Here is a 72,089-nt window from a genome sequence, read left to right on the forward strand (position 1 = left end):
CTCCTTCCCCTTCTTTCTTAGTCACTTCTTATAGATGACTGGCTCTGTGGTGAAGCAAGAGGTCTAAGATAAGTAGTGAAGATCAGACAATGCATGGAGGTATTTTAGCTGTGCCAGTACAGCTGCAAGGCACATATATCATTTGGTATTTGTTACTGTAAATAAAAAAAAAATCAAAAATCAAAACAAACCAACAAACCAAAACTAAAAAGGTACATACAGGGCCTCATTATTCTGTGGGGTTATCAAAATACATGCTGCCTGTACTTTGTTAAAGAAAATCATATGCAAAATGTATTGTACCCTTATAAAATGGTTTCTTTCAAACTAAGTACAAAAAAAAATTACAATGCAATTCAGACACTCAGCTAGAAGTAAATATGTATTCTTTACAATCTCAAATGGGCCTACAAGTAGTTAAGGTTCAAATGCAAGTCTGATTTCTTGGCAGAAAATTTGACTTCAACATCCTTTAACTTTATATTCACGCAAACTTCTATTGGGCAGCTATAAAAATGCTAATAGAGTCTCCTGCATTTTGGTTGAAGGTGTCCTAGACTAAAGTCACTGTTCAGATTTGCTGTCCTTCAAGTGAAAATGAAAATTTTAGGAGAAAAGGCCCCAGGGAGAGTTGATTCTGCTGTGTGGCCAAACCCCTCTTCTACGCTCTGCAGCACAGTCTTTCTCTTCCATCTGCTTCTCCACCCTACAGATCACTTTCTTGGGATCTGAGGAAATTGTGCAGAAAAGTATGGAAATAAAATCTAAATGTGGTCTCCCTGATCTGTCATGCTCTGTAAAGCATTAGAAACACACATAAGTTAATTTCACTCTCATCTGTTTGCATTTTATTTTCTATTTGAATGGCTAGTTGTTACACAGATATTTAAATACATTAGAAACCCCAGAAGAATACCAATGCTTCTTCTTATTTGATTATAAAAAGACTTTATTCCCAATTTGGAGCAGCTAGGAGAAGGTCCATGTTAATAAAATATATTTTTCCTATTTGAGATATAGACAAAATAGTATTCATTAATCTACATTTCCTTTTAAGATGTAATACATTCAAACTAGAATTTTCAGGACACAAAATATTTTTTTATTACTGGTCAACTAGGACTGTTCATCAATTCAAAAGTTTATTCACTGTCTCCTAAGCCATTCAGGGGAATTTAAAGAAAAAACAAAATGGCCTCAAAGCCAGTCTGGGACAATCTAAATACCATATGTATGGTAATCATTCTAATTGATGTGGTTCGAATAACAATAAAACATTTGGTAAGAATTTAATCTCTGTGTCAAAGGGATAAAGAAATTATTTCCTGCTGTCATGAATGAAATAGATTTTATAGAGAGAAGGTCCTTGAAGAATAGGGCAGGATGTTTCCATTAAAGGAAACAGCATTGGCAGTTGCAGAGAGATTGGAGAGTAGTTAACACATCTGAAGATCAGTGTTTTTTGATAGGGAGAGAGTGAAGGATTTAATGTATGAAGTGGAATATTGGAAGAAAAGTCTGGAAAGTTTGGTGTCAGGTCCTATTGCAAAAAGAGAAGAGGATGAAGCATTGAGACGGTGACAATACACAGATACACAGAAGCTTATTTTCCATAATACAAATGAAGTTTTAATATTAAAAAAAAATTGTTAATGTTTATTTTTGAGAGAGAGAAAGAGAGAGAGAGACAGAGAGAGAGAGTGGGGGAGGGGCAGAGAGAGAGGGAGACATAGAATCTGAAGCAGGCTCAGGCTCTGAGCTGTCAGCACAGAGCCCGATGTGGGGCTAGAACCCATGAACTGTGAGATCATGACCTGAGACAAAGTCTGGCGCTTAACTGACTGAGCCACCCAAGCACCCCTACAAATGCAGTTTTAGATATGGGTTCCCCAACTATGCTGATACCTGTAAGGTCTAGAAGAGATTTGAGAAATATGTTCACAAAACCCTGTGAGATTTTTGTTAATTTACAGAGGTGCAATCTTTCGTAATAATTGGTTAAAATTGTGGACTTTCCACTTTGATTTTCCTCTATCTCATTTTCCCTTATGTTTTGTCATGGAGTTGTTGTGGGCATTTTTTTCATTCTCTTTCTTCCTTCTTTCCTTCCTGCCTTCCTTCCTTCCTTCCTTCCTCCCTTTCTCCCTTTCTTTTTCTTTCTTTCTTTCTTTCTTTCTTTCTTTCTTTCTTTCTTTCTTTCTTTCTTTCTTTTTCTTTCTTTCTTTCTTTCTTTCTTTCTTTCTTTCTTTCTTTCTTTCTTTCTTTCTTAGGAGTTTTAGCCAAATGCTTAGTTTCACCAGACAAGTGTGCTTTAAAGCAGGAGACAGAATATGACATATGACAGGTGCTGGAGCCTTAGGATCTGATAGGGATGTGAAAGATCAAGAGTGGGTGCTCTGCAATTAGGTATATCAATGCTAGGTCAACAACACTCGCATAAAGTTCTGATAATTCAAATGTTACAAAACTGAGCCATAAAGAAAGTCAGAAGCATAGCCAGCCTCTAGGAAGGTGGTATAGGTCTAGTGGCATCTAGATGGCTACAGGGGCCTCATGGCCTCCGTGGTGCACATGCTCCAGCTGGCTGAAGTTGGAGACTTAGTAGTTTGCCTACTAAAGTCAGGATATTCATGAGAGGTCACGGTTTCAACCACCACCAATGATCTGTATAAAGGGAAATTGAGTTGGAGATGTATTTACTTTAAATTCTATGTGTGCCTATGCATGTATGTTTATAATTCTATGCTGTCATGTGTGTGTCACTTCCATTACCAATCTATTTCCATTGTTGGGCATAGTAAGATTTGTGAATATAGCTGTATACACCTCTGGCCCTGTCAACTGAGTTTTGCCCTCCCTCAACAAAATTCTTGCAAAAATATACATTAGAAGAAAGAATGAAATCTCTTCTTTTTTTAAAAAAAATGTTTATTTAACTTTGAGAGAGAGAGAGAGAGAGAGAGAGAGAGAGAGAGAGCACAAGCAGGGGAGAGGCAGACAGAGAGAGACACACAGAATTCAAAGTGGTCTCCGGGCTCTGGGCTGACAGCTCAGCTCAGTTTGATGCAGGGCTCAAACTCACAAACTGTGAGATCATGACCTGAGCCAAAGTTGGATGCTTAACTGAGTGAGCCACTCAGGTGCCCCAAGAATGAAACCTCTTGTTAATCTCTCTATGGAAAATGATATCATAAGATCTTTGTCAAATGAAAAGGTGACCCAAGAATAGTCGATGAATGTTAGAAAATTAGTGCTATAGTATTGTGTCACTTTATAAATAAATACATTTATTTATATTTTGTGAAGTTTGTATATTTTTAAAGTTTTTTGAATCTGTAATTTATTGTGATTTCATGTTTCTTTTCAAAAACATAATTCACATTCATATCTGATTTTGCATTTGTTCATGTTATGTTCTTTTCCTAAAAGAAGACCCTCAAATGGTGTAAGTTGCAGGTTTCCTAATAATATGTGTGTTTACTCATTTATTAAATTCAGATATTATTGCTAGTTGTTGATGGTTTGGTTGTTTTTGTTTTAAACAGAATAGAACATGATCAGAATTCTTCTTTGTTAAGGTGTACAGTGAATGGTATTGCCACAATAACTACAAGTTAACAGAAAAATTAGGAAATCATTGGCCTTCCAGGCAATCAGTGTTGATGACATAAGCTAGGGTAGGAGTCATGGCAGTGCAATAAAGTCATCAAGTGAGTAATAAATTATTACATTTTAATAGCAATCACAAGTCTTAGTGGTACTATACTGCAATATCTTAGAAAATCTCCCAAACTCACTTTTCTTACTAGAATACATTATTAAAATAGAACAAGAAAGAAGCTTTAAGATTTTAAAATTTATTTTTAATAACCATATTGATTTCCTTATTGTTATAAATTGATTGTTAACATTGCCATGATAAGAATGTTCTATCTCACCAAGGCTAAAATTTAAATAACGTGTTCAATAAATCAGTATCTTCTTGCCTTTATCCACAAAATGACCTTCTGAATAAAATTGTGGTTATTTTAATATAGTAATTTCAAAGTTAAAATTAAAAGATAACTAGGCCATATTGGATTATCAATTTAGTGTGTTAAGAATGTTTATAATATAAGTTTCCTAAATTAATGTTCAAACAACATCTATACTTTTTTGGATTTTGTGGTTTTGAATTAGATATTTTGGCACTTATGAATTCCAAGTGAGAAAAAAAGTATTAGGTTTAACTTTGCTTTTTATATTATACCTATCTTGAAATGATTTTCTGAATATTCACTTTTTTTCTGTATCACTTTGGAAAATAAGAATATATCTCTAATTGAGAAGGATATCTGTATCGATGATTATGAAGTATTAGGAAGTGCTAAAGGGCAATGCATAATAGAATAATTTGCAGTCCTATAAAAATTTTATGGGAAAGCAGGAGAGGGGTCTGGTGGAGTCTCAGGAATATTTGATGACATATTTATTTGAAAGTTATAAATGCAAATTTAGGTTAATCATTTTTGAAATGTATCATATCTAGTTGTTGAGTGTTGTATTAATGATTTCAGGAGGAACTTAGGACAATAAACTTAGCACAAAATCTACAGACAACACTAATCATGCCTGTTCCTATGGAAATGCACCCTGTGACATAACACTAAAAAATGAAAAAAAATTCCAGTGGCCAAGCATATTCTTTCTAACACTAATTATTGGCATATGCACACATGCACACATATTTGTGTATATACATACACTCATCACATTAAAAAATTGTAGTGGATTGTGCTTTTTGAAAACTGAATGAAATAATTATATTGTATGTATGTATCTACAGGTAACCTAAAATTATAGGAAGTTAGCCATAATTAAATGGAAGGTCCAGATGTGTTTCATCAACATCGGGGGTTCATCATATCTAATAGTTAAATTTCATTAAATAAGTAAATTTGTTAATTTTAATCACATAGCAGCAAATATGTGAACTAAGCATAAGATGGCACAAATGTCTGTAAAAGAAAAAAGAAACCATGTCATAGTAAGCTGAGTTTAGTAAATGTTTTTTTTTTTTTTCAAATGTTGGAAGTCAGAGGATTAAGCAGCAAGAAAAATTAGGCGATTGCTTCATCCAATATCCTTATTTTACAGATGAAGAAACAGAGGTAAACCCATTTATCCATGGGCACATAGAGTTAATTCATTACTCTGACTCCCAGGGTCTATTTCCTTTCTCTTGCCAGAGATGGCAAATAAATAACACTCATGCCTTTTACTGCCCCTCCCATATCCAATGTAGAAATTCACAGTGTTCTTTTCTACCAAATTCCAGCCTGTAGGTCATTAGCTTCGGAATACTCACCACAGTCCACTTAGCAGTTACTTCCAGTTGACCATATTTAGCAATCAAGATGAAACCTTTAAAAATGTAGCAGAAAAATCAGTCTCTATATAACAAGTTTTGTTGTAACCTCTTTGTAGCGACTCAACAAACTTTCACTGAACAATGAGTATAATGATTAATCAGTGATCCTATTCATTTCAAATAAGATCCATAAGCATTTCATGTAGACCTCAACATATCTATACAGCCTCCCTAATATCTGATACCAATATCAAATTCAATAGATATTAATTAATTGGTTTATTTTTGTAAACAGACATTTACAGTAATGGAGAAAATAATAATAATATTTGGGAACGTAAGCAATTTTGGTAACTAGTATAAAAAATACACTTCTTCAGCTCTGACTTATGGAAGTTTTTAAAGAAAAAAACATAGCTGATTTTCAGAGCTAAAGAGAGAAGTCAAATTTGCCTTTGAAGTAATGGTACTTCTGGCCTTCTACAGAGTAATTTTGAAAGATGTTGTGCATTGCCCTTCAAGAGAGCAGAAGGGAAATCAGAGTATGGCTAGGTCAGGCTTATGAAATACATTGCAGTGCTGAAATGAAATATTTGTCTGAGAAATCAAAGAAGCAACGAAAGGCAGGAGGGCATGATTGGCTGCTCACAGGGAAAATGTCTTCTAGTCTTCGGTGTTCTGCTTCAGTTCACCCACGGAATCAGAACAAGACCTTAAGTAGAATTCTCCATGAGTCGATGTGTGAACTGCTAAACTGAAAGAAATCTGAATTGAAAGAGAAACTCATCTGAGAGCTTTTACAATATCCCAGGGAAAAGTCATTTCCTTTGTTTGGGCTCCCAGAAAAAGAAAATAACATAAAATCTCTCATTTAGAATCTGCGGGGTTTTGTCATTGTGAAAAAATGAGGCAGGTTGTGCTAACGTGTCATGGGACAAGAGCTCATAAAAGCTTTTAAAAACAAACAAGTGGGGAATGTAGGATTTGAGGATCTATGGTATAAGGACCCAATCCACCAAAAATAAGGTGCTAAGGTGTAAAGACGTAAGGAAAGAAATTAATACCTTCTGTTCTTCTGGTACATCAAGATTCTACTACTTTCAAATTTCATAACAGGTGTAGCAAACCCTCAGTAATAGTCTTCTCCTTTGTTACGGAAAGATTTAATAATGGTGAGTTAATAATGATTATGGACACCATCACAGTAATCATTTACTGTTGTGAGCCCTACTTTATCCACAAAAATCTATGTCTTAGTACCTCATTCACCGTTCAACATAGACATGTTAAGTCTTCCAAACTGATTATTGACCAATGTAATTATGAAATAATTTGCTTTTAGGGTGGATAATTTAATAGTTTATGTATAAAGCCCAAAGTTTTTAGATTTCGAAACAGTAACAGAAGTGTCAGTATTCTATTCTGTATGTCAGAATAAAGATAGTTAACTGGTGGAATATTTTCCTTTACTGTTCAAAGAGAAAAATTAAAAAAAAGGATTTTTATTTGTACTTAAAAGCAATGCAGAAAATAAAGAAGAAATAACACACATATTACCTTGTGGACTCAGAGCTAACACTGAAATGCTGTATTTAAAATGTACACTTGGAAATCTTAGTCAATACAAGAAAATAAGTGAGATCTAAATATTGAGAAAAAGAGACAGTATTGTTATTATTTAAAGATTTTAAGCTTTTCTGCCAAAAAACATCAAAGGAATAAAATTATATATCATTTAGAATTAAAAGATGATTTAATTAGGATAATCATTCAGAAATTATCAGTTTCCTTTATGATAGCAATAAGCAATTAGAAAAAATGTGGAGATACAAAGATCACAGTAAACATAAATACAAAAGTTATAAAAATAACAAACATATCACATAGGATAGCTTTGCCTGTATAAATCTGGCTCAAGCTGCTTTACTTACAAAGGACAAATTATTGCTTAAAATAATTGAAAACACTAGAGTTAACATGAACTTCAGATGAAGCTTAATCCAATAGCTTGGTGATATTACCTAACAAATTATTCATGCTTTTCTGTCCTTTGAATTCCATTATATTATCTTGATCCTAAGACCGAATCCTTTTTTGCCACCAAGATGGATGGTAGCAAATTCTCAGACTATGTTTCCCCATTTCTGTCCAGAAGTGAAGATTAATGTCTTTTTCTCAGCATCCCTAGCAAAGGTCTAATTGTACTAATTTAGACCTATTATCCATTGTAGTAAGCATAATAACGACTTCCCAAAGATGTCTACCTCCTCCTTCCTTAAACCTGTGAATATGTAACATTACAAGGTGAAGAGGAATTAAGGTAGTAGCTGGATGTAGAGTGCTAAGCAGCTGACCTTGAAACAGGGTGAGTGTCCTGATTGTCTAGGTGTGCCCAGTATAATCACAAGGGTCCTTAAATGCAGAAGGGGGAGTCAGGAGAGTCACTGTGAGGGTAACACAAGTGTGTAAACGACTCCATTGCTTTCTTTAAAGATAGAAGAGGGCCAGGAGTCAAGGAGTGCATTCTTTAGAGGCTCAAAGGCAAGAAAACATTCTCCTCTTGAGCTGTCAGGAAGTAATGCAGCCCTGAGGACACTGGTTTTAACCAAGTGAAACCCATTTATGATCTCCAGAGCTTAAAATAATAAATTGGTGCTGTTTTAAACCACTAAGTTTGTGATAATTATTAAAGTAGTAATAGAAAACTAATATACCCTTGTAGCCACCATTCTGGCAGGGGAGTGAAATGCCCTGACTGGTAGCTGGTTACATGGTCCATCTCTGGATCTAGGGTTGGTGCTCACTTCTGAACATGAGTAGTCTTGAAAAAAAAATCAAGGCTGTGGGGCAATTTATTTTATTACATATAATTTAAATTCTTTTGACCTAAATAGTCAATAGATATGCTTCTGTTAGCTTTGTCTTTATGCTGCACTTAGCTAAATATGATATCCCCTAATGAAGAATACACACTTCAGAGTGATTAGTTAACATTTTTAAAGACTCTAATGGAAGCTCATTCATCAATTCCTGATGCTTCAGTTAAAGTAGTGGATTTCAAAAAAATGGCAACACATGTGAAAGGGGTGATACTGTAGATACAGGGGTTGGTGAATTTGCTGTACCTGCACAATATTCCCATAGTTTGTGCAGATTAGCATGCCACCCCATGAGTAGGATTCTAGTCAGCACTGAGTTCAAGGACATATGAATCATTTGTCTTCATCTGTATTAAACTCTGAGTTTAGAATATTATTGTCTCTGAAGCATACTTCTGTTATGTATGTATGTATGTATGTATGCATTTATTTATAAAGTTTATTTATTTTGAGAGAGAGAGTGTGTGTGAGAGAGAACAGGGTGGTGGGGGCAGAGAGAGAGGGAATGAGAAAGAATCCCGTGCAGGCTCCACACTGTCAGAGTAGAGCCCCATGTGGGGCTTGAACCCATGAACCGTGAGATCGTGACTTGAGCTGAAACAAGAGTCAGATGCTTAACTGAATGAGCCACCCAGCTGCCCCTGAATCATACTTTTAATTCTAAATACAAAGAACAGGAAATTTATTTTTATTTATTTATTTATTTATTTATTTATTTATTTATTTATTTATTTATTTTTAGTATATCTAAGCATTTTTTTATTTACTAGTTAGCTATGAATATATAAGACTTTAATGTGCCTGGAATTAAGCTACTCTTGATTTGATTCTCCACCCCCAAGCCCCCACTTAAGAGTAAACCTTGTATGGAAACCAGTTTAATAATAAATTTTATATTAAAAAAGATAAAAAATAAAAAAAAGAGTAAACCTTGGAAAGTATTCTTTTTTTTTCAATATATGAAATTTATTGTCAAATTGGTTTCCATACACCCAGTGCTCATCCCAAAAGGTGCCCTCCTCAATACCCATCACCCACCCTCCCCTCCCTCCCACCCCCCATTAACCCTCAGTTTGTTCTCAGTTTTTAACAGTCTCTTATGCTTTGGCTCTCTCCCACTCTAACCTCTTTTTTTTTTTTCCTTCCCCTCCCCCATGGGTTTCTGTTAAGTTTCTCAAGATCCACATAAGAGTGAAACCATATGGTATCTGTCTTTCTCTGTATGGCTTATTTCACTTAGCATCACACTCTCCAGTTCCATCCACGTTGCTACAAAAGGCCATATTTCATTCTTTCCCATTGCCACGTAGTACTCCATTGTGTATATAAACCACAATTTCTTTATCCATTCATCAGTTGATGGACATTTAGGCTCTTTCCACAATTTGGCTATTGTTGAGAGTGCTGCTATGAACATTGGGGTACAAGTGCCCCTATGCATCAGTACTCCTGTATCCCTTGGGTAAATTCCTAGCAGTGCTATTGCTGGGTCATAGGGTAGGTCTATTTTTAATTTTCTGAGGAACCTCCACACTGCTTTCCAGAGCGGCTGCACCAATTTGCATTCCCACCAACAGTGCAAGAGGGTTCCTGTTTCTCCACATCCTCTCCAGCATCTATAGTCTCCTGATTTGTTCATTTTGGCCATTCTGACTGGCATGAGGTGATATCTGAGTGTGTTTTTGATTTGTATTTCCCTGATAAGGAGCGACGTTGAACATCTTTTCATATGCCTGTTGGCCATCCAGATGTCTTCTTTAGAGAAGTGTCTATTTATGTTTTCTGCCCATTTCTTCACTGGGTTATTTGTTTTTCGGGTGTGGAGTTTGGTGAGCTCTTTATAGATTTTGGATACTAGCCCTTTGTCTGATATGCCATTTGCAAATATCTTTTCCCATTCCGTTGGTTGCCTTTTAGTTTTGTTGGTTGTTTCCTTTGCTGTGCAGAAGCTTTTTATCTTCATAAGGTCCCAGTAATTCAATTTTGCTTTTAATTCCCTTGCCTTTGGGGATGTGTCGAGTAAGAGATTGCTACGGCTGAGGTCAGAGAGGTCTTTTCCTGCTTTCTCCTCTAGGGTTTTGATGGTTTCCTGTCTCACATTCAGGTCCTTTATCCATTTTGAGTTTATTTTTGTGAATGGTGTGAGAAGGGTCTAGTTTCAACCTTCTGTTGTTGCTGTCCAGTAAAAGAACAGGAAATTTAATATCAAGTTTTAGATTAGGAAATGTGGTTACTTTGATGACTACTTTCAAGTAAGTGTTTGGATATGTGATCTGGTTTAATTTTATTATGAGGTTCTGGGAGAAAAACTGCAGTTTCCACTTAATTCTAACTTTAAGAAGCCACCAATATCTATAGAAAACACAAAGGAAATAAATCCTTATGATTGTAAATGACACAAATGGTGTGGATTAGTGTGTTAGTTTCCCAGAGCTATTATCCCAAATTACCACAAATTGGGTGGCTTTCAACCATAGAAGTGTATTCTTTTATAGTCTGGAGGCTAGAAGACTAAAATCAAAATGTTGGCAGGGTCAGTTCCTATTAGAAGTCTGAGGGAGATTTGTTCCATAATTTCTCTTCTGGCTTCTGAAGGTTGCAGACACTACTTGGCATTCCTTGGCTTATAGTTGCATCAATTCCCTGTCTGCCTCCATCCTCACTTGGCATTCTTCCTTTTGTGTGTCTGCTTCTATGTCTTCACATGACATTCTCTTCTCTGTGTACAAATTTCCTTTGTCTTATTAAGGATGCCACTCATATTGCAAGAGAGCCCACTCTACTCCAGTATGCTCTCACCTTAACTAATTACATCTGCAATGTCTCAATTTCCAGATAAAATCATATTCTGAGGTTCCATGAAGGACATGAATTTTGGATGGATGATGTCCAACACAGTATAATTTGCCCAAAGAGGCAAACCAACCATCTTATATTACAGTCTTAGTTGGTTTGGGCTGCTATAACAAATTACCACAGACTGGGTAGCTCATAAACAATAGAAATTTATTTCTTATTGTTCTAGAGGCTGGGGAAACTAAGATCAGGGTGTCAGCACGGTCATGTTCTGGTGAAGGCTCCCTTTATGGTTCATAGTCTGTGCCTTCTCACCATGTCCTCACATGATGGAAGGGCTAGGGAGCTCTGTGGGGTCTCTTTTATAAGAACACTAACTCCATTCATGAAGTCTTCATTCTCAGGGCCAGTTTACCTCCCAAAGGCCTCCTCAGCTTCTAACACCATCACAGTAGGTGTTGGGATTTCAAAGTGTGAGTTGGGAGTGGGGGCGGGAGGGGTGCACAAATAGACCCTATAGCATACACTAAGAAATAGTAATATGTCATCTATATGAAGGAAATGATTAGACTTTAATGAAGAACTTAAATAAAGATACAAAGAGATTATGCCATTATCCTGGTTAAGAGTATGCAGTATTATAAAGATATTACTTCTTTATAATTCAACTTAATAGAGAATACAATATCAGAATTGAAGGCACAATAGATTATTATTCTTGGAGGGAAGGTGAGGGTAATAGGAGGAAACTTGAAAACAATGAATTATAAAGCTTACTTGGAAGAATGAGTACATTAAAATAGTCAAGAAATTTTGGGGAAAATGTAATAATGAACAGGAACTGACATTATTATTCATCAAAAATACCTCAAAGCTATAGGAATTAAAGTGTAACACTGCTGTAGGAATAGATAATAGTTTAATGCAATTTAGAGTCCAAAAATGGGCACAGGTATTTTTCAACACTCTGAACAATATTATTAAAGATATATCTTGTTATGTAACAAATAATGCCAAAACTGGGTGGCCTGAAAAACAACACATTTTTTTAAGTTTATTTATTTATTTTGAGTGTGAGAGAGAGCATGCACATGGGAGGGACAGAAAGAAAGGGAGAGAGAGAATCCCAAGCAGGCTTAGCATTGTCAGCACAGAGCCAGACATGGGGCTCAATCCCATGACCATGAGATCGTGACCTCAGCCGAAACCAAGAGTAGGACGCATAACCAACTGAGGCACCCAGGCACCTCCAAAACAATATATGTTTATATCTCACATTTACTTGGGTTGACTAGACTCAGATGGGCAGTTCTCACTTGGAATCTGTTATGCAGTTGCAGTCAGATGGAGAATAGGGCTGGAATCCTCAACTAGGCTGGATATCCACAATGGTTTCTTCACCCATGTCTCTGTTATCTCAGTTGAGACAGCTGGAGAAACATGGGTGACTAGGTATCTGCCATGTAGTTAGAGACCTTCTTGTGGCTTTCTCATAGCATGGCAGTCTCAGGGTCGTTGAACATCTGACAGCATATTCCAGGAAATGAAGGTGGACCCTTTAGGCTTCTTATGGCTTATCTTCAAATGCCACACAGTGTTGCCTTTTCTGTGTACAATTAATTCCACATGACTAGCCTAAATTCAATTTAGGAGGAAACCACAGAAGGCCACTGGTACCAGAGGGTATGAATCATTGGAAAACCATCTTTGGAGACCAGTCTAGGTTCAGTCAAGGAAGCAGACCATTATGAAATACTTACAGAATAAACAACTAGGCTTATACAACTATGGAAGGATTGGGGGGAAATAAAGATATAAGAATAGCAAATAAAGAACTAGGGAAAATTCACTCAGCAAGTCTTCTGAGGTGTTGGCATAGATTAAATAATCCAGAAATTGTGAGGAAATCTTAGAGCTACTTGTGTCCAACAGCTGGAGTGAGATCCCAAAGTAGGGTTGGTAATTATAATTATATTATGGTACACAGAGCAGGTACTAAAAACGAAAACTTAGAGTTATATGTATGGACATAACATTCTGAAGTGAAAAGATCGCTAACCAAAATGTAAAAGATAATGCCCTATTATGTAAAATACATAGTATATATGCATAATGTGGTGTGTGCATGTGTGTGTGTTTGAGAAAATGAGTGCATTTCTTTAAGTTTATTTATTTTTGACAGAAAGCACTAGCATACTCTGGAAGGGGCAGAAAGAGGGAGAGAGAATCCCAACCAGGCTCTGTGCTTTTAGCACAGAGCCCAGTGCAGTGAACTCACAAACTATGAGATTATGACCTGAGCTGAAATCAGGATTCAGGTGCTTAACCAACTGAACCACCCAGGTACCCCAGAAATGAGTGCATTTGTAATAGAAAAAGGACTAGAAGGATGAATGGAAAATATTGGTCTTTTAGCCTTCTCCTTCTTGCCTGCCTCCTTTCTTTTTCCCACATTCCTTTTCTCCCTGACTCTCTTTCTTTTTTTATTTGTTCAAAAAATTTCTTAAACACCTAATTTGTACAAGTCATTTTTATAGACATTAGAAGGAAGGACAATTGGGTAGGCATGAAACAGGGACTTTTTTTCTGTTTTAGATCTACATCTAGTTTAAGTATTATTAAGAATGTATATTTATATGTATTTACAGTCAGTCAATACATTTCAAGTTAGATATTTTTTAGGTTAGTGTAAGATCTAGTTTTATGATTTTACCCAGTTGCTCTGCAACTATCATATTCCTGAATATTTTCACATTACAATAACACTTCTCATTCCTATTATAGCTCATCTCTGTGCCCATCCCCAACCCCAGGCAACAACAAATCTACTTTCTATATCCATAAATTTTCCTTTTCTATAATCTTTATTATTATTAGTGTAATGAGGTCGGACTCTTCCATCCATATACATTCTGAATATATGGAAACAATATATACTGTTATATTTTCAATAATTACTGATAATTTTTCTCTGCCAAACCCCACCCACTAGAGAGAAGAAGTAATCACACGTTCAATTTGTTTTAAACATAATCTCAACATACAATTGAAATAGCAATCTATAGAAAATAGAATTTCAGAGTTTCTCATCTGTATAAAATTGTACATTATTTCAGGTATAATTTCTTTTTTTCTAATTGTAAGTGGTGTATATATGTGTGCATAGGGCAGGAGTATTATGTAAGTTTTTGCATTTGGCTGATGTTGGGGAAGAAAGGAAAGAAAGGGTCCTCACATGCTGCATACTCTCCCTACCTTGGCATTTATCATGATATGTATTGCCCAACCAGATGCTTCTTGCTGTGTCTGTGAGTTGAACAAATTTAACAACTCTGGAATTATTGGTGGGGGGAGATTTTTCTGTTGTTCATTGGAATGAAACAATTGGCATCTCTTGGAAAATAAGTTAACGTTAGGGTATTTATATAATATTCACTCATGTTACTAGAATGGATTAACCTTGAGTATAATAAGCAAGTTATTTTCAACATGATTAATGACCTTATTACATTCATCTGGGCAGGCTGAGACTCTTCATTTCCACAGAATTTTGCAGAAATTAAAGATGGGTTAGAGAGAAATAAGTATGAAAATAAGTACAGAACAGGAAGTAGAATCTGTAAGAAAGGTGAAAATAATTTATATTGTTTCATGTGGATGTGAGAAGCTTCCATGTGTATGAAAAGTTATTTCAAGCAGGAAGGTCAACAGCTGCCTTCAATTTCAGTGGAGTTTCTAACAAGAAAACAAAGTTTTGTATTGTAGTGAATGACATTTACCTTGGAAGTCAGAAAAGTTTCTGAGTAATAGGAAAGTTCATGAAATATTTCAAAACTAAGAGAGACAATATATGGCCAGTGATTTAGGAGGTGGTCCTATTTAGGAAGTGAGGAATGAAGCAGGTGAACTCTGCCAACCACGTTTCAGAAAGATTAAAAACAAACAATAAAATCTCTATTTCTGTACTTGAGTGTGAATCTCCATTTCTATTTTTTAATCTTCGAGAATAAAAAAAATAATAAAATTTTTCAAATCTTGGTAAATCACTTAGACTCCTTGCATTTGAAGAACAGATTATTTTATTCATTTTTCACCCTCCTAGGAGACTTTGCTTGAGAAAAGCAGAGGAGCTACGTGTAGTGAGATTATCAAATTGACACCATTGAATAAGAACACAACTTGGATAGCATAGATATATCATTATTACCACTTGGTAGGGCATTTATATAACAAAGAAATAATTTCTGAGTAAGAGCTTTTTTTTCCCCCAACAAGAACTTTTTTTTTTTAATTCTATGATGTCTGCATAGTAGGAACAACTAGACCGCCTTTAGGAAAATAAAAAAAGATTTTAAAATTATGATTCTCTTGAATTCCCAGTCGAGCTAAAATTAAATATTAAATGCAAAAAGGAATACTGTGAATGAGAAAGGAATGAAATTGCTGTAAATTGTTCAAAAGAATTTGTTCCACTAATTTACCCAAAGATGACTAGCTCTTAGCTGCCATAGTTATTGTAGGAGGCCCTTTATCATTATAAAATTGAAAATTTAGGCTTTTGGAAAAGTTCTGCTCATTATACATTTTTCTTTGATTTCATAATTCAATCAAATTATGGATTGTATATTCATGTTTGCTTCTATAAATAAATTGGGGACATTGAACATTAATTTCAATTTTATTATATGCTGCAAATCCCACAAAACAGGTTTAAAGAAAAACACTGTTTTTGAAAAGGTACTCGAGGACAACACTTTATGAGTTTACTCATAATAGAGCAAGATAACATGCAAACCGTAGCCATTTTGTAATCATGGTTAAACTTAGACAGAATTAAGAACATTGTGGGGGTGCCTGGGTGGCTCAATCAGTTAAACATCCAACTCTTGATTTCGCTCAGGTCATGACTTCACAGTTCATGAGATTGAGCCCCATGTAGGACTCTGCCCTATCAGGATCAGGCTTGGGATTCTCTCTCCCTGTCTCTCTGCCCCTCCCCCGCTGCTCATGCATATGCATGTGCTCTTGCTATCTCTCTCAAAATAAAAATAAACTTAAAAAAAAGAATATTGTGAACCCCCCCCAATTCTAAACATTACTTTCACCCACATGTGTGACTACTATTTCTTTACTAATTATCTTCTTTACAACTAAGATACTCAGTAATAGAAATGTCTTCCTTTCTGACCATATCGCATACAAAGAAAACCCATACTTCCTTGAACTCTCCCTAAAATCACCCAACACAAGCCCAAATCCTATAACAAGTCTAACAGGTCCCTCTTACTGAGTCATCTCTGGTTCCCACAAATACGTGGTCTCCTGTGTTTCAACAATACCAAGAAGCCCAACTTTGTGCTATTATCTGCATGTTCCCGGTGCTCTTTGACTGGTGGGCATCCAGTATACAAGTAGATAGAAATATAGAATGATACATACACATAGATAAATGTGTAGGGGAAAAAATAGATACAGATGTAAAAAAATTATCATCATTGTCACCATTGCAATATTCGGAATTCACATTTATAGAGCACCTATAATATATTCCAGAAAGTTTGTCAGGTAAACTATAGGTAAAGTTTGTCATGTAAATTATAGGGATTTTTTTTTCATTTAATTGTTATGATAACTCTGTGGAGTAAGAAATAATCCACTCTTAAAATATAGAAAGGGAAACCCAGGGGGCTTACGTAATTTTTCCTAGTACACATAGCATGTTAAGTGTAGAGTCAAATTCCCAGGTTATGTGCCATGTAAATTAGAAGGTTGGTGTAAAAACATTTACCAAGATGAGGAGGGACTTGTCTCTTTTATCTTTAGGAAATATAAAATAATGGCATTTAAAGTCTGTCTTTATCATTCTCTGGCCATAGTTTCTACACATCAATCAGGTCCAGTGGAGTCTCTAAAGGTTCTGCCTTTTCACTTCCAGATCAGCATTCAGCCACTTAGCAGAGCCAATCAGAATGCCTGCTTGGAAATTGCATTCATGTTTTAAGCTACTCACATTTTGACGTTTGCCTCAACTCCTGTTTTTCATAGTTTCTACCTACTGGAGGCACTGAAGAAAAGGCTGTAGAGTCATTATATTTTATTGAGGGAATGAAGAAATTTGGCTAATTTTGTGAACTTATTACATGGAAGTTGGTTAAAAGAGATTCTATTATGGAAACAATGATAACACAGCTATGATTTGCAGTGCAGCTGTTGAGAAAAAATTCCAAATAAGTAATAGGGATATTAAGTGAAACAAAACAAATCAAACAAACCAAAAACCAACTAGATGTCAAATTCTAAATGACTTCAATAAATCAAGGGATGATGAATTGGGGAAACAGCCAAAGATCATATTCTACTCAGGGGAATATTTAGTTTAACATGGATATAAAAACACAATTCTAAATATATTTATTAAAAATGAATTATGATTTGAAACCTAACTTACAGATTTCTAAGCATATGATGGTTTGCAGGAATCAAATCTCAAGTGAAATACAGGAATGAGACGTAAAAGATACAAATTGTACTTGATTTCTTAGACCAATAGTTCCCAAAGTATGGTCCCTAGGCCATAAGCAACAGTATCACCTGACACTCGTTAGAAATGCAAATGTTGGGCCTCACCCCAGGCCTCCTGATTCAAAAAGTTTGGGGTAAGGGGTCCAGCAGTGTGTTTTAATAAATCTCGCTCTTTATTCTGCTATATGGTAAAGTTTAAGCACTACTAAACTAGTCCTAGGTGATAACAGGTTAAAGTATTCTCATTTTGCATTTCCACAAGACCTTAGTTTGCACCATCAGTATAGCTGGGACTACTATAAATTCCCTGACCACGTGAGAGTGGTAGAAGATGTGGATTTCCCTTATGCAGTATCAAATCATCATCAAAACTAAACTAATGTTGGGGCTCCTGGTTGGCTCAGTTGGAAGAGCATGCAACTCTTGATCTTGTAGTTGTAAGTTTGAGCCCCACAGTGGATGTAAAGATTACTTAAGAATATAAAACTTAAAAATAATTAAACTAATGTTTAAATTAATTTAATTTTATTTTATTTTATAACTGAAAGGCAGCTGGGTAAGATAAGCGATGCATGGGTTTAGTAAATTATCACAACTGCGTTAAGTCTTGTCTCTGCCTTCTCCCAATTGTGTATATGTGTGTTAATAGACTGAGTCATGGATTGACTTTATTATGGAGGAAATATTTGTCAGGTATCTGCTACAGGTTTGGCATTTTTTTAGCTGATGCAGATACCATAGTTTAAAGTATGTCAGACATCTATCTCCTTTACCATGCTTCACATCCTCTCAGCCCATTTATTTGCTCCAGGCATTACTGTGACCATCAACTGCATGCTGATATTACCTGACAGCATGTCCTCATTAGTTGGGGCTCCAACTTGTCCTCATTAGTTGGGGCTTCTTTGGTGTTTGTTGGATTGTGCACAGTTCTTCTAGCCTGTGAATAGACCTGGAAGTATGAGGGAGTTAATATCCCCTAGGATAGGTCTTATCCCATAGGGGTAAGGACTGATGCATAAATATTGCCCTTTTCTGTGGTTAGATGCACAATTCTGAGGGCCACCTGGTGTGATTCTTCAGCGTTCCCAGCGGGACTGAGCCTCAATTGTCCACAGCAAGAAGTAACTCAATCATATACCCTTTAATTGGCTCTCCCTGGATCTGTGGGATCCTGTTCCCTGGGATCACTTTTCAAAATAAACTATCTGCTTATTGTGCCAACTGGAAAGGCAAATACCCTGCTTTAATATACTAATGAATTTAACCTCAATCTAGATCTAGAGAGTGGATTTAGACAATAGACAACTGAACAAAGAACAAACACACAATGCATGACATCATTTTGACAATTATAAGAGCTTTGTAAAATATGTGATGTGATACAGCATGACTGGTAAGAAGTGGATTCCGTTAGCTTAGGGTGCACTAGGTACCTCACAAGTTTGAACATACAACAGAATCACCTGGAGGGCTTGCAAACATCAGAATCCTGGACTCTACCCTAGGTTTTCTAAATCAGTGGGTTCAAGCTGTGGCTAAGAATCTACGTATCTAACAAGTTCCCAAGTGATACTGATAATGATGCTCTGAGGACTACAAATTGGAAACCACTGGATTCATGAGGGAGTCTCTAAAATACCATTCAGATCTGAAGCATGGAAAGGGGCCAGCAGCACAAGGAAGACAAAGAGAGTCCCAGGTAAAGAAAGGGTAAGCAGTGCAAATGTTCTAGAAAGAGAATGGTTCATTGGTTCAGGCTTGAGTTTCAGGAAGGTGGTTGTTGGGCAGGCGATTGAGAAGGGAAGGTGGAAAGAGGATGGAGTAATATGAGATGAATCTAATGGGGTAAATAGACACCAGATTTGGTAGAACAATATAGGCCATATTGAACTATGTTAAGATTTTAGTCTAGATGGGATGTTAAAAATCAAAGGATTTAAAAGTGTTGTTATCTGACTTGCACTAAAAAAAACAATTGTGTAAGATCAACTGTACTAGAGTTAGAATCAATTGTTGTTATTAGGGGAGGGCTAATAAAATTTGGGAAGTAACAAAATGCCAACCTCAGATGTGATTTAAGAACATACTGAAATTGTGTGTGAGTGGGGTAGGCAGGTAGGATGAATGGAAGAAGGCAAGGTGGTTATTGATAGAAGACTAGCAGTTCTAGATTTGGAATTATAGGCAATATGATAATGGCTTGAGTTTTGAATTTTGGAGTGGAACAAATTAAAAAAATCTTATATACCCTTGGTAATTTTAGATTTAATATTTAGAATATGGAAATTCACAAATATTTTTGAATGTCTTACTAGTCTCAGGCATGAACCTACAGTGGTCTTCTTATATGTGTAGTAGTGTTATGATATTTGGATACCATAAATAAATAGGTAAGTAGGTAGGTAGGTAGCTGGTAGGTAGATCGAGATGTGGGAAGAAGGGCATGGTTGTATGGTTGCTGGACTTTTATTTTGCTAGGTGCAGAATTTTTTAAAACACTGAGATAAGAGCTAAATAGAAAAAGAGTAAACAGAAAGAGAGTAAACAGAAGACTAAATAGAAAAGAGAGAGGAAAAATGAAAATAATACAAAAATAAGCCAGATGTCAAATACTTTACAAAAGTTTAGAAAAACAATTGATGTAACTTGAAATCTCTTGTAATCTATAATAGGAAAAGTCAAGTAGCATAGTTTTTCCTATCACTGTTCATATATATCAATCTGATTTAAATAAAGATGGTGGCCAATATGAGATTTTTTGCTTTGAATAACACTTAAATTTACATGCCTCAAGAAATTTTGCCTACTTTAAATTTAGAAACCTATTAGAAAGTAATAAGCCTCAAATTCTTCATGCATTTTTAATGCTGTGAGCACTGTGAGATAAAGGTTGGAGAAAACCATTTATAAATATATCATACAGACTATGGACTATATCTTAACTATTTTATTCACAAATAAAGACCTTTTAGGAATATATTGCCCAACCTTAAATGTACAACTTAAATGTACATGTACATTTCATGTACATGTACTCTCTCTCCCCTCTCTCCTCCATTCTTCCTTCCCTCCTTCTCCTAACCACCAACCCCCATATATACATTATGCCAGCAAAAAATGCTAGTGACTTTCAATTTTTGCATCTTTGTATTTAGCCCATATCCACACATTTCATAAGCAAAAATCTCCTTGATAGAAGGAACATTAAGGTTATATTAATCAAGTTTAGAAACGTAAGAGGAGAGATCACACCTCACCTTCCCCCACCCACTTTCAATATATAAAATCCCAGGTAAAGTCCATAAGCTAGTTTAGATCATAAGCACCCTCCAGGCCAGTCAGTTGGGCCAGGGTCCTGAGGTGCTATTAATAATCTATCATGGGGTCAGATGATCACTCCTGTCGCTCAAGGGTTGAGAATTGAAGGTCTATTAACAGTAGGAGGAAGCAGATTGGTTGATATTAATGAATGGTGGCCACAGAAGTGATCCTTGAAAACTGACAGCTCTATTCAGTTTCATGAATATCTAATGAGTACTTCCTAATTGTCACTTTCTCTGTTACATAATTAAACAAAATTGATATTGAGAAGAATTTCTGTTATATTAGTAATAGGAGCTGTTATTAATTGGATAAAAATAAAGATGTTTTACAGGTATTATGCTTAACATCAACAAATATGCTTTTGAAAAAACATATTTACTAGTGTTCTCAATTTTATACCTGGAATTTCTGAACAACATTAAACATGTTTGCAGTCACAAAGGTGATATCAGAACTAAAATTTTTCCAGTTACTCTGACTCCAAAGTCATGTATTTCCATTATGCTCATTTATTTCTCTATGTTAAAAACCAAATACAAAAAAAGAAAAGAAAAAAAACTTAAAACGGAATGCATTAAGTTTTCTAATGGAAGTAAGAATTGAGTAGTGATGCATTCTGTTTGACGAAACTGCCTGCCTAGAAAAGCAAGGAATTTTTTTTTTTTAAGAGTCTCATGCTCTACTGACTGAGCTAGCCAGGCAGTTTTTTTTTGTTTTTTGGGCTTTTTTTTAGATGAGAGAGGGAGATAAAAAACGAAATCATGATTCAAAACATGTGAATCTCTTGTCACAACTACAAAAATATCACAGAGAAAACAAATATTTAGTATGTAAAATATTTTAGGTAGCAGAGCAATAACAAGCTATCTGTACAAATATGTAGCCTGAAGAACTGCACCTGAGTGCAGGAATAGAATAAAACAAATCCCCTCCCACACGGTTACCATTACCAAGGTATTTTTTCAGTTTATATTTCTTCCCTTAGAATTAAACAAAAATTCAAGGTTATTATAAACAATGCAAACAAACACTTTTTATTTTTGACATTACATTTATTTCCACACTTTTGTAAGTTTCAGGAAAGTAAGTGAACAAAGGCATATGATGATAATGATGAGTTTATGTAAATTGAAAGTATAAAAGTATAAATCCCGACATAATTTGAAAAAAAAATACACGTTAGACATATCTTATTTCCATGATAGAAGTCCATTTTCCTCCTATAATTTAACATTTATCTGTTTTTTGTATAAGTTAAAAGGGAAATAATCTAGAGGCAAAGTAAATTACTAGTGAGACATGTATTTTGCTATAAGTTAGTAGATTAGCTCTGAAAGTGAATTGAAAGATTACAGTGTTTTATTGAATAATGTTTATAAGTTCATATGTCTTAAACCTTATTATTCATACTAAAGTGCCTTCCTTAAATAGCCATAATTGTTTACATTGAATTGCTCTAACTTTGAAGAAAATATGAAACTAATTTTTCACCATAACATCTGCTTAGCTTAAATCAAGGTTAGGCCAAATTCAGAATAGCAAGGAATTTCACTCTGTTTTCTCTTTTTTCTTCTATATTTGGGCTAAGTCTTCCTCTGTGTTCTCAAAATTTAGAACTTTTCCCCCACTTTTCAACTACAGGATTACTTCACAATGGTTAAGCATGAAGATTATTGTTACTGTTAAATACATAGGTTTTCTAAGTTGTTTCTGTGCCTATTAATTCATGCGGTTAAGTTTGCCTTCCACTTTGATGGACTATCTACTCTAATTTGAAAACCATCAAGGAAAGGGACTGCTTTAAATTGTCTTTCACAAAAGCCTGAAATTTGCATTCTTCTTTAAATCCAAATATCCAGGGAGTTTAAAGTATTTTAAGCTCTTTATAACCTGGTATGTCTGAGATTACTAATGTTGAGTAACAAGGAATGAGGATTCATTCTGTAAAAAAACAACAACATAGAAATAAAGAGAAAAGAGGTGAAGGAAAATTCTAGAGGAAAGATAAACCACATAGACTATCAGCCCTTTCTTAGCCCAAGCCTGTCTGTGTTGTATACACATTGATCTTTCATAGAGTGTGTCTTGTTTCATAAGGTTATGGTTGGTGGTAAATAAAAGTTTCATTCTTTAATGAGGCCGAGATGAGAAATTTCAGAATATATTAAGGAATTAAGGGTAAGAAGTGACATGTATATGTTCATTTCACAAGGCCACTGAAAAAGATCTGACCAACTGCCTGAGTTTTTACTGACATAAACATGCTTTCTGACTCCCTTTCATTGACTCCTCTACACTCTCACCAATAAATTGGCATAAAAGAGCCCTAAGGGGTGATTTTGTGACTTTTCTATGATTTTAGAACCATACATAATGGACTTACTATACCTACTGGTTCTATTCAGATCTAAAATTAGATAAATGTTTTCTGAAAATAACACTCCAGCCTCATGACAACTGCATCATAATGGAAGTACATGTAGCATAGTAGATTAAAGAATTTAACAATTGGCTGGCATAAAGAGGGGAATAGAATGAGGAAAGAAGAGGGCAGTGATAAACCATGGATAATGGGTGTGACGGGGGTCAGAAAGTAGAGAATATAGTGGTGCCTGAGTGCATCAGTAGGTTGAGCGTCTGACTCTTGATTTCAGCTCAGGTTATAAACCCAGGGTCATGGGATTGAGCCCTGCATTGGGCTCCATACTGATTGTGGAGCCTGTTTAGGATTCTCTCTCCTTCTGGCCCTCTCCCTGCTCACATGTATTCTTTCTCTAAAATAAAATGATTAAAAATAGAAAAACTAAAGAAAGTAGGGAACATACATGTGTTAGTGTCAGATCTGTAAACTTCAGTTCTTACCATCTATGTAACACTGGTTCTAATTTTTTGTTTGCTCTGGTGATATTTATATGAACATCACTGACTTCAGGATGATAGTCATCTTGCCTAAAACACAGGACTGCAAGGAAAGTTAATCAGATCCTACATATTCTTTGACTTTCTGATTGGGAAAAGCTGGTGGGTCTAAATGTTTAATGATTATTGATATAGAATAAAATCAGACAGTAAACAATTAGGAATTAGCAGTTAGAAACCATGAAGAGCAGGTGTTGGATTTTCATTCATCTCCCAGTGTCTATCATCTTAAGATATTAAAAACTACACACTGAACCTCGGGTGAGCTTCTGGGTTGAAAATATTGGGGATATTGACACAGATCTATGTCTGAAGGATAATGCATCCCTGAGGACATAGAAGCTTCAGATTTAGAAGCCTTGCAGTTCAGATTCTACCCTTTGCATCTCTTCCTTGGCTTGTTCTGATTTGTATCATTTTGCTCTAATAAAATTATAATCATAAGTGTCACACTTTGCTAAGTTCTGTAAGTCCTTCTAGCAAATTTTCAAATTTAAAGATGATAATAGGAACCCCTAAACTTGTAGCCAGATAGTTGAAAGTGAGGCTGTCTCCAAGAACCCCTGAACTTGGGATTGATACTTGGAGTTTGGGGCAGACTTGACTGTGTCCTTTACTTCAAGTCTGGCTCACTGAGCATTACCATTTACTGAATATCTACCATATCCCAGGCAATGTATTTAATGATTTAAAACATATTATCACTGTGAGTCAGCCACCCAGATGACTACCGGTAATCATTACTTCCTAATATTTACTCACTTATATATTCCCCTGTCACATTGAAACTGACTTCTTTTTTCGGGCTTTTATAACCAATATAGGGGTGCAGGTGTGAAGAAGTATGGCTCCCAAGGCTTCTGTCTCCCTTTTGGTCTCTTAAATCACTTGCTCTGTGGACAGCCATCTGTCTGTCATGATATGGGGACACTAAAACAGCCACATGGAGATTCACATGGGAAGGTCCTACAGTTTTGGCCAGGTGTCACCTCCAACTTCCTTTAAATGTGACTGAGCTACGTTGTTGGATCCCGCACCCTCATCAGACTTTTAAATGACTGTAGTGTCAGCAAAATCTGAGCGCAACCACGTAAGAGACCCCAAGTAAGAAATGCTCAGCTTTTCCTGAATTTCTGACCTGCAGATGCACAAGAACATAATAAGTGATTATGTTATACCACTAATTTTAGGGTAATTTGTTATGCAGCATTAGATAAACAAAGTAATCATTTTTTATATTTCACCTTGTTTAATCTGAACATGAGTCTCTCCAGTTATTGTTGTCCACAATTCATTGATATCACCAACAATTTCTTTTGACATATAACCAGTTTCCTGGACTCATTTTTATTTATGTTCTCAGTGTGTTGAATAGTTGTCCATTCTCTACCTCTGCAGTCCTCAGTAACACTACATTTCTCTAGTTTGTTTGTTTGTTGCAATTTTAGACTATTGGTTTCAGTTTCCTTTGAGTATTTTTCTTCCCTCTCTACTCTGTTCATATATGCCAATGCTCAAGCATTGGCCGCCTTCTCCTTTCTAACTTCATTATTTTCTGAGTTATTTCACACGTGACTTTTAATATGAGGATGATTCCTATTTATTCATCTTATCCTTTTATCCCCTTCATGCCTCATCACAGCTCCATTTGAATATCTGATGGGTTTTTTAAAGATAATTTGGTCAAAAAAAAGTGTTTACTAACATCCCCCACTGTCCACTCCAACAGAAACTTCTTCCTCACCCAATTCCCTGCATTCTTCTTAATGACCCCACTAACCACACAATTCCGACCAAAAGAATCCTACCAATGATCCTTAATTCCTTGTATCATTATAACCCGTGTTCAGTCTGTTAGTCTACCAAATACTTGTTGGCTTTGCCCCAAAATCTATCCCACACTCTACCATCACCATGTTCACTATTCACCTCCTCCAACCAAGATACCATCACCTCTCACTAAAACTAGTTCAATAAAATCCTAATTTCTTCCTTGCTTTTTCCCTTCCTGAATTTAGTCCATTCTTCATATAGTAGCCAGAAGCATGCTAAAGTAAAGAAATAAATTGCATCAAATCATAGCCATCTTAAAATACTATCCTTTTTTGTAGCACTCCTAAGAAATTCCAAATCTCGTACAATGACTTCTAAGGCCCCATGTGATTGGATCTCAGATAGCATTTCCGACTTAATCTCATTTTCACTCTCACAAGACTGACTTTTGTAACCCTTCTCAAATGTGCCACGCTTATTCCCACCTTAAGACTTTTTTTCCCCCTATTACTTGTATATGACCCTTTTCCTAAGACTATCACTTGGCTGGCTCCTTCTCATTATTTAGATTGCAGTCAGATGTTACTGCTTTTGGGAGGCATTTCCTGATTACCCCTGATTTGTTCTGTTTCTGATTTATTCTTCTCTTCCTCGCTAGTTACCTATTTACATACTATTTAATAGTAATAATGATAGTTTTATAGTACTTGACACAATTTGAAATTATGACTTTAATTGATTTCTTTATGGCAACCCCTCATCCCCTACCCAAAACTAGTGTGGTAGCTTTCTGATGCCAAGAGACCTGTGTCTTGACAATAGTATTTTTGTGCTTATGGGTACTTACTTAATAAATATTTTCAGAATAAATTAATGAGTTCAGAGGGCTTAAGTAACCTGTCCAAAATCACATACAGAGAAAGTATGATTCCAAGATTTTTTATGTGACTGCAAAAATGTACCAGCTTTTTAAATATCACCACATTAAACAGCAAAGGCATTTCCATTCTTAATAGTAGTTCTATTGTTAATGGCAAAAGGGTCATTTGCCAGATTTGTTCATTGGCATCACTATCTTTTGCCCTCCTTTTTATACCGTCTCCTAAATCTGAAAGTTAAAAGCAGAGTTTGCAGTAAATTTAGATTCAAAGGATGGCTTTCCTCTTAATAGCTATGTACACTTGGGAAAATTCCTCATCTGCAAATCTTATTTTTCTCAATAAAGTTGTTTTTAATAATATTTCTCACATAGAGTAGGGGGGAATCAAATGTAAAAATGTTAAATGCCTTCTGCAATGCCAGCCACACAATAAACATTTAAATGCCTAATGCTTTCCTCATCATAGTTGATATAATTTCTGGCAGAAACGAAGACCTAGCTCTTTTCCTCATTTTTTAGGTAAATAGCCAGCAAAACACAGCTACGGTTCCAACATTCTGACATGGTGTTTGATGTGCTAATAGTTGATGAATGAATAGATGGATTAGTTAATAACATGTGACTTGCTAATACTTAGTAAAACATTATTTGCTAATTAGAGATCTTTAGTCAAGGAATTACAACCATCAATGTCTTTACATCCCCCACTCTACCCTCAACAAACACACTTCCTTCTTTAACAAAGCTCAACACCACCATATATCTCTTCATTTTTCTACAAAGCCATTTGATTTTTTTTTTACTCCAGCCAAATCCCACAAATGTCGATGTTAAAGTCAAAGTGCATTTTTCTTACAATTTGTCTGTTTGGTTTTTACAACCCATAAATTGTTGGTTGGTCATCAGGGTGACTGACGGTTCATCTTGCTTTGAAGTGCAATATCCAGTTGTTGTTTTTTGTTTTTTTGTTTTTGTTTTTGTTTTTTTTAACTGACGATATATTACTCTTTGGCATCAGCAAGCCCCAATTGATTTTAGGTACAAATTAAATGCCCTGATAGTTGTAATATGGTGATTTATCACCAGAGTCAGCGGTGATTTTGCTTCACAATGGGTTTAAGTAGAGGGTTGAGAGAAAACTCCACCTCTTAACGTGGGGGGTGAAAGTCTCAAGGATGCAGGCACTTAAGTGTGAACATTTCATAAAGGTTCTAGACAAGAAAACTACCAAGTTTGGGGGAAATTGAGTTATTGAAAGCATAGGACAACAACTATGTATGATTAAGCCAAGATCTATATTGTCAAAGTTGCATGTATGCTTCATTGCTTTGAATTTTTTCCTGTGACCACTGAAAGAGAAAAACACTATTTTTGTCAACTTTCACAAAGTGTCTGCTGTTTGGGTCATGAGATAAGCTGTAATTTATTTTACAGGGTCCTAAATAAAGCAAATCTGGACAATTGGGGGAACAAAATAATTTCAGTGATACTGCATTCAGAAATAGCATGGGTCAGTCAGAACATTTTAGTTGTTGTTAATTGACAGGAAATTCTGTTTTCTAAGTGGCTTACATAAACAAAATAATTGGCTTCCATTCAGAAGAACATACCCGTAAATCCAACATATTGGGAGAAGAGGTGAAAGGGCGGGCCTACGCCAGCCGACTCCATCTTGTTCTGTGTCCTTCACCTTGACCACACCTCCTCCCCTTGAGTAAACCCTCCCTCACCTGCCGGACCCCAGGACCCCTCCCCAGCCAATCAGCTGAGGCCATAGCCATTACCTCACCAACTGCCCCCAGGCCCCAATAAAACCTTTGTCCTTTTGAAACTCGCTCTCTTTCCCTGGTATCTCACCGCTGCGTCGGTGCAGGTAGGGGATTGAGCTCGAGCTAGCTCGAATAAAGGCTCTTTGCTTTTGCATCGGACTCGGCTCCCTAGTGGTCTTTGGGGATCACGAATTCTGGGCATAACAGAGGAGATTATGATTTTTTTCAGCTTATTTCATCACTGTTAAAGTGATGAATATTTATTTCTCTATGGTAGTGATGGAGGCATGCATAATTTGTTAATGTTTATTTTTACTTCCTCAGAGTAAAAATATGGTAGGCTTAATTAAAGGTGTGACACTTGCTGAGTTACTAGAGGTTAGGACTTCAACATATGAATGTTGAGGAAGATGTAATTCAACTCACAGCTCCAGCAACAACAGAAGAACGTGATCTCACTAAGAGACCATTATTTCTGAGACACTAGAGGCTTCTGGGCTCAAGCACAGCTTGATTTAAGACCCACATTATGACACCAGGATCTCTTAGCTTTCTTTCTGTTGAATTGGCTGAATTTTTCTGTTCAGCATCTGGTTTGCAAAAATTTGAGGCCTTTGATGAATCGATCATTTCTTGATTGCCAAATACCATGGATGCCTGTTCTCTTTGAGGAGTGGTATTGGCGAGGGTGGGGATGGGAGAGTTGGAATTCATAAACCTGACAGCAAACACAATTCCCAGAATTAGTTAGGATTATCCTAACTTGTGGAATGAGTTTGTCTTTTAAAAGGTATCACTATGGCAGAGAGTGTGTATGGAATTCTGTTACTAGTCATTTGTTACCTAGGTCCTTCGTGACTGTGCTTCTGTGTCCTGCTAGCAAAATCAGTTTTATCAGCAGAACCTACGTTGTGTGCGGAAAAGGGTTTCTTCCTCCAGAATAAATTCAGAAAGTATTATAAAAGCAGGATTAATGGTTACATTGAGGTTTAAAAAAATAATAAAGAAAAAAGAAAATGGGAATAAACTAAATTGGGGATGGTAATCACTGGTACCCAATGGAAGGACATGACACATCCATTTTACCTAATTTATTTACAGCATTCAGATGCTTCTGACAATCCAAATCAGGTAACAAGTGGTAGGGGAAAAAGACATTAGGAGGTCTGATAAATTTTTACCTCAAATGTATGTTCTCTTTGAAGTATTTGCTCTTAGATTTTGTAAAGGTTTAGTCAAATGTGATTACATTTTAGTACTTTTAAAAGCTTTTTCTCTGGCAGTGTTTCAGTATAATTTTATTTCCTTTTTGAGGAGCTTTTATTTTCGTCAGGTATGATATGAGAAGAGGTAATAGATAAAATAAAAGTAACCGTGAGAATGCTTAAATACATACCCATTTCACAAGAGTTTGGAAAATAGGATGGAATATTAATTTTTTCAAGTTAATTACTGTCATGATTATGAATATTTGTCTATATATTGGTAGTGAGAGGTAAAATGACTTGTGAACTTTTTTATTAATACGTGAATCTCTGATTCCTCAGAATAAAATCACTGGCATTTCTTAAGAGTCAGAAAACTCAAAAATGACAGTTTTGAATTATCTCCTCTATTCATTGCCTTTTCTTCAGATAAGAGTACTGATCTTAGAGGCCATGACCACCCGAATGCAGGATGGTAAAAGAATATACTCAGCTTAGAGACAAGATATATTTGGCACAGTGGCTACTCATAAAAAAAAAAAAAAATTAGGAGCACCTTGATAGTTCTATTGGTTAAGTGCCCAACTTCTGATTTTGGCTCTGATCATAATCTCAGCATCATGAGATCAAGCCTTGAGTCTGGCTCCATGCCCAGCATGCTTAAGATTCTTTCTCTCTCTCTGCTGCTCCCCTGTGCTCACTCGCTCTCTCTCTCTCTCAAAACAAACAAACAAATGGAGAAAAAAAACCCCACATTTAAAAAAATGTAGGGGCACCTGGGTGGCTTAGTCGGTTGGGTGACTGACTTCGGCTCAGGTCATGATTTCACAGTCTGTGAGTTTGAGCCTGACGTCAGGCTCTGTGCTGACAGCTCAGAGCCTGAGGCTGCTTCAGATTCTGTATCTCCCTCTTTCTCTGCCTCTCTCTCTCTCTCTCTCTCTCTCTCTCTCTCTCTCTCTCTGTCTCAAAATGAGTAAATGTTAAAGAAAATTAAAAAATACAAGATGTGAGATCCTACTACTACTTTGAAGACATTTGCAGAGGAAGACTGAGCTTGGTTTCAATAATGCTAAGCAATATGCAATTCAGTAATAAATGGAAATTGACTAAGTAAATTGAGATCAGACTTCACTGATTTCATGATTTAAATTGTGCTGTATCTGCATTAACATGAACTGCCTTATTAATCTGTTGCAATTATATTTATTTATGTTCAATTTGTCACATTTGTGGAAAATTGTCTCCCCTGTGGTAGCTTCTTCAAGTTTGCCTGAAACATCCTGCTTTGACCTTTGTTATCTTTGAAAGAGTTCTAATCTGGTGTGACGAGGTATTCCAGGCCCCTCTTGTATATATCCTATCCCACAGCTCCCAAAATGAGCTATTTCTTCAAGGAGCCCTTCAACTTTTAATGGAAAATGCTATTTAAAGATCACAGTCTGTGTTCAAGGAGGAAGGATACTCTTTTGCTTAGTGGAAATCTTGTCATACTAATAGATGATTTCTAGAATGGTGATAATCAGAAGTCTGATTTATTAAAGGAAAACCTGTTAATAAGGTGACAGATTCTTTTTGAACTTTGCTAGAGAGTCAGACTTGAAGAAATTTTTCAAGGTTCATTTATTTGGAGAGTCTGAACTGGGACAGTAGTAGACCTTGTAGTTTTGGTATATCTCTAGGGTAAAGTAGATTTTCCTTCCTGTGAAACGGTGATCAGGAACCAAGAACCATCCAATTCACTTCTAACAGTCTTCATTACAGTACCTAGAATGTAGGCATGTATTCTTTCTTTGAGATGTTCCTGTTCATCAGTGTTCTAGGATGCCATGAGGGGATGTTCATCACTGCCTGTAATCTGAGATTTCCTAATCCACAGACCAAACTTTATCATTGATAGCATCAGGATCAAGTCTTAATTTCGTTTCCATGGCCTTTTCCTGTGGCCAGGAGTCTGCTTCTTAAGCATGGATTTGACCAAATACATTTGTTTTGAGTTGTTCTTTTATAGAATTACCAATCTCATGGGATTTTTAGACCAGTGTTACTTATACAACTGCAAAAGCTTTATATTTGAAGCTACATTACTTTCTGCCTATATATATATATATATATATATATATATATATACACATACATATATATATAAATATGTATGTATATATATACACATATTTATTTATTTATATATATATATATATATATATATATATATATATATATATATATTCCTGTACTTCTATGTGGAATAAATTGACAGATATTGCACAAAAGTCCTGTGTTTAGGACTTTGTACAGAGACATGATTGCCCCTATCTAAAATATACACCTATTCTTACTAACAACATTTTGTATATATTATTAACCAAGGAAGATTGAGCTTTTTTAATGACAAGACAGCATTTCACATTATGTGGTGAACAGGGTAGCTTTCATAGTAATGTTAGGCTGCTTATTAATATGGAAAGTGCCTGATACTCAGTTATGTCAAGCATCACTGTTTTTATGATGAAGGAGCAAATATTTAACATGACCTGGTGGCCTTCTCACAAAGCCTTTTAAGTATAAAAGATAATTTAACAGTTTTATGGTTATGTTTCTAGATCCCAAATATTAAATAACTCGTATCAAAAATGTATCAGCATATGCAAGATCTGGACATCAGATAAAAGTGACTAAGGATAAGAATGGTTATATCCATTATTTAAAATAAACATAAGTAACACATTTCTAGGGTTCTAGCTTATCATTTAAATCAGAAGTGTTTATTAAAACATGGTTTCAGTGGCCAACAGGTACATGCAAAGATCCTGTACATCGCCAGTCCTCAGGGAAATGAAAATACCTGTCAGAATGACTTATCAAAAAGACCAGAAGTAACAAGTGTTGGTGAGGATGTGGAGAAAAGGGAACCCTCATACACTAGTGGTAGGAATGTAAGTTTGGTATAGCCACTATGGAAAGCAATATGGAGGTGCCTCAGAAAATTATAGATAGAACTACCATTTCATCCAGCAATTCCTCTTCTGAGTACTAATCCAAAGAAAATGAAAACACAAATTCAAAAAGGTCTATGTTAAACCTATATTAATTGCAGTGTTATTGATAATCAAGATATGGAAGCAACATAAGTGTCCATCAGATGCACACATGTGTGTACGCACACAATGGGATATTACTCAGCCATTTAAAAAATTAAGTAAAGGGGCACCTTGGTGGCTCAGTTGGTTAAGTGCGTGACTCTGGATATGGGGTCAGGTCGTGATCTTATATGGAGCCTGCATGAGAGTCTCCATCTCCTTCTCTTTCTCTGCCCTTCCCCTGCTCGTGCACATACTCTTTCCCTAAATAAATAAACAAACAAGGAAACAAACAAACATTAAAAAAGAAAATGAAGTCTTGCCATTTGTGATGTGCATGAACCGAGAGGGTGTTATGCTAAATGAAGAAAGTCAGACATAGACAAATACCATATGATTTCTTAAATGTGGAGTTAAAAAAAAAAAAAGAACAAACAAAACATAAACAGATTCATAGATACAGAGAATAAACTGGTAGTTGCCAAAGGGGAGGGGATGACTAGGGGTGCTAGGGACTAGGGGTGCCAGGCAAAATAGGTGAAGAGGATTTAAGAGGTACAGAATTCCAATTTATAAAATAAGTAGATCATGGGGATATAATATACAGCATAGGGTATATAGCCAATAATACTGTCATAATATTATATTATATGTATAGAGGGTAACTCAACCTACTGAGGTGATAAATTCATAATGTATAAAAATATCAAATAACTATCTTTATATACCCCAAATTAAGATAATATCATGTCAATTATAACTCAATAAAAACAAAATAATAAAAAGTAAAAATACACTGTAATTACTTGAAAGTAACAAAGTACAAAATATTTTAAAAAGCAAACAATTATGGTTTTCAGATTTAAGAATTAAAACAAGAAATCCAGTAGTGTAAGACACCTGTAGTATCCAAAGTACACATCTTTATTTTTCATAAATAATATTCTATGTACTAACATATCAATATTTTTTTATGTGATGAAAAAATTCCAACTTACTGTTCTACTCTTTTTCTACACTATGTCTAACATAAGGATTTTGGATACACGTAGTTAATTAGAAGATCTCAGGAAATAAAAGCAAGGTAGTGGAAAGCATCAGAGGGGGAAGCAGGGGAAGCAAAACAGAGGTATATTATCAAGGTCACTGCTATAGGCAGTATGGGCTCAATCTCCCCAGACCTCTGGAAACATACGAAATGCCTTCCAGAATGCTCTGTTCAAAGGTTGAGGAATGGAGGCATACATCCACTAGTTCTGTTCCTCTGCTCTAAGGTTGTCCTCAGAGGCACCAACTTTTCAGTGCCCTGGGTTTACCTGTGTCCAGGTGTAACAGGCTTCATAGCTTCTGCTTCTCTTGAAATGTAATGTGGAGATCTAAAAGCATCTGTTGTTACACATAAATCCTTTATAATTATTTGAAATAGAGGAATCACCTAAATTTGTCTTTTATGAATAAACCTATAATATTGTACTAGCCTTGTTGAACGTATTCAGCACATTTTGTTCTTTCCAACTCATTTTTTTTTAAGTTTCTTACACAGGAAAGAAAAAAAAAATCCCTTCCTTTCAGAAAGCCACTTTTACTGGATATTCTAAAATTTGGTTCCTTATATATTGAAAAGATAATCAGATAATTTTGCTTTACAGGATTACTTTTTTTCCTTGATAATCACCAGCAACACAGAGTATACATTAATTTATTAGTCACCTGGAACTATTATATACAATCTCTTACAATTTTTAAAAAAGAGGTATGCATAATAATTCAATTCAAATATATGCAAATGTGGGTACCATTTTCAACCTGTTAACTGATGACCATACTATAATATATAGATCACCATTTTTCAGGTTCCACTGTTTTATAATTTCTATCTTAATTTCTAGACACTACCAGGGGCGCCTGGGTGGCTCAGTCGGTTGGGCGGCCGACTTCGGCTCAGGTCACGATCTTGGAGTCCGTGAGTTCGAGCCCCACGTCGGGCTCTGGGCTGATGGCTCAGAGCCTGAAGCCTGCTTCCGAATCTGTGTCTCCCTCTCTCTCTGTCCCTCCCCCGTTCATGCTCTGTCTCTCTCTGTCTCAAAAATAAATAAACGTTAAAAAAAAAATTTCTAGACACTACCAGATATCAAATTCTGATTTATTAATTAACTCTACATTAATTAACTCTTAATTAATTAACTCTTAAAGTTAACAAAAGATACTAAAATTATAATATACACTGGTATATTACATGGAGACTAAAAGTGATTTTAATAATTTATTTAAAAGATAAAAACGTGAATATTTTTAAGATGGAGAAAACATGTAAATATGACATAAATTGATAAGAACAAAACTTTCATGAAACATCAATTATTGCAACTTAATTTTGTTTAACATATAATTTTACTTGTTTAAACATTTTGTAGCTGAAGTAATTCATTTGATAAAAATGATATAAAATGTAGAAAGTCCAAGCTAAACATTTTTTATTTAAAAACTAATTTTATAGGACTCTAATAGTGGTATGTAATATATTAAGTATATGGAAATGATTTCAATAAACATGACTCACTGAGATACAAAAGTGTGCCTATTGCTGTTCTGGGTGCTTTAGAACTTAGCAGTTTGGTCTTTATTTGCCCTTGACCCCTTCCCCTTCTTCTTCCATCCCCAATATAGCCACTTTTAGCAGCTCACTGTGGCTTTCATTCCATAAGAGTTGTCATGTGACTCACACCAGGCTACAAACAGATCTTCCTGTAAAATATCTCCTTGAACTTTTAGTAAGATTAGACTTTTTTTTTCTTTTTTGAAATTGATAAACATAAAATGTAGATCCAGATTCGGCTGAGGTCATTTAAGGTGTTTGTTCTGCTCTATAGAGAAAGGCTACCCTTGATAAGCCAATTGTGAGAAACAGAATTTCAACAGCATCATTGGAGGACCTGGATATAGTTAGGCCTTAAGTCAAGCTATGTTCCTGGACATTCTAGTCATGTAGGACAATCCATTCTCTTTGTTTTGGCTTACTGGATCCTGATGTTGAATTGTATACTTTTTGCTTTTTGAAGTAAACTTTATTGTGGGAAATTATATACAAAATGTCTTTCTCATTCTTTAAGAATAGGATAACTAATTACTCATACTTTTATATGTACAGGCAAGTTTAAAATTTCATAATAAAGATATACAAAACAATGAAAATTGAGAAATAAGGGATCTGTGAATGGGTTAGGGGAGGGAAATGTTAGGGGAGATAAAAATATCTCTAAGGAAGAGTATAACCTGCAGGTAGTACTATCATAAATCCAGCATCAAACAATATGTCATGTGGCAATGAAAACTAGATATCTGAACAAGCCAAATATATAGCCATATATATGTTAATGTGTATATATGTATGTGTGTATTTATATATGTAAATGTATGCTTATGTGTATATATGCATATTCATGCATATTTAGTTGATGATAATAGTTTACCTCAATTATCATATTTACTTATTTCTTTCTCACTAGTTTCTCATTTATCTGTCTTAGCGGCTATATTAGCAGTAATGCATGTGGTTTTTTTCTTTAATATATTTTACTTTAAAATAGAGAATGCATGTATAATAGAACTAAATTTTTAATCAGGAGAGAACAGATATAATCATATAACAATATAAAAATTTGAAATATTTTGGAAACCTAGATTTTTTTAAAACTCAGATTTGTACATGTATCTCATCTGGTATTGTACAATAAATAGTGAAATTAGTGGGATCAGGAGACCCCATATCCCATCTCACCTCTAATATTAATGAAAGCTATTACACTGGATAAATCAACTAACTATTCCTAGCCTCAAATTTCTCATCTGCTACGTGGTGGGGAACAAGGTAGATGAAGATATGGTTCAACTAGATTAATGACCGCCAACATTTTTCAACCCCAAATTTCCTTTACAGTACTGTACTTATGATTTGAAAGATATGTCTGCCATATTACATAGATTAGGATTACACTGATTTTGTCTTTCTTTTTTTAATTTTTATTTATTTTTTTAATGAATTGTGGATACATTCAGAACTCTGGGTAAGAAGGAATAACATCTATCTAAGACGCTTATGATTATATTTATTTGGTTAGGCTTTATGACTGTGGTAATTTATGATTTCCATTAGGTTTCTGGAAATATTGAAAATAGCTTCTGAATTGCTGTTGAAACCTTTTAGACTCTAAGCAGTCCAGAGAACCTAGGTTAAAAATAAATGGTTTCTGGAGTGGCTGGGCGGCTCAGTTGGTTGAGTGACTGACTCTTGATTTCAGCTCAGGTCATGATCTCACAGTTTGTGAGTTTTCCAATATTAGTATAACATACATATTATGCTTCATATACGCTAATATACCACAACATAGCTTACGTTCTCGATATGGTTAGTTGAGGGCATTTGTAGGAAATTCAAGCAATTTGCACTCTAAGTAGACATAGCTCTTAGCAGTAGTTGCTCTACAGTGAATTATTTAGCATACCTTGAACCTTTGATGATCTTCTTCATTCAGTAGAGTACACCAACTTCCCCACTCATCCCCATTTCATTCTTGTCCCAGCAGGGGATCAGAGTTCAACCTCAGCTGCCTCAGTTATTGTGATAAGCCTTCTTTCTGTAGAGCATTGAAGAATATAAGAAAGGCTGTGGAGAAAATAATTTCAGAATACCTCCACAGCCAGGGACAAATCACCCCCTCTGTCCCCAGTCACTTACACACAAGCGCATGCATACATTCAAGCACACTAGAGATTTTTGGTCCCTTTTCTTCTTAGTGCATCAAGTCAAAAAGAAGTCTACACCCAGGCAAAGAGGAAGTATTTTATTCTCTTACTGCAATCTACGACATGTCTAATGCTGTTTACTGTTACTAATTTACAGTTACTAATACTGTTTACTGACATTCTTTGAAAGAAACATCTACTTCCACCCTCAGGGATATAATTGAGCACTGTGGCTCCAAGGACGCCTGTATAGTGATCCATTAAGTATGCGACCCAAAGTACATGATACTAGATAATAGTGGGTATTATGTACCAACATCGCTTAGATACCAACACCATAGCTCAAGTTAGTTTGTCATCCTCATGCCATTTCCTTGTTAAGCTTTCACTTACATAGTGAGGTCAGAGTTCAACTACAAATGTAATCACCTTTTCACATGATCTTTACAAGCTTTTTGTGGCCCTCGTTAATTTAGCATTAGTAAATATTGAAATGGTATAGCCTCAGCTAGAATTTCTTAGAGTACCTATCTTAAAAATAATTTTCTATGTTTAGTACTTATCTCTGCTGGAATAAAAAAAGAGAGAGGTCCTATCAACAGACAAATACTTTATATGGTGACTTCCTTTATAGCCAATGATAAATCTGAAATCCGTATTTAGCATTTTTATTCTTCATACCATTTTTCAATCATTCTTATGTACTTTCATTTTTCCTGTCAGCTCTGGTTTTGTCAGAAGAAAATGGATTATCTTTTGTTGTAACTCAGACATCAATTATAATTACTTCAATAGTGATAGTATGTTTTTCCTCAAGAAGAGCTTACAAGATGGGGAAAGCAAAAACTAATGGTCATCACTCATTCTTTTGGGCTCATTACTCAAGTAGCCATTTATTTCTAAGAGGAAAATAACATTTTCTGAGTATAATTTACATACCCAACAACTGTCGGCCTTGCATTTTGCAAAACTATGGACAAACACTCCCTGTTTATCATTATTGAGCATGCTGGGAACTGCAGTGACATTTTATTGATTATAAATCACAAACTCCTGACGTTTAGCTCCTTTAACCCTGATGGCTCCTTAAAAGCATGTTAAGTACACTCAAGGATAGTGAACTGCTTGTTCTTACACCAAAATCTTTGATCTAAGAGACCGATATAATAAGAGACCATAAGAACAAGCATACCTCTCCCACCTGTAATCCCTCACATCTTTAAAGACTCTCACTAATAGGAAAGGCAAAGCTGTTTTTCCTGATAAGATCCTTCCATGTTGATGATGATGGCAGGGATGCCATGGATATGAGCAAAACTTCTCTTCTTTGACTTCCCTCATGGAGGAAGATCTTCCCTTTGATATGCCATGAACAGACATATGAAAAGAAGGGAAGTCATCATTTGTATTTTCCTTAGACAGGAGCCCATTCAGTTCTCTGCTTCCTCAGTTGTCATGACAAAAGGAAATACTCTGAGAAGAGAGTAACACTCTAAAATCCTAGGGACATGCCTAACCAGCTTATGCAAAATAAATAAATAAATAAATAAATAAATGTTTAATTGTGTGTACTTACTTAGATATTATCCACATTCATACAGATTATAGCAATTGATGCTATCTGTGGGTAAAAAAAAAGTCATGCATATAAAATGAATGAAGGAAAAGAGACCCAGAATTATAGTATCTTTTCTAGAAGACCCGTCTTTTATAATTCACTTTAATATAAATTTATTTTTTCATTGCCAAGGTAATATAAAATGATTGATTCTTCCAACATTTATTAGGTATTAAGTATGAGGGGGTGTGTTCTTGTGATATATATCAGTGAATAAATGGGAGATCAGATCTCCTCCCTTCATGGAACTTACGTTGTAGTGAAAAGAGATTAATGATAAGCAAATACATGTTTATATATATGGAATGTATCAGACCTGTCATGTTCCCTGGACTTCACAAAGATGCCATGCTTCTAATCTCTTCTTAAAACCATTTTTCTCTGAATGGGTGCAAGCCTAAAGCCCATTAACATATCTGTAAGGACATAGGTGCTTTGGCAAATATATCCCCTCAAGTTCATTGTATGATATAGCAATTCTGGTAATCAATTACTTATGCCATTGCCTACAGATATCCCCTGATGTATTTCTTACACTATTCCTACTATTCCATAGTGATGTGGTATATATTCAATAATAGTGGTCTGTACAATGTGGAAAAAAGTGCAGTCGTAGCGACATAGAAGTGTAATGAGAAATTATAACCAAGTGGAAGAGAATCACAGATCAATACATAATCACCTTAAGGAAGCCACACAATTAATCATTTGCTCAATTGCAATAAGAACCTAAAGTAAGTAGTTTCATTTTGCTTACCAGAAAACTCTACAAATACAGCCTAAAAGAGGATCAGTCTAAAATAATGAAATGGGATTATAGATTATCTTTTTAAATATTTATTTTTTCTTTAAAATTCATTTATTAATATTAATGACTATGCCAAAAATCATGATTGTCAAAATATTTATATATTAAATTGAATTATTTAATTTTAGTACATTTCATTTAAAAGTAATGTGTTAAAACTGGGCAAATAAAAACGAAAAACACTTTCCCAGGTAGCAGAAATGCAAAAGATGGAAATAGTGTGTAAGATTAACAGATACCTAGAGAAAAAGTGCTAAGTGCCATATCATGGCACCGAATGCTAGGGAAGTAGAGTGGGAGGGATCGTTTCTGGTTGTCTGTTGAAAAAGGTAGAATTTGAGATTAAGTATATGATACTTATAGGCATTATCTATGATAACTGTTTTAGTTTTCTGTTGCCTTATAGCAACATAGTGACAACACACTTTTTAAAATCACATCATTTCTCTGGGTCAAGAATTTGGGCAAGACCAGCACATAAATACAAATAAGATGTTGGCTGGTTACATTCTTATCTGGAGGCTCAATGGGGAAAGGATCCAGTTCTAAGTTCATTTAGGCTATTGGAGGAATCCATTCCCTTAGATCAGATGCTTGAGGGTTCATGTTTTTGCTGGCTACTGGGTGGAGGCTGCTCCTAGAGCTTAGTTTTCCTGAAATTTCTAGAGGCCATCTGCAGTCCCTTGCCATGGAAGTTCTCCATCATGGTTGCTTATGTTAAATCTCTTGTCCTTGTCTACTAAGGCACATTACATAACATGATATATAGCCTAACAAAGATGGCATCTCATCTCTTTTGCCATATTCATTCATTAGAAGCCAGTCGCTAGGACCAGCCTGCACCAAGGGCAGAGGATTACATAGGAACATGGGCACGAGAAAGTGGGAAATCACTGTGGGTCACAATGGGATCTATTTTCCAAAGTAACAAATGACCCCCAAAATTTTTACTAACTTACAAGAAACATTTATGTCTTGCTTACCATACATGTTGGTGTCTACCACAGCTGGTATGTGATGCCACTGCAAATGTCTTATCTCAGGATTCAGACTGATGAGGAGCCTATCTTTGGAAGGTACCATTTGTATAGTAGAAGAAGAACAAGAGACCTGATAGAAACTTTTGACTCATTCTTAAAATGACTACTCAAGTATAATGTATAAGCCCATTCTTATCCCTTTGGTCAGAGAACATCACAAGATAATAGGAAGGGCTATACAACACCCTTGAAAGCAAAGGAAGGAACATCTGTTTGAGAACGATAGGCCAATCTACTACACTTTGAAGTGAAGATATGAGGGGTGGTTTCAGGGCAGTCATAGAATTGGTAATCCATAGGGTGTGTGTGTGTGTGTGTGTGTGTGTGTGTGTGTATGGTGTGTGTGTGTATATATATATACATACACCGTGTATATATATATATATATAGTATATATATATGGTATATATACGGTGTATATATATGTATATATATATATGGTATATATACGGTGTATATATATGTATATATGTATGTATATATATATATGTATATATGTATGTATATATATGTATATATATATGTATATATATATATACACACCGTGTATATATATATATATATATATATGGTATATATATATGGTATATATACAGTGTATAATATATATGTATATATACACCGTATATATATATGGTATATATACGGTATATATATATGTATATATATACCATATATATGGTATATATATATGGTGAATATATGGTGGATATATACACCATATATATGTGATCTAAAGGTTTCCATTTGCAAGAAATTTATAGAGTGTAGGTTGAAAACTGTGGTTATTTTGAGTCTTTGCATTTTCAGCATTTTTACATTCTTACCATTATAACTGTTTCTCCCAAACCACCTTTCAAACACTGAATTTAAAAACATACACCTGCTGATGAACACTTCCAATTTATTTGGATGAAAATCCTGCCTTCTAGAGCAGGAGGCAAATCTTTTTTTTATTTTTTTTTAACATTTATTCATATTTGAGAATCAGAGAAAGACAGAGCATGAGTGAGGGAGGGGCAGAGAGAGAAAGGGAGACACAGAATCTGAAGCAGACTCCAGGCTTTGAGCTGTCAGCACAGAGACTGACATGGGGCTTGAACCCATGGACCGCAAGATCATGACCTGAGCTGAAGTCAGATACTTAACCAACTGAGCCACCCAGGCACCCCTACAGTAGGCAAAACTTAAGTGTTATTGTCTTCTTTCTTTAATAGCATTTACCTATACAGTTATCTTAATATTTGTTGCTTTTTAAGGTTTTATATAAAATTAATACAAAAAAAGATGAAGGCAATCTTTGTAAATTTTGCACAATCAAAACAAAAATGGATATAGCTGGAAATTCTGGATAAGTCTAACCTTGTATTTATGTTGGCTGTGTGGGCATTCAGTTGTGAAGGACAAGAACAAAATTTTAAAATGTAAAGAATAGGTTTAAAAGCAATATGTAATTGATGATTTCATTTGCATTTTTTTACGTCTTCAGGACCTTCTCACTTTTTGCAACTTATAATCTGGTTAATTTTTACAGCCACCATTCATTTATTCAACAAGTTCACTGAGCAACTAACATGAAGTAGATACTGTTCTAAACCCTGGAGATAGAACAGTGAATAAAACATTTAAAAATCTCTAACTTCTTGGAGCTTAGCTCTAGTGGTCAATAATTATAAGTGCTCCATATAAATTATGTTGGATAATGTTAATTTATTAGAGACACATAAAATATGAAAGGGTAATATGGAAGGTTGGAGGTAGTTGGAATTTTACATCATGATAGAGAAGGGCTTACTAAAGTATATGGCATTTTAGTAAAGACCTAAATGAGGTGATGGAGCCATTTAGCTGTCTGGGGGAAGAGGATGGATGCAGAGAGTTCAGTGAATACACACTTAAATATGCTACATAGTGAAACGCTTGTAGAAAATCAGCAGGTGCTCCTAGACCTAAATGATTTAAAATGTATTGAAACTTTTTGAGATGGAATAAATAAGAGCTGTCCATTTGGAAAATGCATCTGGCAATATCATATGCAATGTTATCAAAGTAGAAAGTATAGATTAAAACAAAAAAACAAAAACAAAACAAAGCAAAACAAAAAACCCGGTAATAGAACTCTATAGCAATCTAGGCAATAAGTGGTAAATTGTAGCAGACACTGTTAGTTGGGTGCTAAAGAGCTTTATTCCTTTTTTCTCCTGAGATAATCAACTTTTTGTTGAGTGTTTCCATCTCCCTATCCCTTAACTGAAGAAAAGATGGTGCTATTCCTAACTTAAGGGTTAAATTCTGATTGGTTAAGTCTTCTGCCAATGGTTAATTTAGTAGTGGAAACGTGACCTAGTTCTGCCAAATGGGATTAAGACAAATTTTCTGAAGATTTCTAGTTTATGAAGATATTCTGGTTCCCTGAGTGCTTAGGCTAGGGTAGACTGGGTTGTTCCCCATAACACGCCCACTCCCCTCCTAAAGCAGAGTGGCAGCCAAGCCTGTCCCTAAGCCAGGAGCCGCCTCCATTCCCTGGCCATGGTCCTTGCAGGTTCCCGGTTGCTCTGGATTCCTGCTACTACTAATGGTTCTTGGCAGCTGCCCACCCAGGGCTCTACTTCAGACCCACAAGTGTCCAGCAAGTGCACAGAGGGTAAGCAGCCTATCCAGAAAGGACCCATCAAAAAACATGCTTGTCCTAGAGTCTGAAAAGCCTCACTTCCACCTTGAGATTGGTCGGTCTTCTGTGTGTCAGGGATGCTCTCAGGCCAGGTCACTTTAAAAAACAAAAAAAATTATTTATTTTTTAGAGAGAGAAAGTGACAGAGTGCTAACAGGGGCGGGATAGAGAGGGAGACACAGAATCCAGGCTGTCAGCACAGAGCCCTAGTTAGGACATGAACCCACAAACTGAGATCATGACCTGAGCCAAAGTCGGACGCTTAACTGACAGAGACACCCAGGTGTTCCCCACATTTCATTTTCTACCAAACTATGCCAAGGGAGGGTTGCTCCCCCCACTGCACAGCTTCCAGGCTGTTCTGTGATGTGAGGCCACAAGGCAAGTCACCCAGAGTACCCCATCTGGATTGGGATGGTCCAGACAAAGCAGACAGCATGATTCCAACAGAAATAAGGCTTACAACTGGGCAAATGTGAAGGAAAAAAATATGTAGAAAAAAAGATGAAAGATACAGAAAGGAGTATTCTTGCCTCTAATTTTCTAATGTATCTTGGGATGCTCAGACCATTTTTCATTTATGATGGGAGCAAGCCACAGGGACAAAATTTTAATATATGATGAATTGTGAAAATAAAAACCACAAGAAACTGAACATGTATTGATGTTACTGAGATGTAGTACTCAATAGCCTTAGAATTGCCACAGTTCAGGGCTTTACTTAAATTACATTATAATACTTTCTTATTGGAACCATTGGATTTGAGTTGTCTTACAGCTTAAAGTCTTCTAACTGAAAAGTAAAGAAGGAGACAAGACCATAGAGTAGAGTAGGAGTGGGGATAAACAGAATGGGTGTTGAGGTAGCTTAAATATATTGGGAGGTTTCCATCTACTAGTCCTTATTTTGACCATTTGACAGGTATTAATCCTCACAACCACTCTGAGAAATAGGCTACATTTCCTCTTAAAATGCATCCTTTATTTTCCTTGGCATTAAGTTATTGCTTGAACATGACTGACCTTAAAGGAACTACACTTCTCAGGCTTTCTTGCAGGCAGGACTTGTGATGTGATTGCATATTAAAGCAGTGTGGATAGAATTGATGCGAGACCTTTCCAGCCTTGACCTATAAAAATCTTCGCCATGATGCTGCCCCATGACCTTTCCTACTGACACGTGGCTAACCTTGAAAACAAATTTTGGAAATGGCAATGCCACCAATATCCTGTATTATTTTTTTAAATTTATTTATAATTTTTATTTTTTTAAATATTTTTTAATGTTTATTTTTTTGAGAGAGACAGAGAGACAGAGTGCAAGCGGGGGAGGGGAAGAGAGAGAGGGAGACAGAATCAAAAGTAGGCTCCAGGCTCTGAGTTGTCAGCACAGAGCCTGATGCGGGGCTGGAACTCACAAACGATGAGATCATGACCTGAGCCAAAGTCGGTTGCTCAACCAACTGAGCCACCCAGGTGCCCCAAAGTTCTTTATTTTTTTAAGATTATTCATTTATTTTGAGAGAGCAAGAATGAGAGCAAGAGAGTACAGGCTTATGAGTTGGGGAGTGGCAGAGAGAAAGAGAGATGGAAAGAGAGAGACAATCCCAAGCTCTGTGCAGTCAGCCAGGGCCTGATGCAGGGCTCGATCTCACAAACCACAAGATCTTGACCTGAGCCAAAACTGAGAGTCAGATGCTCAACCTACTGAGCCGCCAGGCACCCCAACATCCTATATTTTTGAATGTCTGCATTGGGAAAACACCATGATGACCTGCTAACACACTCTTAGTACTTGCTAAGTACATTCACGGGAGCAAGAAATAAACTTTTATCTAGCAAGAGTTAATGTGCTATTGTATTTGGGTCTGTGTGTGTGTGTGTGTGTGTGTATGTGTGTGTGTGTATACACATATATATATATATATATATATACATATATACATATATATATACATATATATATATATATACAGTTGTTTTCATATAGTTGTTCTATATGATATAATTATTATGTAATTGGGGATTGGAAACTGAGGTATGTGTGTTTGTGTGTGTGCATGTGTGTGTGGTGTGAATGTGTGTATAGGAGAAAGCGCAATCCTGTTGGATTTGGTACTGAAGTGATATTATAATAAAATGATTGGAAACATTTCTGCTTTTTCTTTGCTCTGGAACACTTTAAATGACTTTGAGATTATTTTCTTAATATTTTATAGAAATCTCCTGTGAAATATCTTCTTGATAGCTTCAAGAAGTTTTTAACAACCATTTTTAACAACTGTTCTGTTTAAATTTTACATCTCTTTGGAGATCATTTTCTTGTTTTACTTATTTTTAAAAAATTGTTATTATTTATTTTTGATAGACAGAGACAAAGTCAAGCAGGGGAGGGAAGGGGTAGAGGGAGACACAGAATCCAAAGCAGGCCCCAGGCTCTGAGCTGTCTGCATGGAGCCTAATGCGGGGCTCAAACTCAGGAACCTGAGCCAAAGTGAGACCTTTAACCTGCTGAGCCACCCAGGTGCCCCTTGCTTTGCTTTTTCATGATTAGGCATTGCATCCAGAATGGATTGTTTAGATCTGAGTATGAGTCTCAAACAAGATCTTCCTTTCTGTCTATGGTTGATTTATCCATGATCTTTGTAGGTGTGTGTGTGCATTTTTGTTCCTGCTATTTGTGTCAGTTGGTTTAATGATTTTAGCTATTTTATTTTGCTTTTGACTGAACAAGTATTTAAGTTTATTCTATTTCCTTCTCTATTTTCACTTTCAGATTTCTTAAATCAGATCGTCCTACCTTTGTAAGGTTTATTTTTGTTCTATTTCTGATAAACATTGAATTTGAGTATTCATTAATTTAATAATATGAAAATAATATACTTCATACTTTCTTACAACTTCTTATCTAATTTGTTTTCACATCGTTTTCATTATCCTCATTTCAGCTTCATTTTGATTTCCTTTTTGATAGAGTTAAGGTTTTCTTCAAGGTGTTTTAAAACAGTTTTGTTTATTTGCTGATGAGTGTGTTGTTGTTATTTTGCATTAACCTCTAGTTTTATTACATTATTCTCTATACTTTTCAACAATACTTGGGCATCTCTAAAATTTAACTGAAAGCAAAATAAGTTTGAAAATTATTCTTTAGGTACTTGAAAAGAAGGTATACCGTCTGTTATCAAACCAGAATCTGATGTATACCGGTCATTTTTACCTCAATGTAAAACTTTGTTTTAAGGACTTTAATTACCTGATCTTATATGATCTGAACAATAATCTCATGATATAGATACTTGTATCCTCCTTTATAGAGAGAGAAATTGAGGCTCAGAATTAAGTAAATTGCTCAAGTAAGTGTTAAATGTCTTCTGATAAACTCCAAGTTCTCTATTCCTATTCTGTGCCACCTTCTACAAATCTACATTCAAATTTCCTGTTACTCTTTCAAAGGGATTTACAGTCACTGTTAGTCTGTGAAATACTTTTACTCATTATGATTGCTTGTGTTTTCCAATCATCATGCTGGAATTCTAATCCAATTTGATTAGCCTAGATGTTAGGTTATAATCAGTTGTTCCTACCATAGGTTACCCTTTACCTAAAGCAAGGGAGGGGCTGGCCTATTAAATTATCATGAGAACTGATGTTTGTAATGCCAATTACTAAATCATTTCATTTAAGTTAGCTAGAACTCTGCTATTTGGTGTAGATTGGAATATATTTATTGCAAGAAATGTCTTCTATTCATTATAGGAATTCGTTATTTAAAAAGATTAATTTTGTTTTATCTATTAGGATCAAGTGTGAAATTGTTCATTTCAATGTGGTTTCTGGCTATCAGTTCATTGTTTGGCTCACTGTTCTTATAAATGCTAAAGGTGGCTACAGTAGTTTGAACCTTTCCTTTCCTTTTGGAATGTTCTGTGTTTTTATTTTCTCCTTAAGTCTGCCCTTTCTAGAGGCACCTGGATAGCTCAGTCAGTTAAGCATCTGACTCTTGATTTCAACTCAGGTCATGATCTCATGGTTTGTGAGTTCGAGCCCTATGTCACGCTCCACACTGGCAGTGCAGAGCCTGCTTGGGATTCTGTCCCTCCCTCTCTCTCTTCCCCATCCCTGCTCATTCTCTCTCTCTCTCTCTCTCTCTCTCTCTCTCTCTCTCTTTCTCAATAAACAAACTTAAAAAAAATCTGGCCTCTCTAATTCTATTCCATTATTCAATTAGGTTGACGTGATATTGAAAAGACAGATAGAATTGAAATACCTATCATACACGTAAGATATAATATGTAAGATATTCACTTTTCTGAAACTTGGTTTCCCCATTTAAAAATCATGATAATAATATCACTTTATGTGTTTGGGAACTACATTGTATACATTAAGCACTCAGTAAAATTAAAAAACTGTCTCCCTTATAAATCAAGCCGTACCTATTAAGAAGCCCATTAAAATTGAATAGGCCACGTTTTTCTCTACTCTGTTCCAATCCTGATTTCCACCTGCGGTAGAAAACAATATCCTTCTGTATTTAAGCTGTAGTGCTAAGCAGGGTGTACCAAGCATGCAAGGAGCTGAAAACCATTTCCTCTCATCCAGCAGTAAAGTTCATGTATTTTTTTGTTTTGCCAAGTGGCAATGATTAGATGATCCATATATTGACATAAATTAAGAATGCTTTAAGATCCCCAAATGCAAATCAGCTCTGATTCAGAACCCAAAAGTACCTGTCTTATAAGATTACAAAGTTAGTTATGTCTAAATCTGACCACAGGATTTCTGGGTAAGTCCGAATTTTTGCCAGCAAAGATTGTCATTGAAGAGGACGTTTAAGCACACATTAAATAGCCTAAAATGTTATTAAAAAATACCAGTGCCTAGGTTACTCTAATATGCTTCCAGGTTTATGAGAACCATTGACATACAGTATATCATTTATTCTTTGCAAGACTTAATGGGGTCATTATTAGTATACCCACTTTTCAGATGAACAAAGGTCAGACAAGAGAGATGTACTCCAGGTCACATAAATCTAGTGGCTAGTGAAAGCTGAGAGCATGATTTCAGTTTTCTTATTCCAGAACCTCTCAAGTGGAGGGTGTCTTTTATACTTTAGGATTATATTGAGAAGCCCTGTCCTTGAGGTAACTTAGGAAATATATCACCATCTGAAAATTAAGTGTGGAATAAGCCAGAACACAAAAGTACAAAGCAACTTTAAAAGAAAAACAAAAAAAAGAAAAAAAGAAAAAAAAAGAAAAAAAAAAGACTCTAAAGCCAGCAAGAATTGAGCTTGGATAGAAGTGCTAATATAATAAAACGTTAATGGGGACTTTTCTTTCCAGCCACAGAAATTGCTGTAGAGTGAATGTGTGTCCCTTCAAAATTCTTATCTTAAATTTTAAAGCCCAATGTTTTGGAATTTGGAGGTTGGGTCTTTGGAGGTGTGTCATGAGGGTGGAGCCTTTATAAATGAGATTAATGCCATTATAAAAGAGACCCCAGAGAATCTCCTTGTCCTTTCCGCCATGCAAAGACACAACAAAAATGTGGCCATCTGCCAACCAGAAAGTGAAACTTCACCACATACCAGTTCTGCTGGTGCCTTGATCTTGGACTTCCCAGCCTCCAGAAATGTGAGGAGTAAATTTTTGTTGTTTATTAGCCACCCTGTCTATGGTATTCTGTGATAGCACCCCAGGCAGACTAAGATAGAAACACAAGGTGGAAATAGTCACAGATAAACTTTGTGCCGGTTTATCAATGTTCAAGAAGAAAGTCTACTAACCTTCCAGATCCAGGTAAAGGAAATATTCACAGTGAATAGAGGAAAAGCCATTTGCTTATTTCAGCCTTTTCAGTGATATAACAAACACCAGAAAATTATTTTTTTTTATTTTTATTATTTATTTATTTATTTATTTATTTAGAGCACAAGTAAGCACGACCGGGGTGGGGGGGGTGGACAGTGGCAGAGGCAGAGGGAGAGGGACAGCAGGTTCTTTGCCCAGTGAGGATCCCAACACAGGGCTCAGTTTCAGGAGTGTGAGATGGTGACCTGAGCCAAAACCAAAAGTTAGATGCTTGGACCTACTGAGCCACCCAGCTGCCCCTCCTTTTATTTTATTGTATTTTTTAGAAAACTCTAATCTTCTGATTGTAATTTGTTTTTTCATATTTAAAATGTAATTGATTCAAATGGTAGTTTCTCTCCATGTGATGAGTCATTTAACATCAGGTATCATGTTTGTTTCCCTTGGCATTTGTATTGTTCATTATCGATGTATAGATTGTCTTTCAGGTTATCTATCAGGAATTTTTACTTTTGCTAATCTGAGGTTGGCATGTCTGTCTTACAGAATCCTTAGTGATTATTCAAATCTCATTTTAATTGTGTTAAAAAAAGACTGAAATCTCTTACATTTAGCTCATAAAATTATTAGTTGTATGGCATAGTGGCATCATTTTACCTTTCTGTCAGAGTGCATTGCAGAAGTCTGAATAAACTGAATAATCATTCAGTTCTCATTAACTTAATACAGTTAAAGTATTACTTTTTTTTTTCACCTATCAAAATGACAATGATTAAAGCAAAGCCTCATTGCTGATGAGGCTGTAGTGAAACAGACATTCATAAGCTTTTGGCGGCAGTGTAAATTGGTGCAGTCTCTAGAAGTGAGTTTGTTTCAGGTATCACAGACTTTACTTTCTGTTCTCTAACCCCATAATCATTATAGGATACACTATTACTTTTTGCCATCAATTAATTTTAAACAATATAATCGTTGAGCTAGATAAGATAGCTGTAGCTATGGATATAAATACAGATGATACAGATATAAATACAGATATAAGTATAGAGATATAAAGTATAGATCAAAGTAATTTAAGACACATAAATCTCAACACTGCCATCTCCAGGTCATTCTTTGGGTGCCTAAGGGAATACATTTGAGCAAAATTGGTCTAGGAACGAAATAAAACAATTAAAGAATGAAATATATATAAAGTGATATATCTCACACCATGCTGTGATTATCTCAAACAACCAGATCAAAGAGAAGCAATTAGCAAATAGAGAACAGTAAAGTCCAGCCTTAAAGTGGAGGCTAGTTTTCCACTTGTAAGGAACTATTCCATCAGGGGCAACTGAATGGCTCACTTGGTTAAACATCTGACTCTTGATTTTGGCTCAGGTCATGATCTCAAGGTTCGAATTTGAGCCTGGTGTCTGCACTATCAATGAAGAGACTGCTTGGGATTCTCTCTCCCTACTTCTCTCCCTGCCCTGCCCCTTCTCTCTCTCTCTCTCTCTCTCTCTCTCTCTCTCTCTCTCTCTCTCTCTCATTCTCTCTCTCAGAATAAATAACCTTAAAGCTATACTGAATGTCTTCTTGTGCTAATTTTTTTTTCCTACTTCTTCCCTTAGATTTGCCAATAAGGAAATGTTATCAGGAACTAATAGACTCCCATGAAATTATTTACACAAGGTTCTATAGCTGATAAGTTGAGGAGCCAGAACTGGAATGCAGGTCTCTTGATTCATTATCTGGTGGGATTTTTTTTTTTTTTAAGTTCAAACATTTTGTTTCCTTGTATATATGCCGTAATATATTTTTTAAAATATTTTGTTCATTGCAAAACAAATTACATTTCTTGTTCTTTAACAGAATTATGCTCACTGGGGACATTTGTGTGCAATGATGTAGTAATCTAGCATTGTACTGTAGATCATGTTATAGTTTTCATGTCTCTAGCAACAGACCTCAAGGCTGAAAAGCTAATCATTTTGTGTAATTATTCAACCCCAAGGCATCTCTGTGGGAATCATCCAAAGTAACTGGTTAATTACAGGGATACTTGAAGACCAGAACTGAATGAAAACACCAGGGAATGAGTCAAACTTTGCTGATAATGGCATAACTATTTAATACCAGGGCCAATGGGACTTTTGTCAAAGAACCTGTAGGGAAGATTTGATACCAAAGTTATAAACTGGTGATTGAAAGCAAAAATGACAGATAATTCCAAATGCCCATTCTATAATAGGAGAAAAACTTTCTTAATGGAAGCAACATGTACCTCTTTGTTAGTGTCACATACAAGAATACTTTCCATTCTTTTACTAACCTTGTCAATAATATTCAAGGTATAATTGCCAAACATCGACTGCATATGTAAAGGTTGCTAGTTTTAACCCCCTGACTTGAACCATTTAAACTTTCATATGAGAAGGAACCCTTCATACACGCAAAGAGGGTTAGGACGATGGAGAAAAATTAATATTTCAGCCTCTATCTGATGGGTGTTTTTTCTGATAATGTTTCAATAATAATTTACTATGATAGTAATAATTTGCTAAAATTTGAGGTTCAAACTATCTCAGAGGCTTGCTATTATTTTCCCATTGAGGTGGTGTCATGAAAATGAAAATAATTAAACTTATGTATATGATTATAATCTCTTTGCTAATTTCTATTTTGTTTTCCATGAAATCAGTTCTTTTTAATTACTCTTTGACCTTATGTGATCAAAGCCTACAGGGAACACTAACAGTTATAGGCACTAGTTTCATTGTGTGTTCTTTTCCCACATTCAAAATATACCATGATTTGAAAAATATTTTGAGTATATTCCACTTATTATATGTAATGTACAGTGAAACATTAGAATTACTATATAAAAATAATCCTTCAAAATGTCTATGTTGGTGTGATTTTTAGTTTTAGGGTTTCGGTTTTGTTTTGTTGTTTACTATGGCCTTATCAGTTGCATTTGTTATTAATTGTATACGTTCCAAATTGTGTGAGAATAAAAAGCTCTTTACAATTTTATTTATTTTAACTTAGTCATTTGAAAATGAGACATTGACTGATGTCAACAATAATTTATACTAGAACCGTAAATAAGAAGTTAAGACCATATTGTCTCTCAACCTCCTATATTTCATAGGTTCACTTCCACAAGGAGCCAACAATAACCAATCTGCAGCATTTTCAGAGGGGGGAGAAGTGAAAATGTGCCCACTTTTATAAAAATAAAATTGAAACCAATAGTCTAGAGTCTTCTAAAGTTCAACAACCCTAAGTTTTAGAACACCAAGGGGAAAAAAAGATTCATATTATGTTACTCTTTATGAGAAGACAGTGTGATAATTGAAAATAGATCATCAGATCTAGTACAGCTCTTTTCCACTTTCTATGGAGTTACATCCTGAAAAACCCAGTGCAAGTTGAAAATACTGAAGTTGAAAATGCATGTAACACACTTAACCTACCAAACATCCTAGCTTAGCCTCACCTACCTTAAACATGCTGAGCAGTTACATTAGCCTACAGTTGGGCAAAATCATCTAACACAAAGCCTATTTTATAATACAGTGTTGAATAGCTCATGTATTTTATTGAATACCACACTGAAAGTAAAAAAACAAAACAAAACAAAAATGAATGGTTATATGGGTGCAGCATGGTTGTAAGTACATCATTGGGTTACCCCTGTGATTGAATAGCTCACTGGGAGCTGAGGCTTGCTTCCACTGTGTAGCAGCAATGAGAAGATTGTACAGTACTGCATATTGCTAGCCTAGGAAAAGATCCAAATTCAAAGTATGATTTCTACTGAATGCCTATCACTTTCACACCATTGTAAAATCAAAAAAATCTTAAGTCGGGGACCATCTGTATAAGGTGTTTTTAATAAACATTCACAGAATTTTAGAAATGAGGGCTCTAGATAGATCTAAAGGTTTGTCATGTGTACTGTAACAGCCAGTCATAAAATAAGGATATTAAAATATTGAGCAGAAGTTGCCTTCCCATGTTACTATAGAAATAGCTAGATTTATTTGGGAGAGTTTTACTTATATAGTGAAACAGGGTTTATAAAAGCCCATATGTCAGTAGCAGTTAGATTATGGTAATGAACAGGAAAAATTATCATGTGAAAGAGTATATTCTTATTTGGCCTTACTGTCTCTGGAAGGGTTCAATTATAGTTAAGAAACAAATTCATTTAAAATTTCAATGGGTGATTTAAGGGGTCCCTGGGTGGCTCAGTTAGTTGAGCATCCAACTTTGGCTCAGGTCGTGATCTCCCAGTTCGGGGACTTGAACCCCGCATCAGGCTCTGTGCTGACAGCTCAGAGCCTGGCATGTTCTTCGGATCCTGTGTCTCCCTCTCTCTCTCCCCCTCCCACTTGCGCTCTGTCTCTCTCAAAAGTAAGCATTAAAAAAATAGAAAAAAAATAAAAGTTAAATTGCAATGGGTTATTTAAGAAAAACAGAAAAATGAAAAATGACTCTGAATCTCTGGCAGTTCTCTATCACCAACATTTATTTATGGATTCTCAGGTGAAGGTGGACTACCACCCTTTCCTAGTCCTCTGAGGGAAGAAACAGAAAAGAAAAACAACAACAACAACAACAACAACAAAAACCTACAAAAGTAGTTCCTGGTCTTTAGGAATTTTAGTTAGTTGGATAGAGTTCATGCATTAACATATATTAAGTTCACTTACTATTAAATACAAATGCTCAAGCAAATTAAGACACCAGAAATGAAATCGGCAAATGTTCATTAAAAATAGGTCAAATGTTAGGGCGCCTGGGTGGCTCAGTCGGTTGAGTGTCTGACTTTGGTTAGATCATGATCTCATGGCTTGTGAGTTTGAGCCTCTTGTTGGGCTCTGTGCTGACAGCTCAGCCTGGAGCTTGCATCAGATTCTGTGTCTCCATCTTCTCTCTGCCCCCCCTACTCAAAACTAAACATTAAAAAAAAAAAGAAATAGATTAAATTTTGTGTAAGAATAGGTTAGTTTGGCCAAAACTAAGGATTAGATTAATGGCAAATTTAACTACCGAATTTATTTCCTTCTTTATTTTTTGAGCTAATCTCTTACATAATGAAATAATAAATTACTTAGCACCTGTAGAGTATATATAATCTTGTCCCTACCCACTTTTCACCAGTCATTTGCACAACTCAAGGACTGCTCTCCTAAGTGCTGCTAACATCTAATACTTTGCACTTCCCTGACAAGAAGTTGATTCTCAGAATTATGTGGCTTCAGTCATGTCATTGTTGTTCTCTGGAATACCCTAAAGCACTTGAGGCAAGAGAAAAGAATGAGACTGTAGTTCTCATTCTGATGAAAGATGACTGTGATCTCAACTAAGTAAGAATAGGCAGATGTGTGTGGATTTGAGAAAGGGAACAAAGGGGAAAATCAAGAATCTTAGGGTTTAACTGCATATGACAGATGATAAAGACTTGGGCATCTGGGTTGGTAATTGTGCTGTCAACAGAGATTGACAAAAAATACGACACATTTTGGAGGTGATGATGAGATGAGTTTGGCCCAATGTATTGAAAGAGTTAATGGTAAAATAAAATGCAAAATTTATGGTAAATTTATGGCAAATATTTCTGGTAAATTCAGTAGACAGCTGGAGACATGCATATGACATGAAAGAAAGAGACGCAAATTGTGAATCCAGATATGTGAGAAATTCATATGGAGATGATAACCAAGACTTCTTGCGTGACTTGAGCCACTTGTTACTCTTCAGTATACTTACACATTTATAAATATGCCTATTTCATTGGTGTCAATGGGTCAAGCCTCAAGGATGGGAAAAATTACATCAATATATGGATTTGAATATTTTCATGATGCCAGGCTCGTGGTAGACTCTTAATGTGTATTTCCTGTATTTTTTTTCTTATACATTTAAAATAACTTGGTTAGATTCAAAGGTAAACATTGGCGGTATTGAATGTGTAGACTGCTTATAAAAAGGTAAAGGGGTGCGTGGGTGGCTCAGTAGGTTAAGTGTAGGACTTCAGCTCAGGTCATGATCTCGCGGTTCTTGAGTTTGAGCCCCATGTTGGGCTCTGTGCTGACAGCTCAGGGCTTGGAGCCTGCTTCAGATTCTGTGTTTTCATCTCTCTGCCCATCCCCTGCTTGTGCTCTGTCTCTCTCTCTCTGTCTCAAAAATAAATAAACATTACAAAAATTAAAAAAAAGATAAAAGTATGCTTCTCTGTACATATTATTCAGAATCTCTACAAAGAACAAAAAATATATAGGCATCTTTATAATATACTCATTCAGCAATCATTTTGAGTAATTGTTTGCAATGTACTGTGTCAGGACAAAATTTTTTATTCAAACTCTCAAGATATATGGGAGATACAAGGACTTACAATATTTTGGAAGGTTGCTAGATAGACTTAGAAGATCTTTTTTTTCTGGGGACAGATTTTTGTTACTTATAAAAACAATATTTTAATTACTTTACCTCATGTCTCTAATCTTTTATCTTCACTATGTAGTTTTCATTATATAGTTGCTGAAAAATGGATGAATGAATGAATAATAAATGAATGAACTCCAAAAAAAAAGTGGTGGTCTTCAAATTCAGAGATCTCCCATAATAAGCTGACAAGTTTTACAGAATTATTTTAGCCTCGATTCCTTTTCTTTGTAAAATGAATTTAGATAAGCCAATCTATTGCTTTCAGATATAAAATAGTAGATTCTACTTTTTGCATAAAATGTGGACTTCTCATTTGCAGAGCTAAAAATGCCAAGGACATAATTGCCATAATGCTTGGTTTCCTTAGTTTTCTTTTCCACCTATCAGTGAACCTTTATAGACAAGGGTAGTTTTCTATCCACATTCATCTTGAGGCACCTAACATAATGCCTCATGCAAGATAGGTAGAGAATGTATGTTTGACAATCATTTTTGCAAAGAAAAAAGTAAATTAACCCAGAGCACAGAATGTATGCTGTGATTAGAATTTCACCATTGCAGTGGATGGCATTTATGTGTTTCTTTAACATATTTGTTGAGAATATACTTTATAGTAGGCACCGTTCTTTACAGTGAAGAAGGAATGGGGTGATGATCAATGCAAAGTCAAATCCTTGCTTTCATTGATTTTACATTGTGTTGGAGGTTAGATTAATAATCAGAGTCAAAGGATAAATGAAAAAGTTTCAGATAATGGTACATAAATACTGGAAGGAATTTAACACAGTAATAGGTTGCAGTGTGACTTAAAACCACCCATTGTCTGTCACATGGAGTCCCACACATTCTTTTGGTGTCTTTTTTGGTTCATTTGATTTTTAGGGAAATTAGTTAAACAAGATACCTTTTCCTTATCTTCTTCAAAGTAGAAAGTTACAAATAATAAATACATCAACTTATATAAAAATTATACTAATATTATGAAAGCACAATTTGAGTTTTAGTGATGTAAAGTACTGCATACTTCTCCCAAAATTTCATCCAAATGCCAATAAAGAAAACTGGCCCAAGAATCAGCTAGGGAATGGAGTGCCTTTTGCCAAGTGGAAGCCACAGGGGAAAATGCACATTTTCCTTATTGCATTATCATTATAGATATAGGCACTTCTTTTCCCTGATGAACCAATTTCCTGGAAGATGTTTCTGCTTAAGTCCTCATAATACTTCTTTCTCCCCATATTTATAATGTTAAATCAACACCCTTCATGTTTCTCCTACTGGCATATTAATTCATTATTATGCCCCTCAACCCACAAGAGACTACTTTGCTTTATTTAGGGTTTATTAGTCAGGAATAGAGCACAGGGTGCAAATTAGGTCTTGCAAGTTCCAGCTGTCAGAAAAATCAGCCAGCTGTGATTGATTAATAGAAAAATGCATCTGATTTTGCAGTGCAAAACCCGGTTGCAATTGTTAATATGTTCTGTCAGCAGAACCTTCTCAGCTGACAATCTTTATGGAACAGCCATCTGTTTTTGAGGATTACAAATACTTTATCAAAATATTTATGACATGTTTCCTCTGAAAGATGATATCTTATCCCTTTCAATAGATAAATGCCTTGAAGGTAACTGCAAAGCTAAGTAGAGAGAAAAACTTAACTTTAAAATTTATCTCCGTCAAAAGCAAATCCATGCCCATTTTTCCCCTACTGTCACGGGGCTATTAAATTAATATCAGCTGGAGTTGGTTTCACTTTTATGCCCAGATTTAAAGTCAGCCTGAATGAAGGAATAGCTTACATTTAAATGGCTAATTTGAGGTTCAATTGCATCTTTCTTTTATCAATCGTGTGTTCCTATATAAAATATGTAGAATTAATGAACAATCCTAAATGAGAATTTGAAAATTAGAAGATATGTTTCTCAATTTGCTGGAGAATATATTAGTAGACTTTGAAACAGAATGATTTTTCTCTTTCTGAAGGAAAGTTATATAAAGTATATTTACGTTTTTTAAGACGTTTGCGACAAGGTTAAGGTGGAAGAAACTTGGCTTCTACCTAAAGTTCTATATATAGCACTTGTTTGTTTTAGCCATGAAAAAGATTTTTTTTCCCCTGAGGTGAATACAGGAAAGTAAATTTTGAAAGAATGACAACAAACAGATATAAGCATTATACTCTGAGTCTTCTCTTAACCTTATGGAAAGTGAACTTCTAAATAGATAAGTATAATTAAAAGGAATTTTTCTCAGAACTTGCATTGAGGTTTGACTTTTTCTTTGTATATAGCATTGTTCAAAAACAAAGCAAAAAACACACACAAAAAAGAAGCCTTAAACAAACCTGGTTTTGTTTCAGTTGATTTTTCCTAATATATATTGACATTTTACTTGAGTTAAAGATCAAAGATTAAGAAGCAATGTCCTTCATCGTGGATCAGATTTCTGCCTTAGGAAATTGGAAGTGGCTTTAGTTTGATGATTGTTTATGGTTTGTATATTTTTTCATTATATATTTTTTTTCATATTTCACAGATTAGCCCTGAAACTAGAATGAATTTTTCTACTTCTATGGAATTTCTTTGGGGATTAACATTGTTAGCGTCTTTTTGTTTTTGTTTTTGTTTTTGTTTTTAATTATAAAAGCAGAGTATTACTTAAGGCTGTGTATCATGAATATACATACCAACAGAGTTAACATGTAGTCTGATATATTTTAAAAATATTATGTCAGAGTTTACAATTTGCTGAGACAATGCAGTGTTAGCAAGAAACAGGAGACAATATTGGTGAGTTTAACTAGTTGACGGTCTAGTGAGAAAGCCTGGCATGGAAATTAGAGACTGCATGAATTGAAGTTTGGATTTACATAGGCCTGGTTTGAATGTCAGCCCTGCTACATATTGGATTGTGATTTAGAACAACTTCCCTAACCTCTCTGAGATTTAGTACTACCTTGAGATGATTAGCATCGGCCGGAAAGTGTTGGGGCTGGAAATCAGTGAGGACGTGGCGATCACATGAGTGAAGTAACCAGCACAGTGATTGATACATAGAAACTAAATCAATGTCACTTCCCTGTTCTCATAGAGCAGGGACAACGTGGTGTTATCAAGGAGCTGCAAACAGAGAGATAGAAACACAGAGTGAGGAGAGGTTAATTAAATTATAGAAATCTAGAAAGTTATAATTTGAACTAAAGAAATATTAAATGCACATGTAGTGCACAAAACATGTGAGGAGATGAATTTATATGCAATTCCTGTCCAATTTTGCTTGACCTCAATAAATGTCTAATTCCTTTCAGTTTTATTCAAAAATGCTACTACTATATGCTCAGTGGAGTCCCAGTTTCAGACAAAAGAGAAGGGCCTAATAAGTAAATGAAATTTAAATCCAATGGGAATAAGAGGGCAATTGAATTGAAATGAAAATTGCACTGAATATTATTCTATGTGATTGAAGTTAAACTCAATGTAATGCACTATAGGCTATGTTTTCCTTTGACATTATAAGGGCTGGATAATTTACTAAAAAAAAAAATCAAATTGGTGCTTTTTTTCTTCATGCAACATAAGCAAGAATTTATGAAAATGTGTTTTGAAGTGAATATGGTATAAATATATATTGGTAGGAAACGAGAGTAAAAGGATTTGCTGGCTGATAGCTAAAACAAAAGCAGGGGTGCCTGGGTGGCTCAGTTGGTTGAGTGGCTGACTTTTTTTTAGTTTGTTGACTTATTTTGAGAGAGAGAGTGGGGGAGGGGCAGAGAAAGAGGGAGAGAGAGACTCCCAAACAAGCTCTAAGCATGTTAAGCATCTTAAGCAGTTAAGCATGGCTTAAATTCATGAACCATGAAATCATGACCTGAGCTGAAACAAAGACAGGCTTAACTAAGGCACCCAGGTGCCCCAGTGTCTGACTCTTGTTTTCGGCTCAGGTCATGATCCCAGGGTCATGGGATCAAGCCCCACTTTGGCTCTATGCTGAGCATGGAGCCTACTTAAGATTCTCTCTCTCTCCCTCTGCCCCTGTCCCATCTTGCCCTCTCTCTCTCTCTAAAAAAAATAATAAATTTTTTTTAAACAAAAGCAAAAACAGAAACTATTCTTTCATATAACTCTAGATAACCAAGCTATCAGGTTCTCTGTTACCATTATTAAGGCATATGTTTATTGATTCTGTGCCTTAGTTCCTCATCAAGCCTCCCCATGATTTTACTTTAACTTGGCTTCTTTCAGATAAATTGTTGACGATGGACAATAGGAACACCCGATGCCTAGCCTCACATGGTGCTTGTGGGTAATACCATGTATGTCCAGTCTTACTCTTCATACACACCTACCCATGTGTATTTGACATCATTGTCTAATTCACTCAGTTTCCTTGTGATCACATCTTCAATCCTTAGAAATTTTATCCCAGTAAAATCAACTGACCTTTTTTTTAGTATCAGTTCTTGGTCGTGCCATAGACAGTCTTTGGGAAAACAAACAGTCATTTAAAAAATAGATTGTTTTATTAGTAAATGAGAAAAGAGAATGAGTAGCTCCACAAAGAGCAGGAATCTGTGTGAATGTCTTTCTGTCCGTGATAAAATATATGGCAGACACATTATCGTATTGAGGGAAGATAAGACCTATGTCTTTAGCTATCAGGAAAAAGTGGTATAAGTTGCCTTGTAGCAGTTTCTGAAAGTTTCAAGTTGAGATCGCATGCTATGAATAGTAGAATGGAGAGATGATCAACATTTCTAGAAAGTGATGTCATTTTATTACTTAAAATAATCATTTTTTGCAGTCATTAAATTAATACTGTAGACTATTAAAAATACAAAAAAAAATTTAAAGAGAAAGTCACCCACCAGTTCATCATCTAGAGGAAGAAAAAGTATATCACACATGCTCTCTCTGTTTTTTCTATACACATACATACGCATGCACACGCATCTAATCAAGCACATATATACAAATATAAATCTATTCCTGCACACATATAAACTTCATTTGTACCAGATGGGCCATTGACTACCTACAGTTCTATATCTTTTTACTCAGTATACTGTGACTATTTTATTAAATAGACTTGAAAATAATAATGCCAACTAACTAATTCAACAGGTATTTTTTCCAGTAATTATTATGTGGCAGAGGCACATAACTTGTAGGTGAGTGAACTTCATCAGTGAAATAAAAGATAAACACATGATACCATCCACAAAAGAAGATCAATATCCCTGTTCTCCTAGAGCTTGTGTTTTAGAAGAAGATAGGCAATAAAAAATTTTAAAAATAATAATAATTTGATTACATGATATAGTAAAAAGATAGTTTTTGCTATAGAAACCATAAAGAAATATATGGCTCAGTGAACTAGACAGAGAGGGTTGTATTTTCAGTAGCTTTGGCAGGGCAGGCCTTCTTGAGAAAGTAAAATGTGAAAGACTTGATGGGGACAAAAAAAAAAAAAAAAAAAAAAAAAAAAAGGAGCCCTGGGAAGGTGGAAGAACGTTTCAGGCAGAATCCATGACCAGTATGTAGGTCCTCAGTGCATGGGCTCACTTCTCAGCATGTCTGGTGTTCTAGGAATAGCTTAGAGGCTCCTAAGCCTGCAGAGGAAAGGGAGGAGGGTATTGTCGGCGAGTGTTGGGTGGGAGATCCTGTATTGTGTTGTGAAGATTTTGTTGTTACTGTAAGTAAATTTTTTTTTTAATTTTTTAACATTTATTTATTTTTGAGAGACAGAGAATGAGTGGGGGAGGGGCAGAGAGCGAGGAAGACACAGAAGCTGAAGCAGGCTCCAGACTCTGAGCTGTCAGAACAGAGTCCAACGCGGGGCCTGAACTGACAAACTGTGAAATCATAACCTGAGTGGAAGTCGGTGCTTAACCGAGTCACCCAGGCGCCCCAAAAATCTTAAGAGTGCAGGGCTGGCATCATGGGTGTGTGGCCACTATAGTCACACAAGGTTCCCGCTCAGAAAGGTTCTGCATTCAGGTTTTGTTAAAAAACAGAATGTGAGTAAATTTGAAGATCTGATTGGTTTTATGAAGTGATTCATGAATCCAGCGGCCTCTGGTCTGGCAAGTGAAGTGGAGCTCTGAGGAGTTGTACAAAATGGGAGGGTTTTACAGGAATGAGGGTGGGACAAGAAAGTATAGAGCAAAAGAGAAGGATTGTTTCCTGCAAGGTTACCTTAGATGGAAGAGCAGGGACTCTTATCATGCAAATTACCTCCTTTTTCCTTTGGGGGATGGAGAGGGCCCTTGTAACAGATTAGATCATTGACACAGATCTGAGAATTCCTGACTGAACCATTAAGACAAATTTCTGGGTGAGGTTAAAACTGTGATTAGATTAGATTAGATTAGATTAGATATTATTAAGCCCTGGTCTGATGACTAGATCTACGTGATGCCATGTTGGGCATGTGGTTTTCTTTTTAACACTTTTAGTGTAGTCACTGTTCTGAAACTTTTAATAATTTTATCTCTGAATTTGTGTTTTTAAGTGAAATCCTATGGGACAATGGGGTATTCTGCAGGGAGCCAGTACTTAAAGCTTCAGCTCATGGTAATGCCACTTGCTGTCCCCTCCTGAGTTCTCCAGGATGGGTACTCCACCCCTTGCTTTCTGGCCCCAGAATCCAAATCCGGAGATCTTAGCTACTCCTGCACTAACTAGACTGGGAGAAGTATGAATGTACCTGTATGTGTGCCAGGCAGGAAAGTACAGATATCCTCAAAGCAAACTGATTAACATTTAAAAAATATTTTCTAAACTGATGAAATGAAAAACCTAAACAAACACCATGCATATTGCCAAATAAATCTAATTTTTAATGATTCTTGCTGTTTTACTGATCTCAGGCTTCCTCATTAGCACATCTAAAAATATCTTGAAAAGTATATGATTACCATCTTGATGGTAGGATTTCAGTGTATTAAAAAATATTTAGAACTTTACAAGAGCTAAAGGAACATGTTGAAATAAAAACAGGGCACTGGTCAGGAAGGAGATTATTAGTTATTCATTTGCAATGCAAATATCTCTCCCATTTGTGGAACACCCAGCAGATAGCACATTTACTGTTGATTGACTCTGGCTTTCACTTTTGCCAAACAGTGACAATTTAAGGAAAGGAAGAAAGCTAAAATAGCTTCCTTTTAAGGAGAGATAAGAAGACCTTGAATGACTTTATGACTTGAGTTGAATTTTTCCAACTTTTCAAAAGTCTCACTTTGCAAAACAGAAGGAACTTTTTTCTCTTTGTTTTTTTTTTTTTACTCCCTCTTCTTTCAAGGCACTTCCCTCAGCAGTGTAATAAGACCTTATATTAAAAATTCAATTTCTTTCCCTTTTTACTTGATAGAAACAGCTGTAAATGGCTCTAAGCTGAAAGTATTCTTGGAGACTTCATTTTGTTTAGTGATGTTTTGGCCGTGATGTCCCTGGCCAATAAGAGTCCATCTTTAGAGTGTGAAAGGTCTTGGTCTTATAAACCTCCTTATAAGTCATTCGTTACTTTGCGCTGTGGTTTGCAGTTAAAAGTGAATTTGACAAGGCAACTTTTTTCAAGTTTCCAATAAATGTATTCAAAGCCAGAATGTATGATCCAAAGGTCAGAGTCAATCTGCCCAAGCTTGTCTTTAAGCTCCAGGAATTCATAAACCTAGAGCTGTTTATTTTTATATTTCTGAGGCAATATTTTGATTATGGTCCTAGGATAGACACATTTCCTTTCCTAAGAGAAGTATAGCAACTGTCTCCATTTTCTACTTCATGAAACTGCTATCTTTTTTTTTTTTTCATTAAAACCATTTTTCATGCTGCAGGCAGTGGCTCAAAATTGTGTTATAAAATCAGTGAATTCAATGGAGTAAGTATCCAAAATAATAACAATAAGCTAAAATATAATACATATACATTACACACAATAAGACAGACACATTTATTACACATAGTGAAAGTAAGTGTTGTGACACTTTCTTTGTGTGTGAGGGTGCGGGTGCGTGCATGTGTGTCAGTGTGAGAATGTGTGTCTGTGTGAGAGTGTGGACAGATCCCAGACCTGTTTTGGAAGCATAAGCAGTACATAGTTGTATTAGTTGCATTATTAATTTAGCTCCATGTTCGCTTTTGTTCCCCACTTAATTATGTTTTATGCCCATCTTAACCTCATGCATGATCAATCATTAACTTTTTTACCCCTACTTCTGTTTATCCACCTGTTGTAGAAACCTGATGTATCTAATCATTACCAGGTCCCAAAGAGCACCTCATTGTCTAGAAGAATGCTTACCTCCAGATTGTTTCAAGCCCTCTGTCCCAATGCTCAAGATTTCAAGAACACCCTTACCCTCCTTTCATGTAGTATATAAGCTGCCCCTAGGTGCAGTAGGGCAAGGCCACCTTGAGAATGATCCCCTGCCTTCTTGTTGAGCTGCCCTTCTGATGATAAAGTTTTCTTTGCTTCAGAACTGGTGTCTCAGACATAGGCTTACTGCACATTAGGTACATGTACAAGTTTGGGTTTGGTAACATCTTGTATGCAAAATAAATAAATAAATAAAGCTTATTTATTTATTTATTTAGAGAGACAGAGACCACGTGATCAGGGGAGGGGCAGAGAGAGAGAGAATCCCAAGCAGGCTCTGCGTTGTCAGTGGAGAGCATGACGTGGGGCTTGAACTCAAGCAACTGTGAGATCATGACTTGAGCCGAAATCAAGAGTCAGAAGCTTAACTGACTGAGCCACCCAGATACCCAAAAAATAGATTCTTTCCTATGTTTCTGTCCCAGTTGGTTAATAAATTACCCCAACTAAGTGGCTTAAAGCAACAGTAATCATTATCTACTTCTTACAAATGTTATAGTCAGGAATTCAGAGAGACTATAACTTACCTCCACCTGAGGATGTCTGTGGTCTCGGCTTGAAGACTTCAAGTTTGAAGCCCTCTCTTACCTAAAGATCCATTTACTCGCATGTCTTATACTTGATGCTTGGATGTCCTAATGGTCTAGTTTGAAATGTCAGCCAGAAAACCTATGTGTGTCCTCTCCATGTGACCAGGGTTTCATCACAAGCAGGTGGCTGGGTTCCAAGGGTGACCATCACAATAGATTGAGAGACAAGAGCAGCATCACTTTTAATTGTTGAGTCTCCAAAGTCAGAAAGTAATGCAGTGCCCTTCCTATACATTGTATTAGCTAACATAGTTATAAAGATCAACTAAGGTTCAGGGGACTGAATGTGCACCCCACATCTCCAATGAAGAATGGCAATGTTACCCTATAAAAAAGAGCATCAGGGTCAAAAAAAAATATATATGTATGGCCATCTCGAAAACTATAATTTGTTGCCACAGTGTTACAATAAAAAATTGGAGGAGTGCCTGGGTGGCTCAGTTAAGCTTGGCTCAGGTCATGATCTCGTGGTTTGTGGTTCAAGCCCCGCATTGTGTTCTGTGCTGACAGCTCAGAGCCTGGGAGCCTGCTTCAGATTCTGTGTGTGTCTCTCTCTCTGCCCTTCGCCTGCTCATGCTCTCTCTCTCTCTCTGTCTCTCTCTCTCTCTGTCTCTCTCAAAAATAAATTAACTTTAAATTTTTTTTTTAATTGGAAACAACTTGGTCCTTGGTCACACCCTTTGGTCTATGTTGAATATTTTATAAGATATGAAGAGACAATCTTGAAGGAATTCCTCACGACCCCTAATAAACACTCATGACCACTAATGCAGAAGACACAGTGGGAAAACAGTTTAAATTAGGGAAAGGGGGCAGTGTGTTGAGCATCACAGAGTCTCAAGTCTTAGGAGATACATGCTGGTCAGAATGGACTTGGCATTTTGTTTCCTCTCTCTGTCTCTCTCTCTCTGTCTCTCTCTCTCTCTCTGTCTCTCTCCTTCTCTCTTTTAAATGGTGCACCTCATATAATTGTGTAATGGGAAGAGTTTCAAATTTTAAATTAATTTTATGTAATTTTATTAATTAACTACTTGTTCAACTCCAGGCATTATTCTAGATACTGGAGTAAATATTTAGCCCAATAAAACAAGATGGTGGCTCTTAGTGAAAATACAGTTTAATAAGAAAATATATATACTGATGCCATTTCAATTGGCTATATTCCAAGCTAAATCAGGATAATTGCAGAGTGCTGTAGGATTCAGAGAAAAAAATGACTAATTCTGGTTGGTGGGTTGGCAAAGGCTTTTTTGAATTGCACCTTGATGTGTTCCTGATGCTAAGTTATTGGTACAATGATTATAAGCTATGTTATTTTTGTCCCATGGAAAAATAGTACATTAGAAGATGTCAGAGTTGAAACAGAACTAGCAAGTTAGATTCAGGAATGGGCTAATTCTCATATTGGTTAAGAGTCTGGTTCTAATTCTTATTGTACCATGGGTGATCTTGTATGTTTGGTCAACTACTGAACCTCTCTATGCTTCAGGGTTTTGCCTGCAAAAAAAAAAAAATTAGCAACCTCTACAATCATAATATTGTCATGAAGATTAAAAGAAATTGTGTTTGTGAAATGATTATGATAGTGTCCGACTCTTAAACACTCAAGTAACATCTGCCACTATTACCAGTGTTGGTTTCATTGTTCATAATATTGTTATAGATGGGAGGAAATTTTGTGTAGTATATCTAAATGAAACTTGTTTAGCATAAGTTAAGCTAAGGATGTAGTCATTTCAGATATCATCATCATTAAAATACAAATGGAATAAGAGCCATAAACAAAGCCAATCACTTTGAATTGCTGTGCTTCATTCTCATTATAGCACTTAGCACAATAAATACTGTGTTATCCATTTTTATTACTTGTTTATTCACGATTTCCTTGTGCCTTTATCAGTAAGGTTTCAGCCAGAGAAGCAGAACCAGTAGGAGATATTTACAATAAATTTCTTTATGTAAATTTATAATTTGCTAACAAGATAGGGGGTAGGTAGTCAAGTCTGAATTCTTGCTGGTAAGGCAAGCCTTCAGCAAAGGCAGCCTAGAACTTTGAGCTCTTCAGGGGGGCTAAATCTGCTATCCATAAAGTTCTTTTTTTTTTCTTAATTAAAAAATTAATTGAAAGGGCGCCTGGTTGGCTCAGTTGGGTAAGCGTCTGATTCTTGATTTTGGCTCAGGCCATGATCTCACAGTTTGTGGGATCGAGACCTATGTTAGGCTCTGTGCTGACAGTTTGGAGCCTGCTTGGAATTCTGTCTCCTTCTCTCTCTGCCCCTCCCCATACTCCCACATGCATTCTCTCTCTTTCTCTCTCTCAAAGTAAACTTAAAAAAATAATTGCAATAGATTTGACATATAACTGTATAAATTTAAGATATTCAGTGTGTTAATTTGATAGATTGAAGCCCTGTGATTTCCTTTGTAGCATCAATAATTAGCACTATTATTCACTATGGCCAAGATACAGAAACAGCCTGTGTCTGTCAACAGATTATATATGGTATATATTATCTAGGGTTATCTCCCTTGCTTAAGTAAAGTTTTGTAACAATGTGACCTTGATCATATATATAAAATATATTCACCTAAACACCTGTATTAGTGATTGATTGAACACCTGGACACTGCAGGCACACCAAGCTGACCCATCAAAAGACCATCACAGCACCTGATTATTTTGTCTGTCATGTGTCTGACTCTATCCTCACCACCTATAATATTGCCCTGGCTAAGGCAGAAACTCAAATACATTTGTTAAATGAATAGAGAAATACACACACACATGTATATGTATATGTATATGTATATGTATATGTATATGTATATGTATATGTATATGTATATGTATATGTAGTCATGCTATATAACATTTAATAAGCCTTGAAAATGACTTTGAAACATGCCCTGTAATGCAAACCAGAAAATATGTTTAGGTCAGATGATAATTTTATGAAATTTTTTCTGAGAAAAATTCTGTTAGCATTATAGAACACTTAGTAATAATGAGAGATGACCTCTAGGAAGAACCATCAGCAGGATGTTGTATTTATGTAGGTGAGAGAAGCTGGTTCTACAAATCGGGCAACAGAACAAATGGGAATATAGGACATAATTAACAGAATTCGGAAAAAGACAAGACTTTGCTGCAGAAAAAGCAAAAAGAATCTTCAGCCAATAACTGTTGCTTCTTATATGAAGGTTATGGACTAGGAATATACAAGTAATAATTTCTTCAAGTAAAATGACACATGAAATAAATTCTCAAGTTGCAGCACCGTGAAAAGGTGCTGCTATTGGACAAAAATAGAACTGATCTATTATTTCATGACTGTTAGTTATAAGCAAACATGTAGTTTTAGTGGGAAATGTAGGAGTGCAATGAATAGATAACTCATCAATGTGCATGTTGGTAATATATTTTACATATATGGATGTCAGAACTTAGCATCACTGGCCTTATTGATGAGTGATCACTCTGTTGAGGTATTAGACAACTTTTAAAGAATATTGAGATGTTATTGGTATTTCCATGTTCTTCTCTTCTGATGTTTTTTTAATTGCTGCAGCTGTTTGTTCTCATTTAGTTAATATTTAACTGCACTCTGTTCTGAGATTGTTAAAGCTAAAGACGCAATTAAAACAATCAGAAGAGGGGTGCCTGGGTGGCTCAGTCGGTTAAGCATCTGACTTCGGCTCAGGTTGCTGACAGCCCAGAACCTGGAGCCTGGTTCGGATTCTGTGTCTCCTCTCTCTCTCTCTCTCTCTCTCTCTGCCCCTCCCCTGCTTGCACTGTGTTTCTCAAAAATGAATAAATGTTAAAAAAAAATAAGAACAATAAAAGAATAATTACTACAACCATAGAATGTAGTGATGTGTTATAGTAACATTGTGTTTTTTAAGGATTCTTTTGTATATTTCTATACCTATTTTCCTCCCATTAGAAACCAGTATATCTGTTCTTATAAGAACCATAGAATGACAATATAAACTGTTATCTTGTAGAATGCCATTATTTATGGTAAGTAAAGTAGTTAAATGAGTTTGGAAAACATAGGATCAAATAAATTTTTATAGATTTATTTTATTGCAAGACTTGTCATGGTTTATAACATACAAATGTTCATCCTGAGTTTTCAGGGTAAAGTAAATAGTATAGAACATTTGCTAACCTTATTTGACTAAATTACCTTTCTATATTTTGACATTTGAATAGTGGCGTAAAAAGTTATCTCTAGAAGCTTGGCTTCTAGTTAAAGATGGCTTACTAAACATACGTAGCTACTGCTCCTCCCTCTTATGTCTCGTTGAAAGGATCGAATACATATAAAAATAATATGGATCAGATACTGATAGTATAATAAGAATTTCCTAGACGATATAAAAGAATAGGAGAGAATAATAGGAATTTCCTAGATGATATAAGACATGTTAGGATCACATTGAAGAAAATTTCAACTAGAAAACAGACATCTTATGTAGAGAACTACCAAAAACAAAAATAAAAACAAAAGAAAAAAATATATATACTTTCCTAGAAGATAGCCACAATATTGAGAGATCACGTTTGTGTGTACAGGGGATGGTATGGACATTAAGTAATTAAGAATTGATTAAAAATCTACTCTCTTATCCCTAAAGCAACTAAAATAAAAATATTTTCCTTCAAGGTAAATCTGTGATTGAATTTAGAAAACAGAAATGTCAGGAAAACAGAAACTGTGCTACATACTAGATGTGTAAAGAGTTTAAAATAGAGGAAGGGGCTTACATGTATTTTGGAAGAGATGAGGAATGCAGGTCATGGAAGATGGTTCCAGAAGTCACCATTTGAAACTGAGGATCTATCTCAGCTTTCATCATCACGGAATGACTCTTAAAAAAAAATCCTGAAGCTTAGAACTTACTGGGATGTTGCTGAGATTGTCTCTATGTGTCTGGCTGCCACCACCTCTGGAGAATAATGGAATCTATATTATTCCAGCTGCCTTGCCAGTCTTTTTTTTTTTTTTCAACGTTTATTTATTTTTGGGACAGAGAGAGAGACAGAGCATGAACGGGAGAGGGGCAGAGAGAGAGGGAGACACAGAATCGGAAACAGGCTCCAGGCTCTGAGCCATCAGCCCAGAGCCTGACGCGGGGCTCGAACTCACGGACCACGAGATCGTGACCTGGCTGAAGTCAGACGCTTAACCGACTGCGCCACCCAGGCGCCCCTACCTTGCCAGTCTTGAGCAAGCTCCTATGATTGGCAAACTCTGTCTGAGAAGCATACAGGAATGGAAATTCTGTGAAATATTTTTTTAAAGCATAGAAGGTAGCAGCATTCTGCCAAATTAGCAACAGGAAATCCTGCAAGACACAATCAAGTGATTGTCCAAATAAAACTTGGATTGTTGATACAAGAGATTCATAGAGCAGATTCCAGGAGTTGAATTATACAAAATAACTTAGAACGACCCTCAAGGAACCAAGAGAAAACCATACTAAGGATAAGCAACTACATTCCAGGAAAAGCCTGCTTCCGTATTTCTATTCATTACCTCCAATATCTGTACCAACTCTGGTGCCAGACTTTTCTAATAAGAACCTAAGAAAACTAGCAGTTAACTGTTAGTTAAGTGTTGGACTGAGGAAATGCAGTATAGATATCAATACTGTATTGGGATTCTCCAGAGAAACAGAAGCCATAGGATATTTAGGATATTTGTATATGTTTGTATATGTATGTGTGTGTATGTATATATACACACACATACAGATGTATATTCACACATGTATATACATATACTATATATACATATGTGTGTATATATATATATATTTACATATTTATATACACATTATATATACAATACAACATATATATTAAAAGTTGGCTAATACCAATATGGGAACTAAGAAGTCCAATGATCTGATATGTACAAGCTAAAGATCCCAGAAATCCAATGGTATAAATTCAGTCTGAGTCAGAAAGCCTGAGAAGTAGGAGAACTGATGTATAAATCCCAGTCCAAGAGCAGAAGACAAGATGAGACGTCCCAGTTCAAGTGTTGAGATAAAAAAAGGACTCACGTGAATTCCTCCTTTCTCCAACATTTTTCTGTTAAGACCTTCAACAGATCAGATGCAGCCCACCCACAATGGGGATGGAAATCTGATTTTACTGAGCCTACTGATTGCCCACTGATTGCTAATCTCATCCAGAAACACCATTGTAGACACACCAAGAAATAATGTTTAATCTAGATACCCTGTGGCCAAGCAAGTTGACATAAAATTAACCACTGTGCATGCAAATGAGTTATAAGCAACAATGATCATATATTTTAGGAAAACTAAGACAATGAGAGTAATTTCTTAAAAAACAAAACAAAACAAAACAGAAATAACATCCCTTGAGGAAATAGTTAATATCTGTAAAGAAAATATAAAATGTTTAAAAGTTGATTGCAGGGGCACCTTGGGCGGCTCAGTCAATTGAATGTGGGACTCTTGATTTTGGCTCAGGTCATGATATCAAGTCGTGACATTGAGCCCTGCATCAGGCTCTGTACTGACACCATGCATAGCTTACTTGGGATTCTCTCTCGCCTTAACTCTCTGCCCCTCCCCTACTCATGCATACCTGCTGGCATGTGTTTCCTCTCTCAAAATAAACTTTAAGAAATAAATAAATGAAATAAATTACTTGTAAATTGTATCTTCACCAAAATTAGCAATAATGTTATAAATAAAGGCATATTTCCTATAAGAAAAAAATTACAATGTAACAACTATTTAATTACCAATTACTATTTGAATTACTATTTAATAACAGCTAGTTAGTGATATTAACTAGTTTGATATTATAAATCTTATAAAATATAATGTAAGGTTAATAATATAAAACAATATACTATTTAATATATTTAATACCATAACATTTAATATTATAAAATATAGCTTAATTTTATAAAATATATGATTTAGTAATATTTTAAATTACTACTTAATAATTATCTCAAAATAAATTAATCAACAAATAGTGGATAGAATGAAAGAAAAGAATGGTTAAAGTTTAGATTACTAAAATAAGAAATTTGGGGCACCTGGGTGGCTCAGTCAGTAAGCATCTGACTCTTGATTTCAGTTCAGGTCATGATCTCATGATGGTGAAACTGAGCCTCGTTTCAGGCTCTGCACTAGGTGTGGAACCTGCTTATAATTCTCTTTCTTCTTCTCTCAAAAAATAAAATAAAATAGGAAACTGAATATAAAATGAAACATACAATGACAAGGAATTAAATGAAATACAAGATTACATTTAAGAAGAAAGCAAATGAAGAAAGAAATGATTAATGGGAGGGGGAAAAAACCAGAAAACTTTCTCTACTTAATCATTTAAATGTTCATGGTCAAAGTTCCACCAAGTATCAAGCAGAATAATCCTAAAGTTTCATATGTGGACATACACTGCTAACATTTCTTAACTAGAAGA

The sequence above is a fragment of the Prionailurus bengalensis genome, chromosome D1, assembly GCF_016509475.1.
Source record: "Prionailurus bengalensis isolate Pbe53 chromosome D1, Fcat_Pben_1.1_paternal_pri, whole genome shotgun sequence".
Classification (NCBI taxonomy): domain Eukaryota; kingdom Metazoa; phylum Chordata; class Mammalia; order Carnivora; family Felidae; genus Prionailurus; species Prionailurus bengalensis.